Source organism: Aulonocara stuartgranti, assembly GCF_965226115.1.
Source record: "Aulonocara stuartgranti genome assembly, chromosome: 20".
Lineage (NCBI taxonomy): Eukaryota > Metazoa > Chordata > Actinopteri > Cichliformes > Cichlidae > Aulonocara > Aulonocara stuartgranti.
Window position 1 is genome coordinate 28,838,273 of NC_138956.1, and position 60,043 is coordinate 28,898,315.

General features: G+C 41.7%; 3 protein-coding genes and 2 long non-coding RNA genes across 7 annotated transcripts; 1 reads left to right on the top strand and 4 right to left on the bottom strand.

The window, feature by feature from the left end:
• Positions 1–16,525: 16,525 nt before the first annotated feature.
• Positions 16,526–19,539, bottom strand: nppa (natriuretic peptide A; the record flags this gene model as incomplete). The annotated part of the gene is given in 5 exon segments (XM_082520286.1): positions 16,526–16,555; positions 16,858–16,871; positions 16,874–16,903; positions 17,129–17,435; positions 19,429–19,539. Coding segments are annotated over 5 exon segments (492 nt in total).
• A 5,161-nt stretch (positions 19,540–24,700) lies between these two features.
• nppb (natriuretic peptide B) lies at positions 24,701–25,472 on the bottom strand (the record flags this gene model as incomplete). Its single annotated transcript, XM_082520287.1, has 3 exons — positions 24,701–24,717; positions 24,801–25,086; positions 25,458–25,472. The coding sequence occupies 3 exons, from the start codon at positions 25,470–25,472 to the stop codon at positions 24,701–24,703; spliced, it is 318 nt and encodes a 105-aa protein (XP_082376413.1).
• Positions 25,473–30,587: 5,115 nt separating this feature from the next.
• Positions 30,588–32,014, bottom strand: nppal (natriuretic peptide A-like). Of its 2 annotated transcripts, none has more exons than XM_082517520.1 (3): positions 31,783–32,014; positions 31,324–31,634; positions 30,588–30,897 (listed from the first exon to the last, which is right to left on the bottom strand). In XM_082517520.1, the coding sequence occupies exons 1-2, from the start codon at positions 31,864–31,866 to the stop codon at positions 31,326–31,328; spliced, it is 393 nt and encodes a 130-aa protein (XP_082373646.1). In that variant the 5' UTR covers positions 31,867–32,014; the 3' UTR covers positions 30,588–30,897; positions 31,324–31,325. The 2 variants fall into 2 exon arrangements, with proteins under 2 accessions (XP_082373646.1, XP_082373647.1); XM_082517521.1 differs by having other exon boundaries at positions 30,588–30,900.
• Positions 32,015–35,611: 3,597 nt separating this feature from the next.
• On the bottom strand, positions 35,612–36,216 carry LOC309696565. The gene is made up of 2 exons (XR_014273542.1): positions 36,015–36,216; positions 35,612–35,769 (listed from the first exon to the last, which is right to left on the bottom strand). It is a non-coding gene; the product is annotated as an uncharacterized lncRNA (long non-coding RNA).
• Positions 36,217–43,665: 7,449 nt separating this feature from the next.
• LOC309697411 lies at positions 43,666–53,087 on the top strand. Of its 2 annotated transcripts, none has more exons than XR_014273820.1 (4): positions 43,666–43,727; positions 49,099–49,239; positions 49,327–49,473; positions 49,935–53,087. It is a non-coding gene; the product is annotated as an uncharacterized lncRNA (long non-coding RNA). The 2 variants fall into 2 exon arrangements; XR_014273821.1 differs by lacking the exon at positions 43,666–43,727 and adding an exon at positions 43,863–45,045.
• Positions 53,088–60,043: the final 6,956 nt, after the last annotated feature.

Genomic DNA, 60,043 nt, shown 5'->3' on the forward strand with positions numbered 1-60,043 from the left:
GTAGTGAAACTTACTCCTGCATTGTTTTCCCTTTTCCTTTTTCTCTCCCAGTATGTCCAGTCTGGCTCCAATTCCAGAGTCAGCTTTTCTCACTAGTTTTTCAGTCTGCCTGCACCCATGTTTCTGTTGTTACTAACTTTTTTGGTGTGTTTTAGTGATTTAGTGCTTTTTGACTGGTGCTTTAGTTTATTGGCAACTCCTGGGTTTTGTTCTCTTTCTTTAAACAGTGGTTTCAACAGTGCTTTTGTTGGGCTGGAGACATTTTCCATGATGACTGTTGCCATAGAGGGATTTATATTTCCACTCCCAAGCCCTCACCATTGCAGCAGCACAGCCACCATGAAAACACCTCTTTATCTCAGCTGGAGTAGGATGGTGTCTTCCAGATTTGCTCTGTTTCAATGAGAAAAGTACCCAGAGCTCTTGAGCAAACTCTTCTCCACAGAGACGTATCCATCGCTAAAACTAAAGTTTGAGTAAAACTCAGAGCTGCCAGACTTGCTGCTGCTGTTGAAGTGCATGTTCTAGAATTTAGGTGAAAGAGCCAGCAAACTGAAATCTTGCATATTTGTATATTCTGGCACACACACACACAAACACATACACACAGACCTTTTCCCCTTTTGATCACGTGTGCAACACTGAAGCCAGCACAGAGAAAAAAGTGGACACAACGACGGGCTATGTGGTGGTTAACATCGTGAGGACACCATGTGTCTATTGAGCATAACAATAATTCTTTTCAGGTTCAGGTGAAATGATTCACTGGCGTATTACCAATTGATCTCCATGATCTTCATAATCTAACTGGACACAACAGTATGGTCGTCCTTTTGTTATAATCAGCAGTGACGTCTTCTCCATGCTGCCTGTCAGGTACATTTAGACAGCAGTAGTTAATGGATGAATCACAGCTATTATTTCCTGCAATCACCTCTCTCTCTCAATGATCTATTTTTATTTCACAGGAACTTAGAAGTGATATATGTAATTAGTTTCTGTTCATGAATCCATTTCATCAATCACATTATATCATTTCTAGTTTCTTTTTCATTTTGTGTCTTAGCTTTTCAGCTCCAACATTTTGTTGGTACATCTTTATCAACCACTTCTACTCCAAACTCTGTTTTACAAGGTGCATTGGGAAGATTGGGGAAGGAGATTTGACTAAGCGGTCCAGTGTTAGTTATACAAATTAAAGAATGGGCTGTTGTCAGTGCTTGTTGCGCTGGTGTGCAGCTGCCCTTCAAGCCAGTCCATAAGCCTGTATAATTATACTGACAAAAAAAAATTATATTGGCCCATCGACCCACTGGGCAAATACTCGGTATGCCAGATTACCAGTCCTGTGTAAGACTCAAGCAGTCAAGGTTATTATCATTAACGAAAACTAACGAAATAACGAAAACTAGAAGTGAAAAAATATTTTCGTTAACGGAAATAAAAATAAAAACAAAAAAAGGAAAACTAACTAAAACTGTAATGAGTGTTCACAAAACTAACTAAAATTAACTGAATTTATAGCAAAAATGTGTTTAGTTTTCATTGATTTGTGTGTGTCATACAATAGTCAAGGGTGAAAATGAAGTTTAGTTTACAGATTTTTTTCTTGCTGTCTAATTATGCCAGCAGGTGGCAAATATTTTAGTCGAGTCGTCTATGTTGCTGCTCCGTCCACGCGCAGAATCATGTCAGGAAAAGTCGGGAGAAAGCGCCAAAGTCCAATTTGGGATTACTTTGAATATGTCTGTGTTTTGGATAAAGCAAGTGTCTTGTAGTGGAAAGAGACAAATTATGAGGGACATTTCTAAAGGGGGAAAAAATCCCACAAACCTTAAAGTGCACTTGAAAAGCTCACACAAGAAGGTTACCTTGAGAAGGTAAGGGAGCACACTCAACCCTCATCCCCAGAAAACAGAAGCTAACCTCAGGCAAGGCAGCGTGATGCATCCCGAGACAACAGGACGGGGATATCTACATAACTGTGTGAGTCAATTGCCTTCAAAGTTTTTATTTATTTATTTATTTAAAGAACCCATAGGTGGGAATGTGAGTTGTCTGCCTCTGCGTGTTAGCCCTGCGACAGACAGGCGACCTGTGCAGGGTGCAGGGTATGGTAGCTGGAATAGCAACATACCCAAGGATAAGCAGAAGAGAATGACTGATATGATGAAACTGGGATTTTGTTAGACTTAATTATTGCAAACACAACTAAAACTATAACTGAAACTAATCAAAACTAAACTGAAACTAAGGATTTTCAAAAAATAAAAACTAAACTAGCAAACAATTGGTAAATACTAATTAAAACTGATATAAAATTGAAAATCTGAAGTCAAAACTAAATAAAAATAAAAACTAATGAAAATTGCAAAACTATTAAAACCCTGGAAGCAGTGAATAAGAATTTCAAGAAATAACCATTTTCTGTTGTTTAAATTGTAGAGGGTGACTTTGATGCCACACCTGAACAGAAAAATGCGAACAGTCAAGATCTCTGATGTTGTTCCTGGGATCTGCTGGAGCCACTCGCCTAACTTGGGAGTCATTGCACCTAGTGCTCTGATTACCACTGGGACCATGGCTACCTTCACCTTCCACATCATCTCCAATTCTTCTCTGAGCCCTCGGTACTTCTCCACTTTCTTGAGTTCTTTCTTCCTGATGTTGCTGTCATTGGGAACCGCTACATCTATCACTACAGCCATGTTCTTCTGCTTGTCCACCACTATGTCTGGTTGGTTAGTCACCAACATTTTGTCTGTCTGTATCTGGAAGTCCCACAGGATCTTAGCTCAGTCATTCTCCACCACCCTAGGGGGCATCTCCCATTTTGACCTTGGGACTTCCAGGACATACTCGGCACAGATGTTTCTGTATACCATCTTTCTTTCTTGGGTTTCTGCTGCCTGAGGTATTCACTGAGCACGCGGTCGGTTGGGGCCATCTTGCTGATGTATTCATGGATGTTCGCTGCCTCATCCTGGACTGTGGTACTGACGCTCTCCAGTTCTTCTATTTGGCGTACAGCCTCAGTGTCACGGTCTGGCTAGGGCAGACCGTATGTTGCAGGGAAGGACTCAAGCGCAGACCGAAATGAGGTATGGATAACAAAACAAGCCGTTTATTAAGGCAAGAAACGAGGGTACAAAATAATAGGGAATCGATGAAAACTAAACAATGACCTAAACTGGGTGAACTAAAACGAAACATACAAAACTCTAAACATAACGAACTGACAGGGATACCTGGAGCCGAGACATGGATGAGCAGTACAACAGACGAATACAACGGACCAGTACAACGGACGACCTGACAAAGAATGAATGAGAACACACAGACTAAATGGACACAGGAGGATAATGAGGGAAGTGGCAACACCTGGGGAAACAGCTGGCACACATGAACATAATGACGTCACAGTGGGAGAGTAAAACTGAACACGATGAACACAGAAACGCCAGACCTCTTCACAATAAAACAGGAAACAGTGAGATATAGACATGACAACCTGAACTTGACAACATAAGCCACAGACATGAAATACATGAAAAGCAGGGGAGACTTAACATGGTGGAAACACGAGGGGAAAATAACTAGAAACACCTAGGCATGAAAACGATGAACTTAGGAAACCTGAAGGCTACATAAACTAAACACAAAACGCTGGGTCAGCAGACCCAGGATCATGACAGAGCCCCCCCTTCAAGGGCGGATTCCAGACGCCCAAAACCCCAAAAACCAAGGCAACCCACCAAGGGCGGGCGGCGGGGGCCCAGGACGGGGGGCCAGAAACAAGGCCACAAAACAAAACGTCCAACAAGAGCACAGGAAACAGTTCGCAACTCCTCAGGGGCCGACCCGGAGGGTGACGGTCCAGAAGTCCATAGTTGACTCGAGCAGGGGGCCGGCCCGGCGGCAGACGGCACAGGAGAACACAGTCAAATAGTTCTGGGGACCGGCCGTGCGGGTGGCAACGGCGGCGACACAGGCGACGGCGATCCGGGGGCCGACCATGCGGAAGGCAGCGGCGGCGACGAAGGAGACCACGGAGCAGTTCAGGGGGCCGACCCCGACGGCGATGACATCCAGCTGGTGGCCCCGAAAATGGCCGGCGATATCGAGGTGCAGAACGAGGCTTGGGCGGCGGCACAACAGCCGCAGGACCAGGCGTAGCAGAAGCAGAGGCCGGACCAGGCGTAGCAGAAGCAGAGGCCGGACCAGACGAGGACGAAGACTCGGATGAAGCCGGACCAGGCGAGGACGAAGACTCGGATGAAGCCGGACCAGGCGAAGCACAGGCTGAAGCTGAACCAGGCGAAGCACAGGCTGAAGCTGGACCAGGCGAGGATGAAGACTCTGATGAAGCTGGACCAGGCGAGGAAGAAGACTCTGATGAAGCTGGACCAGGCGAGGAAGAAGACTCTGATGAAGCTTGACCAGGCGAAGCACAGGCTGAAGCTGGACCAGGCGAGGACGAAGACTCTGATGAAGCTGGACCAGGCGAGGAAGAAGACTCTGATGAAGCTGGACCAGACGAGGATGAAGACTCTGATGAAGCTGGACCAGACGAGGATGAAGACTCTGATGAAGCCGGACCAGGCGAAGCACAGGCTGAAGCTGGACCAGGCGAGGACGAGGCGGCCGCAGGTGGCGGCTGGACAGGCTCCTCGGGCCCTCCAGCTGACGCGGCGGGAGGCTGAATGGACCCCTCGGACCCTCCAGCGGAGACGGGAGGCTGAACGGACCCCTCGGACCCTCCAGCGGAGACGGGAGGCTGAACAGGCCCCTCGGACCCTCCAGCGGAGACAGGCGGCTGAACGGGCCCCTCGGACCCTCCAGCGGAGACAGGAGGCTGGTGTGGTTCTCCTGAACCCCCAGCTGACGTGGCATGAGGCTGGACGGGCTCCTCGGGCCCTCCAGCTGACGTGGCATGAGGCTGGACGGGCTCCTCGGGCCCTCCAGCTGTCGAGGCATGACCAGCAGGTGTAGAGACCACCGGCTGGACAGAAGGCTGAGCAGGTGATGGAGCAAATGACTGAGCTGCACAGTGGGTTAAGGGCTGGGCTAACGGAAGCACAGGAATGTAAGCTACGGACCGGGCTGCTAACAGAGCTAACGACTGAGCTAATGACTGAAAGGCATGCAGTAGCGATGGCGGTGTGGATTGCAGACCGAATTCTCCTGAGCCCTCAGTAGAGACAGGAACGGGTGCAGGAGCATGCCGGACACTAGCCACTCCCACCCGAGGAGTAGGTATGGGTGCGGAGACGGGCTGTATCCTGGCTGCCCTCACCATGGGGACCGGAACAGGTACCGGCAACGGCTGGGCAACTGCCCTTCCCACCCGAGGAGCAGTTACAGGTGCAGAAAGGGTCAGAGCCTCAGCCGGCCTGGAAACCAGAGCGGGAGCCAACCGGGCCTCAGTCTCCCCCACCCGAGGAACAGACACGGGTGCAGAGGTACGCTGGGCCCAAGTTGCCCCGGAAGGAGAAACACGAGCAGGAACGGGAGTAGGCTCAGAAAAAACAGTCGCAGAAACGGCAGGCTCAGGGTCAATATATACGGGGTCGACAAAAACGGATCTATCAAAAATGAACCCGCCGTCCACTTCATGCTTAGCAGTCTTAGCGTTTGCAGTCCTAGGTTTAACAGCTTTCAAAATCCGTGGGTTAGTGGTGGCAAAGCGGGTTGACTCGGGGATAACTGAAACGGACCTGACGGAACCTGAACAGACGGAAGCGGAACCGAGTGTGTTTGTCCTGGTAGCGTGATTAACAGTCTTTCCCTTAACCGTATGTGCAGGCTTAGGCGAGCGGGAATTGTCCTTCATCCCTCCCTGTGTAGAGGGAGTAAAACAAAATGGATCCTCCCAGTCCACATCGTCATCCATAAGGGAAATACCCCATGGATCGGAAGTGAGCCGATTGTTGTTAGCATCAGACGGGACGTGAGGGTAATAGTCATCGTTACTCACCACCGTGAGCTCGGCATTGTCCAGTTTATGGCGACGGGCGCGCCGCTTCCTTCGAGCGGAGGAAGCCGGTGGAGCGAGCGACAACACGGCGACAACGAGGCTGGAGCGCGAGCGCCTGTAGCCACGCGAAAAACTCCCACTTGAAGCGGACGAGGCTTGGAAACAGGCGGGGACTTACGGCAGCTCTTGGGACCTCCGAGAGCCAGCCGAGTCCCGTGGAAAATCCGCTCATAGTCGGGGGCGCGCCACGGCTTCCAGTGGAGCTCCTCCTCCAGCTGGGCAAAGGCTGCCTCCCGACGCTCGTAAAGCTCGCAGTCTGCTGAGTCCATAGTGGTCAGGTCGTACTGTCACGGTCTGGCTAGAGCAGACCGTATGTTGCAGGGAAGGACTCAAGCGCAGACCGAAATGAGGTATGGATAACAAAACAAGCCGTTTATTAAGGCAAGAAACGAGGGTACAAAATAATAGGGAATCGATGAAAACTAAACAATGACCTAAACTGGGTGAACTAAAACGAAACATACAAAACTCTAAACATAACGAACTGACAGGGATACCTGGAGCCGAGACATGGATGAGCAGTACAACAGACGAATACAACGGACCAGTACAACGGACGACCTGACAAAGAATGAATGAGAACACACAGACTAAATGGACACAGGAGGATAATGAGGGAAGTGGCAACACCTGGGGAAACAGCTGGCACACATGAACATAATGACGTCACAGTGGGAGAGTAAAACTGAACACGATGAACACAGAAACGCCAGACCTCTTCACAATAAAACAGGAAACAGTGAGATATAGACATGACAACCTGAACTTGACAACATAAGCCACAGACATAAAATACATGAAAAGCAGGGGAGACTTAACATGGTGGAAACACGAGGGGAAAATAACTAGAAACACCTAGGCATGAAAACAATGAACTTAGGAAACCTGAAGGCTACATAAACTAAACACAAAATGCTGGGTCAACAGACCCAGGATCATGACACTCAGGGTACTGGACTTGGGGTGAAACCCTCCATGCATGGTCAGGAGCTTCCTTGTCTTGGTGTCAGTGGCTTCTATCTCCTCCTTTGGCCCGCTTATTATCCCAGCAGGGTACCTGATCACGGACAGGGCGTACGTGTTGATAGCCCAGATCTTGTCCTTACCATTTAGCTGACTCCTCAGGACTTGCCTGACCCTCTGCAGGTACTTGGTGGTTGCAGGTTTTCTAGCGGCCTCTTCGTGGTTTCCATTTGCCTGTGGGATTCCCAGGTACTTGTAGCTGTCCTCTATGTCTGCAATGTTACCTTCTGGTAGTTCAATCCCCTAAATTCTGACTACCTTACCTCTCTTTGTTATCATCCAATTACACTTCTCCAGACCGAACATCATTCCGATATCATTACTTTAGACCCTGGTGGTGTGAATCAGTGAATCGATGCCTCGTTCACTCTTGGTACAGGAGGTGGCTGACAACTGCTCCATTCTGTAGTCGGTATCTGTAGCCAGTCTTGTCAATGATCTGACTGAGGGGGTTCAGGCCTGTACAGAACAGCAAGGTTTGAGCCCCGGTTCGGACAGTCTCAGTCGTTGTGTCCTTGGGCAAGACACTTTACCCATTGCCTACTGGTGGTGGTCAGAGGGCTCGTTGGCGCCAGTGTCCGGCAGCCTCGCCTCTGTCAGTGCGCCCCAGGGCAGCTGTAGCTGTGTGTGTGTGTGAACGGGTGAATGACTGAATGTAGTGTAAAGCGCTCTGGGGGCATTAGGGACTAAGTAAAGCACTATACAAATACAGTCCATTTATCATTTACCATTTATGGGCTTGAAGTTGACCTACGTTGTTGTCCACCACAATCCAATTGAGTTCCTGATGAAGGCTCTTAGTGTCCTGTTGATCCTGTATAGTTATAGGCATTCTAGGTTCCAGGTGTGGGGCATTGAGTCATAGGCCTTCTTGTATTCAATCCAGGCAGTGCACAGGTTGGTCAGTCTGGTCTTGTAGTCTCGGCTGACTGCTAGAGTCTGTTGCTGTCCAATTCTTCATACCGGAGACCCTTTCTTGTAGGTCTGCCACTGTGATAGTAACTGGACCCTGTTCAAGGAGGTTGCTGTGGTCTGCTCTTAGATCCACTAGCCACTGAGCATTGCTGTTATGTGTTGCTGTTATGTGTTGCTCTTTCAGTATTGCTTGGTCTTCAGCCTTGTTGGTGGGTGTTCTCATGTTGTTCTCCTGCCACTGAGAGTACATCTTGGCTGGTTCTGTGGAAATAGCTGGTTTATTGTCCTGCCTTCTATCTCTCTGGTGTATCTCTTGAAGCGGCTGGCCAAGGCTGTGAGTCTTTGCTTGGCAGTTTCCAAGGCCTCAGGTATGGACAGCTTGCTGTACTTCTTAGGCATCCTCTTCATTCCACCTTTCTGCAGCTCCAATAGTTGGCTCACTTTCCTCCGTGCTACCTTGATCTTGGCCTCTAGTCTCCTTCTCCATGGAGGGTACTGCTTCTTGTGTGAATGTGTGTGTGAATGGGTGGATGACTGGATATGTAAAGCGCTTTGGGGTCCTTAGGGACTAGTAAAGCGCTATATAAATACAGGCCATTTACCATTTACCATTTGTGGCTGTTCAACTTGTAGCTAAGCATTTCACTGATCACTGCTGCCATGGTGTAGATCAGCTGGTTAGTCTCTTTAATAGTGGTGGTAGGTATCGTCCATAGTGCTGCATTCACATCATCTAGTAGATCTTCTGAGGGTATTTCACGTAGTCTTGGTAACTGGCTATGGAGGATCCGGGTTTGAAGCTTCGCCATGATTCTATCTTTTAGGCCAGCTCCTCTCGCACTCAACTATCCTTATTCTATTGCACCTGCTGTTTAGTATCCAATGTGATGATATCTCCCCCCTGACCTGTCATCCTGGCTCCCCCTTGCCATAGCATTTGTGTTGTACCTCATCAATCTCTAGCCATGAGAGCAGTTCTTTCTTCTAAAAGTTGGAACACTGAGCTACTAGTTGTGTTGCTGTCAATCTGGTTGCTGGGCATCAAAGATTCCTTAGGTTCTTCATCCTATTCATGTAGCCCAGTTCTCATCATGGATCCTGGTTACTCAACACCTGGCGCAGGCTTTGTTAATCCATGCGACGTCAAGCCAGTATGGCTTCATTTAGCAGCTGGATAGTGTAGTGGTAAGACTACATGCCATTTTATAACAGGAGTTGTGGGTTAAACTCCCGACCAGGACATCTGTAAGAAATCAAGGTAAAATAAAAAGTAAAGAATGAAATCTGAACAGAAATAAACCCTCTGTCTATTATCAATGAATGAAGAATTAAAACCAATCATAAAACCTAATAATAAGCAAGAGTATAAAGTACTTAAAAAACCCTCATACCTTAGGTCCACAACCCCTGTCTCTATAAACCAGGTAATGTTCGGTTAAAACTATACTGGGAGAAACTAAAGCTGAGGCGCTGGGAAGACACGGGGGAACGCACACAACCTAGAGGGACGACGCAACACGGAACAAAGGGATACTCTGACATAAATACACAGAAGGAAATGAGGGAAGTGGGAACACACGGGGAACACAGCTGAGGACAATTACTCATGACCGAGCGGGGAGGACACGAAACTGAAAATAATGACACCAAGATGTGGACCTTAAACACAACACAGTACACAGAGAAGAGCACAGAGAGAGAGGCAGAGAACAAGGATGAATACACGAGGGGATGAGGAGAACACAGAACCCAAAGGACGGGAACACGGTACCAGAACAAACACCACAATAAAAGCATGAACACAGGGGGAATCCAAATACCAAACCAAACAATCCAATGAACATAAGGAACAAAATACAAAACCACAGGAAAACTAAGAACACTGGGTCAAAATGACCCAGGACCATGACAAAACATGTCATTGACAAGGGACAGTTCGATACTTGAATGAATGAATGCCTTTTTTTGTCACTTGCATTTGCCTGCATCAAAATTTCAGCCTTTCTGACTGTACATAAAATACACAAACATCATATTGGGGAGACAGGTCAGACAAGGTGGCATTTTAAAGAAACAATGAAATGTATAACACAAAAGGGCAGTCGAGGAGAAAAAAAGAAACTCTGCTCATACTGGTCCCCAATAGGGAATCAGTATGAGAACAGAAAACAAAAACTCCTCAGCACAAAAAAGCACATGTATCTTCACATTGTAACACCATGAAACACAAGACAAGCAACAGGGAAATATGCCAATGTGCACAGCAGCATCTGATACGCCGTAGTATTCTCCACATCCGAAGCTGATTCGCTGTCCACATCACCATTGGTAGCTGCACTGAGCCTGTTTTTCACTGCACACCTTCTCGAGGTGTTGAAGGCCTAATCCTAACCAAAATCATTTATTCAAAATCTGCACTTTGTTTTCACTGAGGCAACAGCAGAAAACAGATGAAAGATGTGGCAAAGGGAAGTCGAATACCAACAGCTGTCCATCCTCTCCTAATTACACCAAGCCAGAATTTACTCAGTGTTTGTGCTGCAAACCTCAGCCGCAGGATGGAATCAGATGTCATATCGATGAACTGGTGTTTTTCAGGAGAAGTAAAATCAGCAGGTGCAGCTGCATTAAATGGATCTGTCATTTAGTCATACTGAGCACCGTTGTTTCACCAAGAGCATTTCTGGAAAAATGCTCTTTGGAGAAGAGATGTGTCCCTTAAGACATGTGCCACCTCCCAACTCCTTGGTTTCAGCAAATTTACCCAGATGACATGACTGACAGGAAATTACATTTCCTTCATCAAGTTTTCTGCTGAGTGAATGCACAGATTTTTGTCTGCCAAGAGGTTTTCTCTGCTTCAAGGCTGAAGATTTAATTTCACTTTATAATATATTGCTGATATAAGCCAGCTTCATCACTTCATCACTAAATTTTCTTGCTTTTCTTTGCCATGGTCTGTGCAACATTTATGCAAACATGCACACACTCACACAAACTGTCACAGATGCAGGAGAAAGAGTACCCCGGATTCTCTTCTCTTTGCCAATTTCTGGCTTGGAGTAATAATCCGATGTCAACTGTCGCCACACATCTTCCTTAAATGCCACAGGTCTAAGAGGGAGGCTGATTAGAAGCAGCGGGCAGGGCGATCAAGTGCAGGTGAGTCCACAGCCGCGCGGAGGAGCCTCTGTCCGGGCCACACCCTCCCCGGAAGCGCGAGCTTCCGTAAACAAACGCCACGGTTGGGAGAGAGGAGAAACAGGAGAAAACCAAAATAACAAAACCCAGGTTGCCCGGGGAGGACCGTCCGACCGTGACAGTAACATTGTTTGTGTCCCATTTCAGATTATATTCTGTAATATAAGAAACAAGAAGCATAAAGAGCTCATGAGCTCATCTATTTGGGATGTACTTTTAACAGTGAAAATCCTCATGCAGTGACTCTTAGGTGACAAAGTAATTATAAGCAATGAATAGACATCCTTTATTGCTGTCTGCAGCCTAGTTGACCTGTAAGGCACTGTTACCTTTACGTTAGCAGATTTTCCCAAGCAGCCAGGAAAACAGGCTAGCTTAGTAATGGTGAGGAGAAGGCATAATCCTAAACAGAAGCCCATGATTCATGTTTCAAATAGCTTTTCCCTACTCTGGCTGTTGGTGATTCTGTTTGGAGAAATGTGACGTTGTGTAATGTTGATTCGGTGTGTGGCTTTGTCAAAATGAGGAAAACCTGGACTTGTTAGAAGATGTGGCATCCATCTCACTTTGGATGAAGTGGCTAACATTCCTCTCTCTTATAATTGCCTGTTAGCACTTAATAATTATTAGTATAGCAAGTAATAATTGATCAACATATTGATTTATTCTGCCTTACAGAAAGCTGGTTACAGCAGGATAACTATGTTAGTTCAAATGCAGCTCATCTACTAATCGGAAGGTTAGTGGTTCGATCCCTGGCTTCCCCAGTCTGAATGACAAATATCGTTTGGCAAGATACTAACCCCATGTTGCTCTCCGTGGATCCATCAGAATGTGGATGTTGGCTAGGAAGCACTGAAAAGCACAGAAAGAACTGTTTGTGTGAATGGGTGAATGTGGCACTTCGAGTGCTCTGGGAGAGCAGAAAAGTGCTAAAAAATAGAATCTGCCCATTTACCATCTAACTCTTTGCATTGTTCCCCTGAACTGAAAAACTGAAAAAACAGTTTTAGAGTTTTCATTTGATTTTTCAAACTTTTTATCCAGTTTAGTTCTCATTTCAGGTCAAATTATTATTAAAATAAAAAAACAAAACTAAAATCAGAAGTACTTGAATTCCTGGTATAACTGTGAAATGCATACCTTAAAGCAGATAACTCATAAACTGGAGAGGTAAGGGTGTCTCACACTATTCCTCTATCCTTGCCTCACTGGTACTGTACTCTTCAAGTTCCAGTCCTACCTTTCGATTTTGGCTATCCTCTGTAGCAGAAACGCTTATCCAAGTCTTTCTCACCATCTGGCTGGATTACGGCTGTTCAGGATTTCCAGCAAAGACCTGGACAGGCTCCAGTATGTCCAGAACTCAGCTGCTATGATTTTAACATGCACTTATCTCTGGAACATGTCACTTCAACCGACTCTCAGTTGACTCCCAGACTAGTCACACATTACTTACAAGATCCTTCTTCTCACTTACAAATCCCTTGATGCTCTGGGCCCTCAGTACCTGTCTGACACTGCTGCACCCATACACACAGTCTCAGATACTGCAGTACTCAGCCAGGGGTTTACTTTCTGTCCCTCACAACAACCTCCAAACCTTTGGGAACAGAGCCTTTAGTGTGGCAGCCCCCACCCTCTGGAACTCTCGCAACGCCCCATCACTGGACTCTTTTTAAAAATCTTCTCAAAACTCACCTCTAGCCACAAAGCTTTTAACCTCTAGCCTTTTTATTTATATACACTACCGGTCAAAAGTTTTAGAACACCCCAGATTTTCCAGTTATTTATTGCAATTTTTGAACAGTATTGTACTGCAGAAAGCAGTGTGATGGTACACAAATGGTGAAAAAAAGGTGATTAACAATGGAAGAGAGACAGACCATCATAACACGTATAAATGTCGGTCTGTCCTACAGAGAAACTGCAAAGAAAGTCAAGGTGTCAGTGAGTCCAGTTTCCTTCAGCATCCAAAGGCTCAGAAACAAACTGACAGGAAGAGGTCTGCAGACCCAAAGATACGACTCAATCAGAGGACAAGTTAACAGCTGTGTGATAGGCGGCTGACAGGACAACAGCTTCAAGCACAGCTTAATAGTGGTCGTAGTAAGAAAGTCTCAGTTTCAGCTGTGAAGAGAAGACTTTGAGCTGCAGGTTTGACAGGACGAGTTGCAGCAAGAATGCCAGACGTCAGAATAAGACAAAGAGGCTTGGCTGGGACATGAAATACCACCATTGGACTACTGAAGACTGGAAGAAGGTATTATGGACTGATGGATCAACATTTGAAATCTTGAGATCATCACACAGGATCTTTGCGGTGGAGTAGGTGAAGGATGGTTCCACAGTGTGTGGCATCGACTGTCAAACATGGAGGAGGAAGTGTGATGGTCTGGGGCTGTTTGCCGGTGACTTGTACAGAGTGAGAGGCACCCTGAACCAAAACCACAGCATTGTGCAGCACCATGCAGGACCCTCTGGTATGACCTTGGTTGGTCAGGGCTTCATCCTACAGCAACATAAAGACCCAAAACCTAAATCCAAGCTGTGCCAGAACTACCTCAGGAACAAAGAACAAGGTGGTGAGCTTGAAAACACGGAGTGTCCAGCACAGTCTCCAGACTTAAACCCCATCGAGCTGGTTTGGGATGAAGTGGACAGAAGAGTGAAAGCAAAGCAACCTACAAGGTCCACGTTTATGGGAACTTCTGCTACAGATATGGGAGAATATTTGATTTCTATTGTAGAAAGAAGCCACGACTGTCTTCAGCTGTTATATCTGCCAAAGGGGGCGACTTTGATGAGTCAACCCTTTTTTTAAGCTACTATACAAGACTAAGTTATTCACGATAATAATTTAAAGCATCTTCAGTACTTGTGTCTGTGAAGGTTCTCAGTCATCCAGGTCATTGTAGTCAAAGGAGCTTGCAAAGAAAAGCGTCTGGGCTTCTTTAAGTTGCTTGAAGACGTTTGACCTCTCATCCGAGAAGCTTCTTCAGTTCTAAGGTCAAATGGTGGGGAGTCCCAGATTTAAACCTAGTGGGAGTACTTCAGTACTTGTGATTAATGATTTGGCATGATATAAATAAAACTGGGGTGTTTTTTGTTTCATTTATTTTATTTACTTATCTTTTCTCCTTGTTACTATGTGGAGTGATATATTCTTACTGTAAATTTGTTGTTTGGTTTGAGTTAGGACAGGAAATAAGTGTTAATGTTAGTTTGTTCCTTGACTTTTGGTGCCCACTTGCGATATAAGTTGGATTGTAGATGGGGGGCAGGGTTTAATAAGAATATATTCTTCTGCCTGCTCCTTTTCACACGTGGTTGCAGTGCTTTACTGACAGAAAGTGTAGTTGGTTTGTTTGAAAGAACTAACTGTGGAAACTGTTGACCAAGTGTGAAATAAATAAATAAATGAAATGAAATAATGTTACATGCAGATGTTTCCAGATGGAAAATACCTACTGTTTGTCCTCATCTCAAACCCCATTCACTGTGAAACCATGCACAAGATTACCTCTATCATATATACTCTTTGAATCCTTTTTTGCTGATTCTGCTGCCTCTGCCTCTTGTTTATTTTACACGTTATGCCCATATTTTAACTACATTTTTGTCTGGCATCATCTGCCTGCTAGCCCTTAAATCTCTTATGTATAATTTCCAGCGTAAAGCAAACAGGGTTCTTTCCAGCACAGCTTGAGGATGGCCCCGGGTATACTTCCACTTTTGATGGTCAGCCTGTCTTTGCTTGGGATACCCCACAGGAGGAAAGAGCTAATTTCCTTGTGCTGCTTCTGTGGAAGCTCTGCTCCTGCGCTCATGTTGGGTTGATGCCAGGCAGATTCACCTGAGACTGGTTGAGGCTGGACTAGTCCATGCTGCCTTGTGTTTACCACCTGGGCTGCCATCTAAAAGGCGTGGAAAGCTAGGGCCCAACACAGCAGGAACCCTGATTTTGTGTGTAGCTTACGCCACCAAAAAAAACTTGTAATAAACAGCCACTCAGTTTGTAGTCTTATATTTTAAAGGACTTGTTCTATAATGAGAATCTGGATTTAATGTTAATCTTTTTGGCCTGGCAGCGTGATAATAAAATGTGGTATTTTTAAAAACTATATTCTAGAGTTCCAGTTCATTTGTGCTCCTCACATCTTTGCCAAAGGAAGTGGAACAGCTGTAAACTTTAAAAAAAGACATTTTTATGCCCGATGATCCGTTTGAGCTTTCACTGCTCTTTTAAGGTTCATAATGATTGAGAAAGGCAAGAAAGTGTTTATTAAAACAAACAGTTTCTTGCCATTCTCAATCAGGTCACTCCTTACAAAGTGGCCCTTGCTCTGTCAATTTCCACTCACCCTGGTTAATTAATAAGACTTGCAGCCTTCAATATTTCCATCGAAAAGCAGGATGACTGCAGAAGTCCCGAGGTTTGGTTGTCTACTGTGAACACTTCAAAGAGCTCATTCACTCTTACTCGCTCAATCCTCTTATGTCAGTAATCTTGCTATAAGAATAATTTCCGTTTATCATTGGATACTATCAACTGTATTGTTTCTCCTCCATCTCAGCACGCTCTGTTACTTTCTGATGATGATTGTAACACATTTATCAATCACTTAAATCACATAAATAATGTGATGTCCTCAAACTGCTTCCGTTCGGTGCCTTGAGTCATTTATTTGGCTTTGCTAAGGTAACTCCTCTACTAAAGAAACCTAACCTTGTTGACAGCTCTATTGGTAACTATCAGCCTATTTCACAATTAGCAAATTATCAGAAAAATTGTAAAAAGTTTGTTCGAATCTTAAGTATGTCATGGTGATGGAAGCCAACAGTAACACGGAACAACTATTTCCCTTTTTATTAAAAACCTCAGTGTGGACAACCACTGTCCTCCTGCAGTGTGTCATATATGCAGTACAATGTTTCACATACTTTACCACTTTGTTGTTGTGAGAGCCGTATTCTTTTATAGCAGCATCAGTCACTCCGCTCCTCAATGTGCACACTGCAATCTCAAATATTATTTAAATTCTACTTTTTATTCTGTCTATAAAATAGAGAGAATCCTTCATGTAAGTAAAAAATATGTTTATTTTTGTTAGACCCCCACATGCAGTTACAGTAGTTGTTTAACTCTTTTCCATTAAAGTGTTTATGTTGCTCATCTACAATGGACTTATCGAATTAATTACCTACTTGAAAAACAGCCAGTTTCTCATGTCTGACACAGAAACATGCAAAATAGATACACAAAGTTGAAATGCAACTAATACAAAACCATACTTTTCCAAACTCTATATTTCTCTGATATAATTTCAGTTCCAACAGCAGAATTCGTCATGCGCCCCGGGAAAAGGCTGGACTATCCTAGGAGGACAATGACACAAGCACAAAAAGAAGACAGTACTGTTATTTAACTGGTCATGTTGCAATCCTGGTACCATCATCATCCTTCAAATGCATTTATTTCCAACTTCTACTTAAACTTTAAGTATTTATATTTCATTTAAAAAATAAATAAAACTAAGTGTCAATCAACATAAATGTGTTCTGCAAATTATTACTTGGCGTACTTTATAGTATGAACAAAAGTGGACTGTCCAAAACATTTTTACAATGAATAGTGTGAAGAAGGTCAATGTTTAAGGCAAAGCTGAGATAGTTTGGACATGTGCAGAGGAAGTTGGTGTGATGGAGGCAGATGAAGGCTCAATGCTGTGCCAACCCCGAAAGGCAGCAGCCCGAAAGAATAACAAGTGAGAAAACACATCAACACAATTGTCACGTTGTCAAGTTAAGAACTTGTAGAATATGTGAATGCACATTTAGTCAAAATCCAACTGCATGCACATTTTTAAGGGTTGACATGTTCTAATGCTCTGTATTTATTTAACAAATTTAATTCAAATTTGTGTTTTGCTTCTCCGACTGCAGTCCTACCTCTTCCACTATTGCATCCCAAGCCACTGGCATTTCCTATTCGATCGATCCTGGCTCCAAAACAGCCAGAGGTGCGTTTCCTGGTGGCCATCAGCAGGTCCTGGAGGCGGCTCCTCTGATTCACAGTCTTGCCCTCAGTTAGTGGTTGGGCTTTTTCAGATATCAGAGGTTCTTGGTTCCCCTCTTGGTCCCATCCTTGGCTGGCCTGGCTGCTTTTGGGCTCTTGGTTCATGTCTTCATAATAAGCTTCCAAGTCTTCTTTCTGGACCACTTCATCCAATGTCTCCTCAAAGCGTTCCAGCAAAGACTGTTGTAGAAATCATAAAGCATCTAATAAATCAGGTGGGACGTGCAAGTGTGTGTGTGTGTGTGTGTGTGTGTGTGTGTGTGTGTGTGTGTGTGTGTGTGTGTGGATGGGTGGGTGGGTGGGTGGGTGTGGGTGTGTATACATAATGAGGGTGACAGGCTGCAACAACACCCCCCTGGGAGCCAGAGTCAGGTCCATTAGACCATGAGACCCAGGCTGTCCACGGACCCCCAAGAATAGTGAAGACCTGAGGCCACACATCTCGATGACAACCACGTGAAGGAAGAGGGAGGCTCCACATGGAGCCCCCACTGCCAAAGGACAAGGGCCCCAGAGAACCAATGGGTAACCAACCCCACAAGAGGCCGGCCATCCCAGCGTGAGCCAAAAGAAAGGTCCCAGGTGATGAGGATTGTTTGTCAACCCTTGTTTAAAGGACAATAGTGGACTTTTAGAATGAGATGAAGTTGCTGAACCCTGACCTCCAGCATCTCAAATCAGTTGGTTTAGCTATAAACTTGTGTGAGGAATTTATTGACAGTGGGGGTCTGTCTGTCAGAAAAGGAGGAATAAAAGCTGCCTCAGCTAGGTAAACAGGAAGCAACAGTTAACCCAGCTGACTCTCACACTGGATTATTACACCTCACAGAATCTCAGTTCCTATGTTATGTTTCTTCTGCTAATACTGATACTATAGTGTACACTGCAAGCTTTTAAATACAGACCTTATGGTGCAAGTGAGTGTTTGAGATATAAAGGATGAGTATGACTGTATGAAAAATAGAGTGCTTTTAAGATTGACAGTTGTGACATGAGCACCCGACAGCTGGTCAACAATGCTCACACTCAATGCCTCAGGTGCAGATCAAATTGAAAAACACACAGCAGTGACGAGTTGTGTGGGGCCACCAAGGTAGCCAGGAAAGACCCAGTTCATCAGCTGATCATCTAAATCCCCTACTACACCCTACCTGGGGTCCCAGGGTTGGGACTCACCATCTCCACCGCAAAGCGTGGACTAGAGTCAGCAGATGGGTCCCGAGTCTGAGAGCCCACCTGGAGTCACCCACTCAGCCAACAACAAACAAGAGGGACCCATCATTCACGATGTTTAAATTTTAAATATCACAGTTATCATCAGTGCACAGATATTGTGACGTTCACACTATGAACCAAAGGCTGCATACTTTCAAAACAATGGATGTTTTTATTGCCTAATTTAATAGGTATGCAAATATTAACAGCATATCAGGAATAAAGGTGAAGGTTTTGTTCATGTGTTGTCAGTGCTGTGTCAGAGTCAAAGCAAACTCATTAATAACTGTCTACTTCAGCCACAGCTAAACCACAGCTTGTTATTCTGGAAGCAGAGAGCTCTAATTTCTAGTTCACCTCAGCTAATTATAAGATGAAGGAAGAATGAAGATGAAGGTTTTGATGAAGTTAAAATTACAAGTGAAAATCAGGAGAACAAAGTAAAGCTGGTATATCTTTGAGATCAGATCAATGTGAGGTCACACTCTAATGATAACTACTTTTCGACATTGTGTTGCTTTGTTTGTAATCGCCTGATCTGTTGTTGTGTCTTCTTGGTGTCATCACAACAGTCAACATTTTATCTTGTTATGCCCTCTCAATACTCACAAATCCAAAGAAAAGCATGTCAACACGTGGTCTGATTTAAACTATATTTGAAAAAAACTCTTTACTTTGTCAAGTAAAACATAAATCAGTTATACTGGACTGGATGCATTTGTGCAATTATAAAATGCTTGTAGCATTCCTACAAGCATGGTATAATTGAAGACACTGATACCAGTGAAACTGCCTTTGAATGACTTTTAAATGTTGTAATAACAGGAAATATGTTATTCATGCAACTATTTTCTCATCTTTGACCCTCTCTCTGTTTGAATATCAAAGTACCTGACCCTTCACAGTGTAATGTTTTCACAAATGGTGTGTTGATTACAGGTGTGACATGGTTTCTTACCTTGAGCTGAGCCAGGTCATTAGCAGATGAGGGCCTCCCCAGTATGTGGCTGCTAACCAGTGTTTGCTGACACAGCAGGGCCAATACACCCCACAGAACCTCAGTTCTCATGTTATGTTTCTTCTGCTAATACTGATACTATAGCATGCACTGCAAGCTTTTATATACAGACTGGCTCACATACACAACCATCTACATACACTTACCATGCGCCAGACAGGCAGTGCCATCATTTTGTAGACGGCCCCAAGTGCATTCTGACACCTCTAAATGATAAGGCCGCTGGTCAGATGTCTCTTTAAGTGGCGCTTGGTGGTAAGTGACGTGTGTGTGTGTGTGTGTGTGTGTGTGTGTGTGTGTGTGTGTGTGTGTGTGTGTGTGTGTGTGTGTGTGTGTGTGCATGTGTCTATGTATACAGTATATGTGTCTGTGTATCATCATGCTTTCCAGTCAGCAGTGGCATGACCTAAGGAGCCATCTTGGATCTCTGAGCTGTGTATTGGGAAGAATGCAGTTTCACTATGCAAATACTTAACACTGTCTACACTCCTAAGAATGAAACGTACCATAGTAGGTTAAAACTGCTGCTCGTGGTTCCATGGTTTAGATTAGGACAGGAAGGAAACAATGTTATAGTCAAAGGAATATAAACAGTATCGTGAATATGATTTATTACCATAACTGAAGGCATTTCTTCCTGCCATGAGTTTGTAAGGTAGGAATAATACAGCCTATAATCTAAAATTATAGGCTGCATTATGAACAGGCATGAACAGGCGGTATTATAGAAAAGAAGAAGCATATACTGTGAGTATGTTTCAATAATAGGTGGCCTTTAATAGAAAGTAGACAAGAATTACATGGACTCAACTTTCAAGAAACAATCATAAATTTACATGTTTTATAACAAACAAGTAATTTTCACATATTTAAAGAAATATTTACAAAATAAATATTTGAGTTTTAATGTGTATTCGGTGAGTTTCAAAGTTAAGAGTTACACAAACACCATGTTCTCATTTTACTGTAACTCCACAGTATTAATCAGACAAATCAGAGCCTGAGGTCTTTATTGGTTTCTAGGGTCTTTGCAGTCGCACATTTTGGAAGTGCAGACTTTGATGCACTATGATAAGAGATTGCATTTCATGGGTGGAGCTTTGCCTTGTTCGCTCATTCAGAAGGCACATAAATGGCACATTTAATAAGGGATGTGCTTCACACAGACCCCTAATAATCCTGCAGATTTGAATTCTAAGGAGTCATTTTAAATTCCTATTTGGAGAAAATTAAAAAGCAATTTAAAAAAAATCACAAGGTCACTCAAAACTAAACAGAACTGAAATAAATAAATAATATTTAGAGAATCATTTGTTTCATTTTGCTGAGAAGACTAATACCATTGTCATGCTCAGACCTCATGTTTAAAACATACAAAAACTTTTTTTTAAATTTGCTTTTGTTTTTTCTTTACACTCTTGGCGTGGGACAATCCTCCACAGCTGACCAAGCTCCCAGAGGACTTTGTAGGACCTATGATGGCCAGCTAGAGCCGGAGAATTATAGGGAATGTAAAGTATTTGGGCAATAAAATATGAGATTTATGTGGCTTTGCAGCATTACAGATGTGCCACATATACTTGCACAGTGTGACCTTAGCTGCCTTCAGGCTTTGAGCAGACAAGGACATTAATCTGAGTGGTAAGAAGGAATATAAAGGGAGTGCACTGGGTGTGATTGAAAAGTAATGTGATCCTGGACATGCTGCTGCAGGAGGTGTCTCTGTGGCCTGATGGTTGAACTGCTAGCTGTTGGAATGCATTTAAATTACCCAGAATTCATCATTGTTGTTGCTGTTTGAATCCACTTCAGACCAATACAGTTTGGACTCCTTTCCATCATTTGAGGAACAGGCTAACCAAATGACTGTGGCTGTGGTGAATGGATGTGGATCCTGAGCACCCAGCTTTTGCGTGCTCTCTCATGAAAACAGAGCCAGGAGAGCCTGAAAGAGCGTAATGTCATGGCTTGATGCTTTGGCTTTATGAGAACTCCAAACAATGAAAATTAAAGCAGTGACTGCAGTCAGCAGTTCAAAGCTGGGCGACCTTCATTTGGTTCCAGTTGCAGCAGCTGTGCTTCAGATGGGACTGAACTGGGAGCACATCCAGTTCCTCTTCATTGGATGGGAATGGGGTGGCTGAGAACCAGTTGAAACTTTAAACAGTGATTGCTTTTAGCACTGAGTGAGTTATGGGCATATTCACAAGACAACTCAAAGTTATGGATTGTTATGGATAATTCAACCACAGGCTGCTGCTACTTCCTGCTTTCATCTTTCGATCTGTCCATTTGTCTGACGGTAGAATCCAAAGCACTTGCTCTTGTATTATTATACTGTGGTGGACCACTAGAGGGCTCCACTCACACCCAGTGTTGAGGAAGTGTGTGTTGCTGTGTTTGTGGCGCGATGTGTTCAGTTGATGTTGGAGAGGAATAAAGAAGGAGTGAGAATTAAGAGCTCTGTGTCGTCCATGCTTACCTCCACAATACAGTCTTTATCTTACAATTTAAAGTGCCCTGAGTCAACTGCTGTTAAGATTTGGTGCTATATAAAATTGAATTAAATTGAATTGAAATTGGAGGCTGAGGGAGCTTCTTCAGGGCCACACAGTGAGCTGCCTCAGAGAACCTGTACACAGTGGTTAATATAACTGTCTTTCCATCTGAGAGGAGAAAATCAGTGATAAAATCCAAAAAGATGTATGACAAGAACCTATTTGGAATTGTTAGTGGGTGAAGGAGACATGTGGGGGAGGCAGGAACGTATTCTTTAACACTAATGAAGGACACCAAAAATATTGTTTCAGGAAAGAAGTAGTTCTACTTACCCAAAGGTAGCAGGCAAACCTAGTGATGTGGTCCCAGTGGAAGCTGGGAAGGAATGCCATGGTGGTAATTTCAGTTCTTAAAAAAAAAGTTCCAAATACAACAAAAGTTGCCTCGAGATGCTGTAAGGTAAAAGTCTTCCATCACCGGTACAAGCGGTACATGGTGGACAAATTGAATCTTCTAAAAACAAGAACCATTGTGTAAGATTGGAGTTCAAACTTTTAGCAGTCTGCAGGTAGGAGAGAAATTGTAGTCTGTGGTCCAGCTGGACCTGAGGTGGGGCCAGGCTTCACCTGTCAACCTCGAACAGGATTTTGAAAAAAGTAGAGGAAAATCCCAATCTAAACACAAAGATGAAGACGCTAAAGAAGTCTCTTAGGACATCTTTTCTGAGGGTCTGAGACACCGTAGGGATTGGTTAACCCAAACAGCATACGAGGTGTTTGAAATGTCCCAGTGGAGTTTTAAAACAATTTTCCATTCATCTCCATCTTGGATTCTAACCAAATAATTAATTTTTTAAAACCCAGTTTAGTAAATAATGTTGCAAAGATCAGAAGACAGAGTTGATTAAAGGCTGTGGATACTTACTCTTGACAATGGTTTGGTTAAAGTTCTGTAATCTATAGATGGTATGAGTGTTTTATACCTTTTGTTGCACACTCTACTTCAAACATACAAACTACACTTAAAATAAAATATGACAAGAAAACTATTACATACTCTTACTATAACTAAAAAACACAACTTTTCCTCAGATCCCCAGACTCTTGAATGATGTACATGGTTCATGACAACCACTTCAATAAAACCTTAAATCTAAAATGATAAATCGATAAACCACCCCGCCATTTTCTTCTGCTTCTGTGAAGTTGGGCCGTAGGGGCAACAGTCTAAGCAGGGAAGCTGAGACCTCGCTGTCACCAACCAGCTCCTCCAGCTTATCCAGAGAAACATCAAGGCATTCCCAGGCCAGCCGAAAGATTTCTCCAGCATGTCTTGGAGAAATCTGGTGCCCACTCGTTACAATAGCAATGATTAGTCGTCTAGTCGTGCACGTGCCTAGTATATTTCTAGACGAAGAGATTTTTAAGATGGGTTGTCAGACCCAACCCATCAAAAAATATCCATAAAATTCAGATTTTTTTGGAACTGAGATGTTTATTAGCCCTTATAACAAAATCCACAAATCTTTTTTTTTCCTACATAATGTTGTGCATGATATATGTTTATTATATATTTATTATATATTTTTTGTATCGCATTTGATACATTGGATGTTTTGGCAACTTTTTGTTAACAACAATGTTAATTTTAGACAAAAAATGAGTTTTGTCCATAAGATTTTGAAATTATGGCAAGTATTGATCATGTTCATGAGATAGAGGTCTCAGAAACTCATATTAAATATGATACAAAGGACATTATAGGGTTAATACCCTGTTCGGTGCCTGTAACAAGAAATCACATGTGATTTTTCTTCCCCCTTTATTATCTCTAAAAGGGGAATTTATTTAACAAGCTGGGGACTTGTAAAGTGTGGTGGAGTCAGTGTGAATTGTTATACATCTAGTGGAAACAATCAATATATCAATCAGTCAAACAGCCATCTAAACCATGTGGCCATGAAAGGTGGTTTGAACACTCTAAAAAAGTCAGCAAATTCAAATTCACTCATGATGATGTAATTGTAGCTTTAATCAGTGGAGCTCCTCACTGATGATGGAGTGCTAAGCTGTACTGTAATTCACTGTACATCACTTCCTTGTTAGAAAGCGTTTAATCAACCTCGGAGACGCAATCAGGTGCCAAGCTAAGCATGTACACACTAAACTACTCAGCTGATCAGCAGTAACGCACTGGCAGTGAAATAAATGGGAATGGAAAATCATTATCACCAATAAACAGTTCAGCATATTAATCAATGTTGTTGAGTAATGATCTGTGTCAGATCATTACTCTTTTTTATGAAGACAGAAAAATAAATCTGTTATCAAATGAATTCTGTATATAAACGTCCTGCATAGAGCTCCCTGCTGCTGTCAGTTACTCAGAATGACAAGAGCTTCTTCATTAAGACAACACTGCATGTTTCAGTGTGTGTTTTTATATTTGACAGTTCAAAGGAAAAGTCTCCCGTACATTTGTGCCTTTTTGAAATATGTTGGCTGTGTCTCATGGTCAGTGATGAGGGCCAATGACGTGCAGTTGTAAACATTTATTAAAACATTCAACAGTACACAAGGAACAGTTTGGCTTTGATTATTTTAAATATTCTGCTGAGCAACAGTATTTAATAAATATTAGTAAATAAATAGCCTTTAAATAAAAGTATCTTTGGGTAGAGACGTTGCAGTTTTGGAATTTAGATGGTAAGACTTCATCTTTGCTTTGGATCTGCAAGGGAAGAGTAAGAGAGTAAGAGTTAAATCTGTGGTACATTACTCTAACCGTGTTGTAGTGTAGTTACTGTAACTTACTGTATCTTCCCACAGTGTTGCACCCCAGAGAGCTCATGGAGCCTATTCTGTCCATCCGTCGCCCAAAACAACCAGAGGATTTCCTAGATGAATCATTGCGGACACTCTTGAGGTTCTTGGCCGAAAGAAACTCCCGGATTTCAGCTTCATCTAGTCCGGTGTCTGGCTGATGTCTATCTCCTGCGTCCTCTCTGCTAAGGCTGTCTAGAAGATCTCTCTGTCCAGGGGCATTTTGGTCCACTGCTGTTTGGTCTGAAACAGACTCTTCCAGTCTGCTTAGGAGCACCTTTAAAGATCCACACAGATGAAAGTTGTACTGTGTCTTGAATAATAAACATGGCAATTTAACTATGGCATGAGGATAGACAGAGGCACTCAAATGTATTTGTCAACAGTTTATGTCTCAGTTTATTGAGATTATTAGAAGCAATGTTGGAGCACAGGTGACAGATAAAAATGATCAGACTTTATGCTTTTATCACATGAGAGATCAAGGCTAAATATTGGGAACAGCTATGGAAGGAAATGCAGGATGTTGTTCAACATTTTACGTGAATAAAATTGAGTTCCTTGTTCTGATTGCTGCTACAGATTGCCTGAAACTCCCAGAAAGACTCAACTTTTTCAAGAAAAACTTTAGTGACTTTAGAGACTTACCTTCAAGATGTCCATGTCAGTGTCAGTCAAGCCAGTGCTGATGGGATATGTACTAGTCAGCTGCAGCTTTAAAATGAGAAGGAGGCTACAGAGCGATATAGAAGACAGACGCATGTTGCTCTGTGGGTTGCTGCAGCTCGTGTTAGTAGTTGGATGAATGGATAAATTCTCTTTTTCTTCTTTGACTTGTAGGTGTTTGGATGCCGGAGCCAACAGCAGCACTCTCTTTTATACTTAAGGTTAACACACATAGGTATGCCAGGAATTGGACCGGCATGCCTGACACCTAATTCTGATAACACGAGCTGTCGGAAAATGCTCCTTTTAAAGCATTGTATGCTAGTATTCTTATGACATAGCCGCTTACATATGCTACTTTGCTTGAGAAACATTCTCCAGAGCCTCCCCACCTCACACGGGACACTGTTGTCACTGAGTTACAGGAAGTAGTAAACTAATGTGACAACATGATAGTGTTACTAAATGAAGACACAGATGTAATAGTTGTACGGTCACCTCGTAATAATTGCTCTGAGAAATCATCTTTTAGTGGAAGGAATAAAAATGGGGGGTCCACTCTGCTAATGGGCTGTTTACATTGCCTAATGTTCTTTTCTTGAAAGTGTATTTTAAAGTCTGTCACCTTTGGATGATTACAACATTTTTAATTGTCGGTCATCACTGACCTGCTGTGAGAAGCAAAGGAAAAACAAAACACTACACATATCACTCACAAGTCTTGTGATAACTTTAATCAAATATAGCAGTGAATTAAATGATTATGAATTTAGGTGAAGTACTGTCTCTAAAAGACGGATTCAGCTCTGCTTTCATACAGACAGATACAGGAAATCTTTTATATTTCATGCAGTTATAGTGACTGACAAGTAGTAACTGCTAAACTCACTGCTGGGATTTTGGTAGGTCTAAATAAATAAAATCGTTTTTATTATTGTAGCAGTCTCATTTGGACCACCAAGTCACAGAATCCTCAGTAATTGAATGAACACAAACACAAACAAAAAAAACAATAATTTAATGAACAACAACAACAACAAATTTCACTTTCTTGTAAGCAAATTAACTTCAGAATAAACTCCTCTAAAAAAATTAAAGGGTCATCACACTATCTGGGTTTGGGGCAAGGTGGAGCAGGAAAAGCACTGCTAGAGCCAGATCACCAGTAAGCTACTACTGCATTTTCAAACAAAACATTCGTGAACGGACCTAGAGAACACTACAACTAGCAGGTCTGCCACTGGTGCCCCAATTATCCTTGCAGATGAGAGCAGGTTCAGCCCTGAATCCAAATAAGAATGAGAATCCAGCTGTGGTGGGGTGGAGCAGCGGGTTTAGGGTGTGGAAGCAGGGGAGGCTGATCTTCACAACTGATGAGCATCATTTAATCATGCATTACCTATTCCAGTAGCTGCTGGGGCTGGAGAGGAGCATTTTCATCCAGACACAGGAGCTGGCGTGACAGAAACTGACAGCGAAGATAAAGGAAGAGCACTGCAAAGTTCAAGAGCACATCAATCAAATAAAAACTACCCAAGCATCCGGGTCGTGCCAGGAGTTTTTTCCACAGTGGTGCTGAGGAAAATTTCCTCCAGGCCCAGGAGCGCCCGTACAAAGGGAGCGGCTAGATTCTGGCAATTTTCACTGGGAGACAAAGTGCTTGTATTAGTCTCTCCTTGTAGCTTCTCTGGTGACCCTGTAGCTTCTCCAGACCCTTCTCCGGTGGCTGGAGGTGCCAAATTTCAGCTTTCTGGCCTCCCCCTATTGTGATAACCATCTCATACAGGCCCAAAGAGCAGATTTTGCTGTGTTGCAATAGCAGTTTTTGCAGATGTGTTCTCCCCCCTGCCCGGCTGTACAAATGCCATGGAGCAACATTTTGAAATGTGGCCTGATGTGACAGCACGTTCAGAGGTTACCTGAACGCCAGAGACAAACTGTGCAAAAGGAATTGTTTGAACTGCTCAAGCTGGGAATGATAGAAGAGTCAAACAGTGCATGGAAGAGTCGCACAGCCCCATAGTTCTTGTACTAAAGAAACATGGGTCCATATGGTTCTGTGTTGAAGTTGAATGAGGTTTGATGTTTGATCGACGAGCTCCTGGACCAGTTGGGCAGAGCTAGTTTTTTTTTTTACGATGCTAGACTTAACCAAGGGCAACTGGCAGATTCCCTTATCTGCAAAGAACATCCTTCACGAGCAGATAGAGAAAGTGGCTGAAATCCAGAAATCCCAGAGTGGCTGAACAAGGCACTAATTGTGGCAGTACAGAAACAAGCTTTCAGCACAAGATCTATAGAGAATGAAACGCCACAACAAAGTGGCCGGCATATTGTACAGCAGGGGTCCCCAATCCCAGTCCACGAGGGCCGGTGTCCTGCAGGTTTTAGATCTCGCCCTGGGTCAACACACCTGAATCACATGATTAGTTCATTACCAGGCCTCTGAAGAACTTCAAGACATGTTGAGAAGGTAATTTATCCATTTAAATCAGCTGTGATGGATCATGACACATCTAAAACCTGCAGGGACACCGGCCCTCGTGGTATGGGATTGGGGACCCCTGATCTACAGTAACATTGTAGCACTCCTACCCTTTTATTCAAAAGGCCCGCTTTCAGTAATGGTGACCACAAACACTTACCAACAATGCCATGGCCACGGTTAGAAAAACTGCTGAAACGGCCAGCAGTTTTTCTAACCGTAACAGTGGTCCCAGTGGTAATCGGAGTACTTGGTGCAGTGACTCCCAAGCTAGGCGAGTGGCTCCAGCAGATCCCAGGAACAACATCGGAGATCTCTGTCCAGAAGAGTGCAATCCTGGAAACAGCTAAGATGCTGTGCAGCACCCTAAAACTCCCAGGGCCCTGGTAGAGGACCTAAGCTTGAATGATGGACTTTAGACAATAATACAATAATATATGGTGATGGTGACGATTTAATGATTTTGTTTGCTTTCCACCAGGATGTCACCAACTTCTAATTTCTAACTTCTTAAGTTCTACATCTATCTGTGAGTCATTGTAGGTTTTCTTTTGTATCCATTTGATTAAATATTTTAGTTGACTGTGACATAATAATGCAAATTTGTACTGCTTCTAATCTATCGTGTCATTTATTATCTTGTAGTGTTGCTATGGCAATTTTGGGTTTCTTGTTTTTCCGATAGATTTTTGTTGCTCATGCATCGAGGAATTTAAACCAGTTGTCTGTGAGTGCTATTGGGGGCATTAAGAACAGATAATTATTGTGTGGACTTTAATTTTGACTGTTGCAAATCAGCCAGTTAATGACAACAGAAGGTTGATCCAGTGTTTGAGCAGATACTCACTCGTATTATTTGAGGTATTTGTGTCTAACTGATGAAAACAGTCATACAATTTAAAAAGGCCCCGACATAGTTTGGACTGGCTGTGCTGGTAAAATGTGTCTATATTGGAACAATAGTCATGAGGAATGGGTCAAAAAATTGAGAAGTAGTAACTAAAGGAAGCATCTAATACTCTACGAGTGTATACATGCCCACCTGACAAGCTTCACTACTAATTAGGTTTGTTTCACTAATAGATCCTGCCCTTGACTGTGGCAACAACTTGAAATGAGGTTCTAACGACAGTCAACAACACCTGTGTTAAGTAATAAGTAGGTAAAACATACTTTATTTCCTCTTCGGTAAGAAATACTTGACCACAAAGGAATACTTTTTGTCATAACTCATGGGTGTTTTATTTTATAATTGAAGATTTCAACACAATGTAAATGTAAACATTCAGTTGGTTTCATCACACAAATATCACAAAAATAATGTTTACTCAAGTGAGTGAAAATAAACTGCACATTTTTTATTGTTTATATTTGGTTGGAACCCTTTGAGTGGTCAATAAAAAACTATTCAGTTCCAACGTTTAGATGTTCGTTGACCGAGGGGCTGGTATTTAATCCCGACTGACTGACCCCACATATTTAGCCAGTCTTACTGTTTGTGTGCGTTGTACTTCTACCTACCAACCCGCAGGATTAGCCATCAGTTATGAAGCACTTCTTTTCTTCTTTTTGTAAGATATAGTTACTTGTTACTGTACAGCAGAATATTATATGATTCATATAAAATTATATAATGTATCAGACGAAACACAATGAAGTTTCATGCAGTGAAGCTATTAGACAATATCTAAAACAAGATAAATAAGGCTGATGTCAGGCTAATATATTTTACATTCTGCTTTCATCTGAACAGCACAGAAACAGTGCAGTGACAGAGCACATTTATCTGTGAAGTAGTCACTGACATAATAAAAAAAGTGTCTATTTTTGGGCACCAGTTTAGCTCAGTGACCATATGTAGCATGGCTGAGAGCAGGCGGCCGGGTTTGGACCTAGTCCTTTGCTGCATGTCTTCCATTCTCTCCTTCACTTTCCTGTCAGCCTTCACTGTTTCTGTCTAATAAAGCCAAAAAGTATATTTTAAAAAATACTTCATTTTTGTACTTTTGCTCATCATTTGAGAATTTTTATTGGTTTCTTTTTTGTTCTGAGACTGGTTGAGAAATTACAACAAAGTTGTAGAAATTTGGTGAAATTCAGTTTGATTCATTTTGTCATTTTTAACATTAATTGTTTGCTTGTTTTTTCATTTTGGTCTACTGGCATGTACAATCAAGAACATGTGGAACCAAATGTTTCATATGCCGTGTCTCTGAAAGCTGTGATTTATATCTTGTACCTCAAATACTCAAATATGAGAGCTTTGACTATGGACTGCTTGTGAAGCCTAACCCAGCAGCTTTTTATTTTCATCCACCCATCTCCTGCTAACCAGTTCAGGGTGGGATGGCTCCTAGCTCAGCTATCATGGGGTGAGAGTCAGAGTGCATTCACGGAAATTTTAAAAAATATATTCATTATATTTTAAGAAATATAGGCATTTAAAAAAAAAACGTCTATATTGCTCCTAATGGAAGCAATAAAATCAGCAGAAGTGATCTTGTTTCCTATCAGGTGATCACATGATCAAATGAAACAAACCAAACAAATCCTTCAGGTACCGGCTCCCCATATCACAGACACCTTTATTTCACGTGTATATATCTCATTAAAATATTTCCTGGGAAAGTCTGGAGCTGCTTTAAATTATGTCAGGAAAGAATTGAATGCAACACTCAGCAATTATGCAAAATAACTGTTTTACTGCAGTACATTCTATTACAAGGCAACTCTTATACAACAGCATAAAATAAATAATAAATACATTTATAATAATTTAACAGCTCACATTTGAAAAAGGAAAACACAGTTTTGAATATGAACCATGTACAGCAGAGTCTGAATCAACCGCCCTTTAAAGTGTCAGTCAAAACCTTGTGGTGTGAGGGGAGCTCGGCTCTTGGTTGCGTTTCACACTGATGCGCTGAAGGTCCCCGCCTGCTGACAGAACAACACGTTATTAGTCCCAGTGAAGAGCCACCCTCACCTGCTAGAACTGCCCAGCTGTTCTCACACAATGACATACGAAATCCGATCTGATTAATTATATGTATAATGATATTTATTAAAAATAAATAAACAAAATAGGATGTGACTTAAATCTTCCACATAGGGACCATAATACTGCTTCTACCATCGATTTATATTCATATTAACAAATCATATCAAGTTATACATGAACGCAAAATACCTCTGCATCAAGACAATATTTTAACTGCATGTATTCATAAAATGTAACATTTAGTGGCGCAAATTGTTTCTGTTACTCAGAATGAAAAGAAAGACATTGAAACTATGTTTGTCTTTTTTTCTGTCTTGCAACTATTCCAAATAGCGTTAAACGGAAAGTTTTCTGCTTCTTACCTTTAGCATCCCAGCCCACTGAAGGAACCGATCCTCTCTAATCGGACCCCGAAACAGCTCCTCATCCCACCCTTCTTATACCGGCTCCACGAGCGCTTGGAGGTCCTCACGAGATCTTTGAAGATGCGGGAAAGGAGGTTCTGTTTAGCCACCAGTGCGGAGTTACTGGGGTCAGAGGAGTCCCATGGCTGTTCCTCTGGCGCCCCGAACACCGACTTGCCCGTGTGCAGGTCTTTCCCCTCCACCTCAGTCTCGTCTGCGGGGAGTAACGGTGAGGCGTTGATCTCCTCTTCTAAAAGCTGCTTGAAACTCTGAGGAGAAATGAAATAAAGATGCTTTTAGAATAAAGTTGCCATTTCTGCACAGTGCTAAGAAACTAACCCGCAAAGATTCAGCAATAAATAACTCATCATTATAAAAGGAGACATTTACACCAGCTGAAAGCTCAGGTAAACTCACCTGAAGGTCAGAAACGGGTTTGGCTCCTACGAAATGAAGCAGTAACAGCAGAGACACGCCGCAAACAGAGACAGTCAAACTCATTTTCTTTTGTTTTTCTTGCTCTTTTCTGTGAGGACCAGCTGACGCACGCGCACTCAGTCCGTCTCTGCTCCACTGGCTGTCCAACGGTGGACAGGTGCAGCTTTTATACGCGACCTGATTCCGTCATCAGTGCTGGGGAAATTAACGAGGTGTGACTAATGTTCCCACACGTGGGAGTAGAGTCTAACCTGACTGCTGTAGGCGTTCAAACTCCTCTGAAGCTCTCTCTGCTGCTCAGTGTCAGAGCTTCATTTTAGAGTTGAATTACTCACGACATGGAACATCGCATCTGTTTGGCTTTCACTGCCATAACTTTGTGACAATACGCATCAACACACTTTGTTATAAATGTGTAATTACTCAAGAACAAATGAGAAAGGATTTTGGAAGTTGGCATTTGGATAGCTGACCCTTATAATCACTTCTTAACTTTATCAGCCCTGTAAGTACAGTACATGGTGAGTAGTTGGTTTGGAAATACCATATTAGTGACTCTTCAAGTAATTGAGCTCATTCATTTTTATTTCTGAGCCATAGTCGTAATTATATCGCGAGACCTGCCTGAATTCCAAACATAGAATTGGCACAAATATAGATGTTAGTATGTTTACAGCACAGGTACAAGTACTGGTTTATTATTTTAAATTTTCAACATAATAACTCAAAATGTCAGGTTTTGTTTGTTGGAGTTTTTTAGTACCAGACCAGTGCTAATCCCTCAGACCTGATTGTGGGTTATCAAGTCGAAATGTTGTGTTGAACATTTTGCATTTTTGAAGTGATGTAAATGACATTTAACTGTATTAGGTAATTAAGGTGGCGTATGAAAAATACTTGTATTAAAGCACTTTTAAATGCAAGATAAAAATGGAGTAACTGTTCCTCAACTCCAGATTAGAATAAAGTTTGGTTAAGGTTTGGCGAAGCCCAGTCAAACTAATGTGTTCTGAAGTGATGAGCCACATGTGCACATACCGCTGCCCCTAGCTCACCTCCCTGCAGACATGTACCAGGGGTAAATGATGAGCGATTAGCCCTGAACCCTATGAAGCTGAGCACACCGTGTGGAGGTGGATGGAGGCTAATTGACATTTCACCAGGTTCTCAGCTGGAGGGCTATCATATGAAATTGGCGCAGGCAGCAGTGAACAATTCACATGGTTTTTATGGAAGAAATCTGCACTTTTCTAATTTGTTACACAGAGAAAGATACTACATGTCTACATGTGCCAGATGTGATGCTGTCAGACAGAAGACAGGCATTTAGAGCCTTTGTTTCTCAGCATTTAAGAAACTAAACAAACATATTGTATGAACCACTGTGCTTTAATTTTGGGGCTTATATGCAATAGTTACATGATAAAAGATAAAATGCAATTTTTTAATGCTGTGCTGAGAAACTTTGTCCTGCCATTTTTAGTTCTTCCTTTAGTTGTTGATTATTGGAGGGTTTTTCTGCCTCTTGGCCCATTTTCAGCAGTGGAAGCTCAGTCAGGTTAATATCAGTCAAATGGCTAAGCTACTGTACAAAACTGACAATATGTTTTATGTCATTGTTCAACTCGTACAACTCTTCTTTCAGTGGACATTTTATTGCACTTGTACTTGTACAGACGTTAATGGAAGCAATGTTTTTTAGTGTTTTTCAGTGTTCACTATATGTATTCTAAGTTGACGGGCAGCTTCTACAATTAATTTTATTCTCATTTTCCTTTTCAGATTTTTTTAGTCTTACATGTATGGACAAGGTTCAAACTGGCTGCTGTTCCAATCATGTGTTTAAGCACTCGTAGACTGTATGACCCGCCCAGTAATGACGTGCTGTCACTGGGCACTGCCACTCAATGGGGTATGATTCATTACTACCAGATGCTTGATGAAGAAACATGATGAAACATGATGGTTAAATATCTTTTCTCGGTCTCTTAGCTCTTTGTGTTTCTTTATACACACACTAAAGCTAATAGAGTCATAAGAAAGAAAATTTGACCTTCATGTTGTGCATGATTAAATATCCAAGTTTGCAGCTTTATGGAGCAAAACTGAAACAACTGTCAACATCAGGTTAGGTACATGAACACACAACATTTTAGGATATTTTGGAGGTTGCTGGATAAATACTAATCAAAAATCACTGGGATTTCAGACAGACACCAAAAATAATAAAAAATTTTAAAAATAATAAAACAAAAAAAGCACTCGGTTGTAAGGTCAAAGCAAACAGGGCTAAGTAGTTCTTTCTTTCTTAAAAAGCAACAGTTACACATTTATGATTAATTATAAACACCTCTAACTTAGCATGATGTAAAGAGAACAGGTAGACGTGGTCTTTGACCAGTGAAAGACAGCAAGCAGGTCAACAAGCCTGTTGTTCACAAGGCCTCTACAGTATTTCACCCAGACTATGGACTCTTGTGGACAACAGGCATGCAACCAACTACCCCATGTTTAACTGATGTGTGCACATACCATAATAATATTAATGCACATGTCTCCTTCTAAAGATTACATTTTACATTTATATAGCACATATAGCATGGATGGATGTGAGCTATGAAACTGTAGGAAGGAACTGTTGAAACTAGGTTAAGGAATCCTTTGTGGGTTTAGTGAAAGAATTTAAATAAGAGGAGATCACTTGAAAGAACTGAACGCGATTTATTGAGATAAAGAAGTTGTATGACTCCAGTGACCCATCGTAGCAGATCAGAATCCCAATGGTGACCCCCACCCACATCTGCTGAGCTCAGCTGGAACCACAACGCAAGTGCCCTGATAAGGAAGGCCCAGCAGCAGCTGCACTTCCTCCATGACCTAAGGAAGAATAACCTGGACCAGGAGCTGCTGCTGGCCTTCGCCCGCTCCTCTGTGGAGAGCATGCTCTCCTGCTGCTGGTGTTTGGTACACAGGGGCCATTACTGAGAACAGGAAGGCTGTACCAAGGGTCATTAACACCGCCCAAAAAAATATTGGCTGCCCTCTGCCCCCCCATCTCACACACACACACACACACACACACACACACACACACACACACACACACACTCTACTCAGACTAAGTCCTTTGCACTACTTTCAAGCACTTTGCTGTCTGTCCTCTGATGTGTTTGTGCTGTCCTACTGCTTATATTTTACACCATGCAGGGTTGGTGTGGACCACCCACAGTTTCATTTTGCACAGTGGCTGGGACTATTCTATTCTATTCTATTCTATTCTATTCTATTCTATTCTATTCTATTCTCAGTGTCCAAAGCTGTATTGTGAGTAAGAAACGCAGCACCTGATACAGGATGTGACTGAAAGACAGTCAGTCATGGATGATCCTCTGAGCTTCCTGTCATCATTTAGCTTATTGCCAAAGCACTGCTGGAAACAACTCTCAGCTGTGTGCTTTAAGCAGCTCCTCAACCCCACATGAGCCTGCTTTCCCATTGAAACATGGCTGAATGAATGAAGTAATAAGTTGTTTCATTTTAGTTGTTTCATACATAGAAACATTGCAATGTGAAAGTGTTTTACAATGTTTGCTGAAAACAATATTTAAAATAAACTGGACTGAAAATCAGTAGCAACGGGTCCTACAAGGTGAGGAAGCCAAGTTGTCAAAATGTATGTACGAGGTCACAAAAGGGGTACAACAGTGAGCGTCTACAGCATTTGTTTTTTTTTTGTTTTTTTTGTTTTTTTTTTCTAAATGACATCAGAAACAGCAGTATGCGACATTACGTGATGGCAGAGCTTCAGTTCATCCTTTGTCATTTTTTTTTTTTTTTTAATAAATAGGACAGGGGGAATGAATGAGAGAAAGAGGGGGAGAGAAAGAAAGAAAACCAAAGGGGAGAAGAGACGGTGAGAAGGGGGGGGAAGAGAGAGAAAAAAAAAAAAAAGAACTCCTGGGTCACCTGTATGGAGAAAAAAAAAAAACAAAAAAAAAAAAACAAACAGAGGAGACAGCAAACAACAAAGAGCAACATAATAATAGAGAAAACAAAGCACCATCACAATAAACTAGCTAGCCATAGATATCAATATTTACTAAATAATAAACGATATTGTGCAGCACGCAAGATAGACAGCGCACAGTGTGCTTTGAGGTAGTAGCCAAGAAAGCTTTAGTCCGCGTCTGTGAATACCCATGTGTGCATACCTGTGTGGATCAGCATGCTTGCATTCCAAAGGTTTCTCCATGTAATGATCTGCTAGGGAGTGTGGGGGGGCCACAGCCCCGTCCTCCAGGGTGTGAAGCGGGTATGGAGGAGATCAAAACTCCAGACATCCAGAGGCCCCCAGAACACAAGAGACCATGGAAGACCAACAGAGGGGCAGCCGCGCCACTGTTCCAGTAAGAGCTGAGGAGAGTCCCAGAGTCTACAGCATTTGTAAAAAACAGTGGGGGCACTTTCATGGTGTGGGGCAGCATGAAAGCTATTTAAAGAAATGTTGGATAAAGATGTCAGACTGTGTTGAAGAATAAAGATGACTTTCAAGCTTGCTAGAACTGTACAATCTCCGCTTTTGACTTGTATAACTGCATTTCCACGTATGATTGCACATATTTCTATCAGTCATTGCATCTGCCTTCTATTTTCATAGCATAATATAAACCAAAGGAACTTTTTTGCAGTACTGTAACTAGATGTCAGTGTTACGTTTCTTCATGACTCATCTTTTTTAATTCACCATGTGTTTATACACTATTCAGCATTTAACCATTAATTATTATTAATCTCCCTCCCCTCACCCTCAGCTGGCTGCCCCTGAGCCTGATTCTGCTGGAAGTTTCTTCCTGTTAAGAAGGGAGTTTTTCCTTCCCACTGTTGCAAAGTGGTTTCCCATAGGGGGATTGTTTTCTCTGAATGACTGTAAAATGTCAAGCTTCTTGAATGAACTCTTGTTGTGATTCAGTGTATGCAGATAAAACCGAATTGAATTGAGCTGAATTAGTGTTGGAAGACCTCAATAGTGCCCAGTCCAAATCGAGGATACAGGTTTGGTTTAAGAAGTGGATTAATTAAGACACAATGCCTTTGTTTGTATTGCATTTGGAGATCATTATGCATGTGTGTGGATATTTTTTGCACTTACTAAATGTATTTATTTCTGTTCATCAAGAAATCCACAAAGTATACCAAGATATTAAAGAAACTGACTGCTGACAAACGTCTGTTTTTTTCTGTTTTCTTTTCTTATGACTGTGTAGTTTCTTTCTGACCTTCTTCCAGCCCACAGCTTAGACATTTCCACCTACTGCTAATCATTCACAACCATTCCAAAAATAGCCATCAAAATTCACTTCCATAAACAATAAGCCAGCTTCAGTTAACTCGTTAACTTGTTGGTAGACACTGAATGTTTCAAATATTACCAGCTTGTGTCTATTTTTGACTTGCAACCCCCCCACAGGGTAATTATGTTTCTGTAATAAAGCCATTTCTTAGTTGTGAGAAAAGCAGCAACATATGAAACTGAGTGTAGAAATAACAGGACTTTGGCTGTGTCGACTTTTATGCATCGTGCTTTCCTTTCTTCCTTTTTACATCATCACGGTCAATTTAATTCTATTCAAGTTTTATTTATGTATCACCGATTCAAAACAGCAGTTGTTTTATATTGCAACACAAAGACCCTAACAAGAATTCATTGTAAATTAATTGTGGTGCACTTTCTAAGAAGAGAGCGTGTGACCTTGATGGCTCAGAGAACTGCAACGTTAGATAAGACAATGCAGGATAATAGGGCATGATTCAAAGCTTATAACTCACATTAACGGCAGGTAGGTTTGCAATTTGTGTCTTTAGCGGGAACCAGAACAGTGATCATTCATTTCTCAAGCATATATGAAAACCAAGTGCCAGTGAAGCTCTAGCTCCTTTGCACTTTTACATAAAAAGAAACTAATTATTTAAAAACAAATCTATGTTTAAAATGAGAAAATGGCCAATAAAAGTATGAAAGAAACAGCTAGTACAACTTTAATTTGTCAGTTTTAGTTTAAGAGAAGAGGAAGTCAATGCCTGTTGTCTATCATGTTGCCAATAAGTGTCTAAGAACTTAACAATGAATGGATAAAAATATAAAAGCCCAAAATTCCTGTCATATCAGTGCACATGCGCCAACCAGCATGTGGCCTGTTACAGTTTCTCTGTCTTGGCCAGTGCAATCCTCTATGCTGTTGCATGCTGGAGGAGTAGATTGAGGGTTGCTGATGATAACAGACTCAATAAACTGATCCACAAGGCCAGTAATGTTGTGGGGATGGAGCTGGACTCTCTTAAGGTGGTGTCAGAGAGGCGGATGTTGTCCAAGATAAAGACAATGTTGGATAATACCTCCCACCCACTCCATGACATGCTGGTCAGTCACAGGAACACGTTCAGTAAAAGACTGAGATTACCAAAAAGCACCACTGAACAACACAGGAAACCATTCCTGCCTGTGGCCAGGTCCCTGTACAACTCCTCCATCTAACACACTGTAAACACTGCAATAGCTACACCCTTTCTGCACATGCTCTTCTTTCTTTCTTTCTTTCTTTCTTTCTTTCTTTCTTTCTTTCTTTCTTTCTTTCTTTCTTTCTTTCTTTCTTTCTTTCTTTCTTTTTCAGATATTAATCAGTAAGTGACTTATATGTATGTATATATATTGTGCTATTTCTAACTTCTTGAATTGTCTGTTTTTGTTACTGTTTGTACTGGAGCACTGTAACCAACATAATTTCCCCTAGGGATCAATAAAGTATTCTGATTCTGATATATGTATAAACTATATACAGTAGCTATGCTAACACATTTTTAATAACATCTGCATCCCCAATTCCCAAATTGTTGGGACAGTGTAAAATGTAAATAAAACAGAATGCAATGATTTGCACATATCACGAACCTGTATTTTATTCACTTTTATTCACATTGTCTAACACAGAAAACATACCAAATGTTTAAACTGAGACAATATAACTCTCATGAAAAACATTAGCTCATTTGAATGAGAGGGAACAAACTAGTGGAAAAGTAAGTAGTCCTAAAAAGAAACCACTACGGGAAAATTCATCCAGTTATTAGTTCAACTGGCAACAGATCTGTATTCAAGGCTGACTTCACTTCAGCATTGTTATAATACCACTAACAGCTGACTATGGAATATCAAGTAGTAGGAGAATTCATAATTGGATAAATTGAAGTAAATTGTTGCACGGCTACTTCATAAATTCTGTTTTCATGGATGCCTGGATGTTAAACTTAATTGTTACACCTGGTAGAGCAGCCACACTGATCGTTTTCTTAAAGATGAAAGTTTGTAGACAGTTTGTAACTCTCAGTGTTAGTTTGACTTTGGGACCTGAAGCAAAGTTTGGACCTGCTGAAAGTAACCCACTGTTTCACAAGTCTTTGTAAAAAATAATAATATAGTGTATGATGCAAAGAAGAAGAATGATCCAGACACACTGAATCAGAATCATAATATTTTATTAGTCCCTGAGGAAATTACGTAAAAGAGAAAACGTAAAGTAAGAGTAAAAGAGAAAGAAAAGTTAAAGTATGGAGAAAAAAGCAGGAGCAACTGATGGTTCATGCATGCGTACTATATATGTTGCTGTCTTCTTTGGGCCAAAGCTCATTTAAAATAGAAATAGGCAAAGAAGAAAAGAGTTGTGTGGTCAGACAATTCTAACATTTTTCTGGAAAACATGGATGCTGCATGCTCCAGACCACAGAAAAGAGGACCATCTTGTTATCAGTGCTCAGTTCAAAGGGTTGCATCTCTGATGGTTTGGGGGTGCATTGGGAATAAAATCAGAACAAAAAGAGTCTCTGAGCTCAAATAAAACAACAAATATAGTCCAGGGGCCTGGTCCATGGAGCTAAACAGAAGGCAGCGCAGATCAGGGAGTCAGCTTGAACACTGGCTTGATTCAGAGGCAGGGACTGCTGACAACATAGTTCACGGGGTCTGCCAGGAGGTCAATAGCTAAGATGGAGAAACTCTGGAGGCTCGCTGAGTGGGCATCAACAGAGATGGAGTAACTATGGAGGCCAGCGGCTGATGATGGTGAGGGAGACCCTCAAGTGGCTTCGATGGCAGCCTACAATGGCGATGGCCAAGGAGACGCACCTCTGGCTTGGGCTGGCTTAGCAGAGAACCCAACGAGCTTAACTTGGGACAGGGACTGTGGCTGTTCTTGCTTTAGATTCTCCAGGGGGGCAGAGCTAACTGGGGGCTGTAGCCCTGTCTCTGGGGATGTGTTGGCCAGACTTACAGTCACTGGGCATTTTAGCACAAGAATTTACCAAACAGTTCATTACAGAGGTTGGCTCACAGCTTGTGCCAAACATTCCATGTTGGGAAATGTTGGGAACAGGTTGTAAATGTCTCCTGTGAGTCTTTAGCATTAACTATGCCCTGGCAGTATTCCAGAAGCTGGGTAAACATTTCCTCTGAAGCCTCTGAAAATCAGAGTTTTGCACCTGATTCTTCACAGCCTCCTACCTGATGGGAGGGGACAGGTGTATCTCCTGGGTGAGGAGCGTCTTTAAAAATACAGGACGCTGCTGTATATGTAAGGTCATCAAGAGGCTGCTGCCAACATCCTTCATGCATCCTTCGTGCTGAAGATGATGGGAGAGGAGTAAATGTTGTGAATTTTGATGGAAGAAATTAGATTGAAGAAAGAAAGAGCAGGCATAAACTTTTCAGGTTTATGAAAAATGCAGGAACTACTGATGACATGGCATCGTCTGTGGAATGGTTTTTCCTGTGGGTATACTGGTGTGGATCCACAGTGACATCGATGTCCTTTATCAGGGCTATAACCAGCCGTTTGAAGCACTTCGTGACCATGAGGGTGGAGGCCACCATCTTTTAGTCATTCAGTCATTTTTGGGAATTCAATTAGAATAAATTTATTTCAGTTTCAAGTGTTACTTATATAGCACTAAATCACAATAACAGCTGCCTCGAGGAGCTGTATGTTGTATGGGCAAGACCCTATAATGATATAAATGAGGGTGATTATGGCAGGTATTGTTGCCTGTGAGAGAGAGGCGTCCGGGATTTCAGTCAGCACCTCCAACAGATTAAACAGCATAAATGAACAACATTTATGTTTCATTTAGTTGTTTAGACCCATGAAGAACAGTAACCCTCAGAGCAGCAGCAGCACAACAAAACCCAGTGGAGCTTTTACTGGAGCATTTCACAATAAACCTGCCTGTACTTCTTCTTTAACTACTATTAGATGTAAACAATCGTGAAAAACACCACTGTAAACTTGCAAGACAGTGCGGCCGGCTTTGACAGTCAAATATTCTCAGGACCTCGACACCGTGACTGTTTACCAAAACCAAGATTTGTACCAACTTTTGTTTATGTACACATCCTGGATATTTCCCTGCCAGATGGTCTCGATACACATGAAAGCGTGGCATGCCATCGATCTGGATGGTTGAATCTGCTGCTGTTTAGCAAGGTTCCCAAAAGTCAAAGTACAGCACAGTTCTTCAACTTCCTGAAAACCCCAAACCTTGTCCACCTTGTTGTCCAGTGAGTGGACCAGAAAAAGAGACAGGATCAGTCTGTTAGCTTTTGGAATGGCTATCAAGCCAACTTCCTGATCTCTCCATTGCATAAGCTTCCTATTGCCTCCTGGCTGCTGTACCAGGGTGTGCTCTAGGGATTTTATGGTTAAACTCCCTTATCTCAGTGAGGTCAATCTTTCTGTACATCATACCTTTGAAAACTAAGAATCCGCTGCAATGCTATGCACCATCATTGTATATGACACCCCAACTTCTCATGAATGATTATTGATTAATCTTCAAGTGAAAACATCTTGTTAAGTTTTGGTTAGATTTCAAGTTAAACTTCTCCTGACTTCTCTTGTGTTACCATAGTGATGTTTTAGCACATTACACATTTAGCTACAGTTTTCTGCATGAAGGGACTATTAAGTTACCCTGTTAATTAAACACATTATCTTAAACAGTTACCCAGTGCACTGAAGTATGGCATCAAGGGGCCTTTGCCAAATGATCATCAGTGACAAGTTTGGAGTGAGACTTGAACCATTTAGATTTGCAGTTGCAGGATACAGCACCAACAACGGTACAGCAACAGAGTGTTGCCACTCTCAGCAGGATTTGGTCGAGCTAATCTAAACTGTTTTACAATTTCTGTTTATGCATGAGCGATAAAAAACGTTTTTATTGTACAATAAATTAAAAAGACGAACTGACCTATTTTCAACACTGGTGAAAGTTTTTTCAATGGTCACAGTTTTTATAGATGCAAGGTAACTTTAACCTAATATTTTTGCTTTAAAATATCATTAGCTATTTCCTATAGTAAGCTAACGATTAATAAGACGATGTCAGAGGAATTGGTGCACAAATTATCATCACTCACAGATCAGTGCTGTCGCTCTCTATACACAGTTCGCACGATTGCAAAGTGAAAGCAAAAAACAAGCGCAAATTCAAACGCGACTTCAATATGTCACATATTGACAGTGGCTCACCGATGCCAATGACATAATTACCCAGCTACATTTCTGAAAGAATGCAAAAGCATTGACATATATTTTTCCTACAATAGCCCGACGGGCAGGGAAGAGATAGATTTTGGTAGCCCGACTGGAAAAATCGCTAGCTCCGGGACGTCGGGCTAGCGATATTGCGAGCCCTGTATCTGATTGAGGAGTCACTCATCTTTGGAAAAGAGAGTTTATTACAGAGAAATGGCTCTTTCCAAAATAAAAGCTATACTATCCGCTTCTTCTGGGCTATATTCTCAGCAGCATAAGGAGAATCATGTGCTAACAGCTGTCTAAATGACTCGGCTAAAGTTAGTAGCATGCTTGCTTTTTTTTGTCTGCTTCCACTTGTCTTTGCACTAGGATGATGTCGGCGTAAATGTGCAGTCATATTTGTTGTGTTCCCACTAGTGCTTTCAGGTTAATCTCGTTGAAATGACCTTAACGCCACAACACGGCAAATCTCCGTTAACGAGCTACCGCCGATCGCTCCGTGCATGGGGCTAGACGGCCAACACGTTAACGAGCTAACTGCGCTAGCACACTAGTTCACACCAATGTAATTGAGCATTGCATGGCACATCCAACATACTGTTTTACTTTAGTCCATGACTCGCTTACCTTCAGGGTCATACGTCACATGAAAACCAAAATAATTCCAAACGCCAGATCTGAATGAGGTTCAATTTGCCGGTTGCAAGGAGAGCTTAACTTCTGTCTCGCTAGCTTGCCCTGCGCTCTTCCTTCTGACTATGCTGTCTGTGTTGAGCGCTCAGTAGATCTGCGCTGGACAGTGCAGCCTAGGCGGAGTAGTCGAACACAGATTCACTGAGCGCTCAACACAGACAGCATCGTCAGAAGGAAAATTGATAAAATAAATTACAAATGTTGTATTGTTCGATACATATGCGTACCGAACCGAAAGCACTGTATCGAACGGTTCAATATCGATACGAATATTGTTGCACCCCTAATATATATATTAGGGGTGCAACGATATTCGTATCGATATTGAACCGTTCGGTTCGGTACGCATATGTATCGAACAATACAAAATTTGTAATTTATTTTATCAACTTTCCTTCTGACGATGCTGTCTGTGTTGAGCGCTCAGTGAATCTGCGTTCGACTACTCCGCCTAGGCTGCACTGTCGAGCGCAGATCCTCTGAGCGCTCAAAACAGACAGCATCGTCAGAAGGAAGAGCGCAGGGCAAGCTAGCGAAACGGAAGTTAAGCTCTCCTTGCAACATGGCAAATTGAACCTCCCCCACCCTCATTCAGATCTGGCGTTTGGAATTATTTTGGTTTTCATGTGACGTATGACCCTGAAGGTAAGCGAGTCATGGCCTAAAGTAAAACAGTATGTTGGATGTGCCACGCAATGCTCAATTACATGGGTGGGAACTAGAGATGGCACGATACCACTTTTTTATGTCCGATACCGATACCGATATCATAAATTTGGTTATCTGCCGATACCGATATGAATCCGATATAGTGTTTTTTAATCAACAAAACTGTTTTTTTAAATATCTTGCTGCATTTTGTATAAGTTCATACTCAAGTTTAAAACAACAACTACACTAAAGCTATTCTGTTATACCTGTATGCAAAAAAAAAAAAATTTCATAGTTCAGCAATACTGATCAATCTAATAAACTTAAACCTACACCATCCTCCCTATTCTGGTATTTTAAAGAGTACTTAGCATAAATATTAAGCAACCTAACTAATAGGGTTCCAACTCCCAGCAACAACAAAAATAAATAAATAAAAAATAGGGAACCACCCCTCACGCTCCACCTCATGATGCTTAATCGACGTAATCAACCTTAATTTGATTCAGTGTGAAAAAAAATGCACAGAAATCAATTATTTTTCAAGAAATATTAAATAGATTCAACATCTTTCTTCAACAAAATTGCAGACTGCACAGATGGTACCTTTCCAAAGGAAAAAGTACTATAGCTTACTAGGGTATATATATTAGACTTAATAGTCACTATATACTATATACAGTAATTGACTTCTATTCATTTTACATCAAATTAAAACTTTGGGTGTAAGATTCGGATAATTATTTATTAAAAGCTAGACATTTTAAATGAGAATAAGAAAGAAAAGTATGTCTTTGTGCCCCCTTTTCCCTGTTAATGCCCTATCGGCCCCCCTGGCTAAACTTTGCTAGATCCGCCCCTGCACAGTTACCAGCCGTCAGCTACGTAGAAAAAGATCCTCGAGTAGAAAGTAATATTAAATAAATTCTAACAACAGCTTATCAAGCTTAAACGTGCTGCTGTTGTTCAGCCACTGGTTTCCTCTTTCTGGTGCAAAGTGGGCCAAAAACAAACCAGAGAGACGGACTCACTCGCGACAGAAAAGCCGATCAGCTGATCGTTAAGCAGTTTCATGATTGAAGTAGCAGCAAGAAGAGGCAGTCGTTTGTTAAGCTTAACGCAGGAATGCTTTACATACATTCAGAGATGGACTTACACACTTGCTTTACTTCTCTCGGGGATAACTTTGTCGGAGATGACATGCCGGGTTGGTAGCGAAGCTCCAAATGGTATCCAGACCACCGACAGGTCCCGCATGCCACAGCCGCTCTATCACGTGATGCATACTGCTCCGACGTGCTAACGTTCTGAGGTGAGTTACAGCGTGTTGCAAGTTTTGTGAGGTGCTTTCGTGATATTTAATGGATCGGATTACATTTTTTATTTTTCTCCGATATCCGATCCAGTAATTTAGGTCAGTATCGGACCGATACCGATACGTAATATCGGATCGGTCCATCTCTAGTGGGAACTAGTGTGTTAGCACAGTTAGCTCGTTAACGTGTTGGCCGTCTAGCCCCACGCACAGGGCGATCAGGGGTAGCTCGTTAACGGAGATTTGCCGTGTTGTGGCGTTAAGGTCATTTCAACGAGATTAATGCTCACAGCACTAGTGGGAACACAACGAATATGACTGCACATTTACGCCGACATCATCCTAGTGCAAAGACAAGTGGAAGCAGACAAAAACAACAAGCATGCTACTAACTTTACCCGAGTCATTTAGACAGCCGTTAGCACATGATTCTCCTTATGGGGACCTGATATGTTTAATATGCTGCTGAGAATATAGCCCAGAAGAAGCGTATAGTATAGCTTTTATTTTGGAAAGAGCCATTTCTCTGTAGTAAACTCTCTTTTCCAAAGATGAGTGATTCCTCAATCAGATACAGGGCTCGTAATATCTCTAGCCCGACGTCTTGGGGCTAGCGATTTTTCCAGTCGGGCTACCAAAATCTATCTCTGCCCTGCCCGTCGGGCTATTGTAGGAAGGAAAAATATATGTCAATGCTTTTGCATTCTTTCGGAAATGTAGCTGGGTAATTATGTCATTGGCATCGGTGAGCCACTGTCAATATGTGACATATTGAAATCGCGTTTGAATTTGCGCTTGTTTTTTTGCTTTCACTTTGCAATCGCGTGAACTATGTATAGAGAGTGACAGCACTGATCTGTGAGTGACGATAATTTGTACACCAATTCCTCTGACATCGTCTTATTAATCGTTAGCTTACAACGCAAACATGACAAGTGAAATCTCCCGCAGCTTAAACATGTGAGAGGTTGATCGCGCAGAGAATCGCTGAGCTTATGTGAGTGCGTGTGTAAAAGCAGCAGGATATATATTTTAGTTCTGCTGAGCCAAATAAGACAGGTCAGGGTGAAGAAGTGACAGCCAAAGAAAAGCTTACCACAAAACGGAGAAGTTATGACAAATCAGACTATAAGGCAAAAAGAAAGTGCAGCTTTATGGTTTCATGGACAAAATAATTTCTGTGGCTGCGATATGATGAGCTAAACAACCAGGGCTGCACATAAGTGGTCCGCAGGTGCGCATTCGCTGTCAAAATAAAAAACACGCACAAGGGTTAGGGTTAAATTTAAAAACTGTACTTTTGAGTTAAATATATATATTTATAATTTTAATAAATGACAAATTAAAAATGCATGAACATTTTTTTTGTATCGAAAAAATATCGAACCGTGACACCAAAGTATCGAACCGAACCGTGAATTTTGTGTATCGTTGCACCCCTAATATATATATATATGCACACACACACACCTATCAGGAGGTAATTTAAATAAATTTGATTACAATTGACCTGTACCCTTCTATATTACGAAGCAAGTCAGTCAGCTCTGAGCTGATGTGTTGAAAGCAGGACAGATGGCCGCACTGTGGACTTGTTCTTACTTTATATGGTCAAAAACCTTTATTCTTGGTCTATAAGCCACATTTTCCCATTCAGACACTCTTATAATACAAGCACTTTCTAACCATCAAACTCACACTGATGGATGATTTGGTATCTTGCCCAAGGACATTTCAACATGCAGATTGGAACAGCTGGGGATTGAACCACCAACCTTCCAAGCTGCTCTACCTCCTGAGAAACAGCTGCCCCTAATTGTGATGGCAGGCAACAATATCAGAGCATTCTCAGAGCTGCAGGTCTCGGGGGTTGTTCCTGGTGTGCAATCGATGCCACGTTAGCATCAATCCTAAACAAAGGAACAACCCACCTACTATGAACCATGTTTTCTTTTTCAAGATGCGCATATAAGTTAAGCATGACAATAAAAGAAAGAACATGCAAAATCTAAATGCATGTGGAGGCCATGTGTCCTCAGTTAGTGAGCTGTGATACCTGGCTCACTGTGGCTATTCATGGATTCATTTATGAGTCAATATCGGATGACAAAATGACAGCTCAAATATTTCAACTTGATCAAATATACATCATCTTTATGCCCCTCTTCTCTGAGGGACTCAGATGCTGCAGTCTTTGCAGTATGTGTAAGAAAGCCTCCTGCTGACTTCCTGGTAGCTCCATACACGTGCACTTTGTTAGTCTGCTTTAAAAAACCTAAAAACTAACTGTAATTCATTGTCAGTAGGCACACCTTTCTGAAATTATAGCAAATTCTGTTCTAACCTTCAGTGAACAATCCTTGTATATTTCTGTCCTAAACTGATCCCAGATGCACATGACACCTCATACCTTCCCCTTCCCTCTGGCTCTGGAAAGACTAGCATACACATGTTGTAAATGTGACCTCTCTAGTGCAACCTTTGAACAGATAAGGCTATTTTCACACAACAGGAGTGGGAATGCATATATTTAGCATTAGTTCATGTTATTTTTAACACAAATGGCCTAAATACAGCAAGGAAGTACTTTTTGTCACTACCGGTCTTTCTTACTGTTCACATAAAAAATCAGGTGTTACATGCAGTTTAAATATTTCCCTAACAGTCTGATTTAACTACACCAGGCCTTTATATAGATTGGTGTTGTAGATTTACTTTATTGAGTTATTAAAATGCTTCACTGTAGCAGCTGCTGGAAACTTTATCGTGGCCTCTAATTAACTCTGGATTTCTATCAGTTAACAGATTTCATTATTATTGTTATCTTTTTTCTTTTCACCTGTAGAGAGATAGAACTTTGTTATAAGCTATATTTAAATTAAATCTTTTATAAAGATTATTAGCATACCATTTGAGCTTATTATTAAGTAATCGATAGACCCGTTGAACCTTTTGAATTTTCAAAGCACGATGTTTCAGATTGAAGGAAGCATCATAATAATAATATTAATAAAAGAGATTTGAAATCCAGAAATAATCCAATCGTAAAGCAGGATGGGTATAGCTGACATGCTGAACAAAGGAGATGGATTCTGAGTTGAGACTTGAACTTTGTAAAATCATCAAACTGATGAAGGTGTCGCCATGATGTTTGGTTTGAAGCTAGGAGCACTCAGGATGATGCTGAGCATAAAGCATGTCAAGAGGTGTAAGGCTGAAGGTGGTCTGACTGATAGGGAGGTGCCAAATCATTAAGGACTTTGAAAGTAAGAAGCAGAATCTTTTATTGAGAAATCTGAGGAATTGGGAGCCAGTGAAGCTGGATGGGAATAGTGTAATATGGTCAGTAGTGTTCCATTTAGACAGAGAGAATGACATTACAGTAATCCAAGTGAGAGGTGACCAGAGCAGGAAAAGGGCAAAGTCTATAAATGTTACGAAGGTGGAAGTAGCAAAGACTGGTTTTATACCAGTAGCATTGGAGGAGAAACCAAATCAGAAGCTGGCTCAGTCAGCTCGCTCTGGAAATAGCCAAAGAACAAGACAATTTGCATTTGAGTGTCTTACTACACGTACAGTGGAAATACATTCATATGTGGAAAATATAAAAAGATGAAAGAAAACAAAAGTGTGTTTTATAAAGCCCCATATAACAGTGGTACACAGAGCTCCTTCTTTCCATTTAGTGTTTCCTCAAGGCAACAAAACACACTCAGAGTCTGTTACATTTGCATGTAAGACACAGATTTGACAAAAATGAGAAAAAGAGCTTTTTACAATGTCATTAAAGCTCTAACCCCCCCCCCCCCCCCCCCTCACACTACACACACACACACACACACACACACACACACCCTACTGCTGACCTCCTATTGCGTGCTGACAGATATTGATGGCATTACCTCCGGCTTCCAGGACTCCAACAGTTCCTAATGGACTGGTTACAACATACAAAGAAAAGAAGACAACACAACAATCTGGTCACACTCACTAACTCTCATGGTCCTCCATTGCTTTCTCTGGTGTGCTGTTTTTCACCTACTCCGCCAGGGCGGCATCGGGGCCCCAGTTTCCTACTGATCCCCACACCCACGCACTGTTCACCTGCTGCTCATCACTGCTGAATGATCCAGACAATAGTCAAGACCTCAGTGGATCGTGGCTCCTCACTGGATCGTTGTACTTACCTTTGTAAGTGTAGCCCCGGCTGTCTCTAGCGTACCTCCTTGTGTTTCCTGGTTCTTCTCCCCCAAAGGCTGCCTCTGTCTCCATGTACAGATGTTCCTGGACCTTTGCCTGTTTCCCTTAGACCCAACCTGGATGAGTGCAAGTGTGTTTCTTGTCACGGGCTGTAGGAAGAGGAGCGTGTATCCCCTGCCCCGGACCCTCCCTTGGAATCCCTGGAACCGTCACCGCTGTATAAATGTATGTAACTCTCCTTGTTTCAATCATAAACATGCGCCATTAAGTCTAATATTCAGATTTACAGTATGTCTGTGAGTGCATACATGTAACACACAGACTCGTTGATGCTGATACAGTTGATGCTGTATCAAAATTATCAGACAATTGTGTGACGAGCTCCAGTGACACAGCCCCTGATGACAGGATTGTGTATGTAGTATTTCATTTACTCCAGTGCAAACAGGACTGTTCTGCTCGACTTGTGTGGCGCCTCCATCATTCCTCGAGCTGTGTGATTATTTTTACATTGTCTCTGTTTCAGCCACTCCCACTTCCTACTTTGACACTGCCCGCATGTAACTAACCCAGATAGCATTACCTCAGGCAGACACTGTTTACATGATGTTTTCATCACAAAGTTTTAACAAATAAAATATCACATTACTAGAAATTAAAATCAAGTATGCTTGTGTCTCTTTTAGAGTTCAGGTTTAGAGACGCAGACGTAAAACGCAGGACTGTACAGCATTCAGGAAAGTGCACACGATATTAAAGTTTGTAAAAATGATTTATTATCATGATTTCATAGTAACGTTCACACTGTTGTTTTGTTTTTTCTCTTTCCCAGATCTTTATGAAGCTTCTGCATTTGCCCAAACTTTACCGCTTTGTGAAGTTTGGTGAAACTGGGCGTGTTATTGTGTAATGAGTAATAGATGCCCTTGGCTCTCCTGGCAGAAAAATAAATAGGTGCACTTAAAGTCATTTGGGAAATGATTAGTGATATTCCATGAAACAGTGTGCATTGTGTAACATTGTGACTGTTCATCAGGAATCTCACCTTGCTCTGGGTCATATTCCCATACAGGCACGTAGAGATTTTCAAGACCTTCTCTTGCTACCATTCTGAGATCTAGAGCACTGGAGCAGATTCCAGTAATGTTTACAATGCAATCATTTAGCATATTCACACATATTTAAAAACATAAAAGTCCACACGGGACTCAGAATTTAGATTTGAATAATATGTAGACTATAGAATATAATAGAATATAATAATAATGAGTACATTTCAGAGCTGGTACTTTTTCACTCTCTGTTTCTTCAGTACTTCAACATTTACTGGAGATTTTTTAAACACGGGTATCTGTACTTCTACTTAAGTAAAGAAAGCGTGTACTTTTGCCACCTCTGATAAGAAGTATGTGAGGTTGGTGGCAGACATGTATGAGAACTGTGAGCCACTGGTGAGGTGTGTGCGTAACTGGACTTAACAAACAGAGACTTGAAGCTGACTGCAAATTTCAGTGCAGTTCAGTTCTTTTTTATTTCAAACATATACATTCACCAACGTTTCATAAAATCATTCCATACAGTTGTTTGAAAAGGAGTAGGCAGAAGTAAATTTGAAAGTGTTTTGATAAAACATCAGCTGATATTAATAACTATTGTTTAATAAATGTTGTATGTGTGGTAAAGCTGCTGTTTTAAGCCACAGTGAACAAAGCTTGACATGATGACTGCGTGATGGCGTGGTTAATTCCAGTGCGCGAGCACGGGTCACCCATCACTCTGGACATTCCAGACTGTGGGTTCTTAGGGACTAACTGTCATCACACTCAACAAAGTTCGTTTCGCAGTCTTGGATGAACACGCCACTGCTAGTGTGTGCATGCTACTTTAGTAACTAATGTGCATCTGAAAGGCACAGTTGTATTTATAACAGGTAAACACAACCTGAAATGACACATTTAAACTCTGAACTACATGTTACATAAATATGAATATAATACAAGCAGGCTAAATGGCTGCTGCCTCTGTTCTTGAAGAAATGAAATGATTGACCTGCTCTTTGAAAGCCTTTGTGAGACGTATTAGTGGTCAAATTATGCAAGTTTCAGCTACTGTGATATTTCAGAAAGTGATGCTTCTCTTTTGACATCATTAAAAAGCTTATATAAGCAAGGCAGGAAAAACCAACCGACTGACACAGAGCAACTGAAAGAAGCAGCAAACGAGTCAGACAGAGAGCGTGTTCGCTCTAATCACTGCAGTGTTGCAGTCATCACGCTGTCCCCCCTTGTGGCAGTTTTATTATCAGAGCTGGAATGCAGCACAAGAGTCATTTCCCCTAACGATCTCAGCCACCTTCCACACCTCAGGACAAGTGAGTGTGGCTGACATGAGTGTGGAAGAGGGGAGGGCAGCAGAGGAGGATAATACGTATACGAAAAGGACGAAAGATGGAAAAAAAATAGTCATGTATGAAAGTGAGCCAACAAAGACACCTGTTAGAACGGCAGCATTAATGAGATGAGAGTGAATGATGTAAACACAGAAGTGTTTATCTGATATACTGTAACACTGTCAACAACTAGTATTGTAAGTAAAGTTATCATAACTGGTGCTGTATGTCCAGATGCAGTTCACAGCTCACTGAGTACAGAGAGAGAAGCCATGTTTAACTCTGGAAAGATTAGATTGATAAAAATAAGAAAAACATGCAGCTGAGCAAACAGAAAGAGAAAAAAATACATGGATCTGAAGGTAGAAACAAAGACGGGGGAGACTTCCTGCCTGACCGCAATAAGTAGAATAGATAAATAAAAGTTGTTGCCTTGGTAATGGGTTTAGGTTTTTGTTGTTATACTCTATCTATATTTCTGTGTCTGAAGTTTTTCTTTCAGCCTTTAGAGCTGCTTTATCTGTGGCATAGACTCCACACTGGCTTTTGGATGTGATGACCTCATTGTGGTGTTCAAGAAACCAATATGAGACTAGTTTGGTGTCAGGATCGGGGCAGACTGGATGTTTTTCCCTCTTCTTTCATCACCAGGTGGATTGATGGGCAGGGTTTGCCTCCCAGCTCTCCACGGCTCCTGCCAAGTCATCCTCACAAGTCTCCTACAGGAAATTCTTCCCCGGTTCTCAGAAGTCCGTAAGAGTCACTAGCTGCCGTAACCTTAGCCAACTCTTCCTGTCCACACTAATCCTGCCTCTCCTCTGCAGACGCTCCCTGACTGCCAGTGCTACGTGTAGTGTCAGCTGTGATTCTCCCTCCTTGTTTTGCCTTATTTATGTTGTCAAAAGCAAAGCTCGTAATTGTGCTACGCACCGTCTCAGGCTGCTAGAAATTCTTCAGCCATGACACATGGTCTGTGATTCACCCTGAGAGGACAGCAGCACGAGTTATTGTTTCTGCACCATGATACTAAACAGTTTCATCTGCTCTAAGCTGCCTAGTTATTTCACACAACATTTAATAAACACTAAAATTAATCAGAATATGTTTTTCAGCATATTTTCCAATATAAAATAACCTGATAACATCAGCAACACTTAATGTAGAAACCCAGGGTCTAACATGAATTAGGACATTAAAATAATCTTTGAATGTAACAATTATTAAATGTCACTCATGGAGAAGTTCTTATGAATCAAGTCATTACATGGTGAAAGCCTGTCAGATTTAGTGATTTATTTGGTTAAGATGCTCTTTTAGTCCACTTTCCGTATCTATGTAAAACAGAATAATCTGTTAAAGCAAACATGATGCATAGCACCAGATTTCTTCTTCTACAAGAGCTTACAGCCACATCATCACCATTAGCAGTCTGGCTACATTTTTCATGCAGTACGAGGATTTTTCTAGTCTTATTTTAATAATCCATCATAATAATCTGTATTTCTCCTATTAAAAAGTCTGTTACATAAGCCATCCTTTGATTACCCTGCTGGTTACGGGTGACGCTTTTTAATGGCTGGAGGTAAATGACAGGATTGTATTCAATCAGCTCAGGTCAGATGGAAAGAGCCTCTCATAAATACCATCACCTCTCATCATCATGTTCAAGTGTGAAGGGTCTGTTAGAGTATAAAGTGTCACATCGTCATTATAGCATCGAAGAGACTGACATATTATGTTTTTATTATTTGCTAGTGATTTTATTTGAAATCTCCATGATGAAAAAAGTTTTACCAGGTAAAAACCTCAGAATTGGACTCAGAGGTTAGCCATCAGCCTCGGCTGATCTAGGATGACAGTGTTACAAACAACAAACCATAATGACACATACATGTTACACCACAATAGCAACATAAATGCCTTTTTAAACTGTATCTGTTTGGGAAATGACGTTTGGCTAACTGCTAACTATCCACAGTTATGGTTTGTAGCAGTGCAATACTGACAACTGCCACTGGATTACTTTAGTGCTGAAGCATCATAACGAGAAACAGGATAGGATGTGTGCATCGTTATGGTATAACACAGAGGTGTGGACTCGAGTCACATGACTTGGACTCGAGTCAGACTCGAGTCATTAATTTTATGACTTTAGACTTGACTTGAAAAAATGTTCTAAGACTTGTGACTTGACTTGGACTTTTACACCAATGACTTGGGACTTGAATTGGACTTGAACCGGTTTACTTGAAAAGACTTGATATTTTACCCCAAATATAAAATTTAACACGCATATTATATGGAGATTGAAAATGTGACGTCATTCACGGGTAGAACCGCAAAGGATTCTGGGAACTCGTGGCAAGCGGTACTAGCGCACGCAGGCTTTCAATTAAAATCAGTCACACAGCGATAAAAAGAAACACAAAAATGTCAAGAAGCTGTTGTATTATTAACTGCAATAGCCGGTCGCATGACAGCCACGGAAAGCCGACGGGTAAAGAGATCGGTTGTTATCGGATTACGTCGTGGAAGAGAAATTGTTCGAGCCATGTTTCCGAAGTAACAAAGACGCGACTGGATTGCAGCCATTCAAAGATCAAATATAACGTCCTAGAACACTCCAGCTCACAGGTTAGTCTGCTCCAAGCATTTACACAAAGGTCAGTCTGCTGTTGTAGTTAATGCGTCATTTTTCTTAACATAATTGGTGATATAGGTTACAAGCAAGTCTGGCGCTGAACAGAAATTGTCGCGCTATGCTCCTTTATTTATTGTGCATAAATAGTAAATTGTCCTGACACAATATTGCGTTTCGCTTCTGTTATTATGGTACACTGACAAAAACATATACTTTTATTCACAGGATAAAACAGGTTTTTTGTATCACTAATTGTCCAGTACGATTACAGCATACAATATTATTGTCACTGCTACATTTCTGTGATGCTACCAGAAATTATTTCCACTACTAATTAATTACCGTTGAGCTCAAAGGTTATATTAATAAACGGTTAACGAATGTGTATTTATGAAGACGATTTGTGAGACTGGTAAACTTATGATACGTACGATGGTCTTTCGTTCTACACGGTGCATTTCAAGGTCCTGTACCCATCCGTCAGTAAACTGTACCTGGGCTTGTTGCAGTGACCGGAAGTTACTAAACTTCATGAGTGTATGCACTCACTCCAAGAACCGTATAATTATAAATATGCATATAAATATGCTACGATGAGATAGCTGACTTCATCCAACTAGCAAATGTTTTCCAGGCTACGTTGGTGATACAGTTTTTTTTTATTGTGTATGATATTTTTGTCATGCGATTTTAAAGCTGGTCCTACAACCGCATCCAAGAATAACATGCAGCTTATCTCAGAACTGTCGGTGAAAATTATTCTTGGAGCTAAGTTTAATTGAGCTGCATTTTAAAGAGGTGCAATTTCACAATTTGTGTATATTTTCTAAGTTCACTATTTTGTATGTGTTGAGAAAAACACAGATTTTAAAATTACATGGTCTAATATTTACATTTAGCATAACTGCAACATTATTTTTTCGTTTGTTTTTTTTAAAGACTCGAAAGGACTTGAAATTCAAAGTTTCAGACTTGTGACTTGACTCGGACTTTTACACCAGTGACTTGAGACTCGACTCTGACTTGCCTGACATTACTTGAGACTTGACTTGAGACTTGAGGATAAAGACTTGAGACTTACTTGAGACTTGCAAAACAATGACTTGGTCCCACCTCTGGTATAACATTATAACTTGTGGCGCTGTCACTTGGTGTTCGCTCGCTCTGTGGTAGAGTATCACTTCCTGTTCCTGCTCAAACACAGTGGTGTTTCTGAGTAGCTTATTTGCTTAGCGATTTAATTAACAACTTTTAAATACATTCTTCTTTCATAGTATAATCTTCACGTGCTTCCTCCGAAGCACACTTTCTGTGTACTCACTACCTAATTTATAGCCAAAGTATTCACTCACTGTCTCTGTACTGTCTCGCTAGCCTAGCTTAGCTCGTAGCCGACTCATTAGCACCATGGCTACTTCACCTGTCCCTCCTGCACTTTCTTGCTCATTGTGTCAGATGTTTAGTTACTCCTCGGCCTCCTTTAGTAGTAATGATATCTGTAACAAATGTAGCATATTTGCAGCGCTGGAGGCCAGGATTACTGAATTGGAGACTCGGCTTCGCACCCTTCATTCACCCGCAGCTAGCCAGGCCCCTGTAGCTGGTGCAGCCGAAAATAGCGTAGGCCCCGCTAGCTGTTCCCCGGCAGGTCCCAAGCAGCTGGGGAATCAGGGCGGCTGGGTCACGGTGAGGAGGAAGCATAGTCCTAAACAGAAGCCCCAGGTACACCACCAACCCGTTCATGTGTCTAACCGTTTTTCCCCACTCGGCGACACACCCGCCGGGGGTCAAACTCTGGTAATTGGCGATTCTGTTCTCAGACATGTGAAGCTAGAGACACCGGCAACCATAGTCAATTGTCTTCCAGGGGCCAGAGCAGGCGACATTGAAGGAAATTTAAAACTGCTGGCTAAGGGTAAACGTAAATTCAGTAAAATCATAATTCACGTCGGCAGTAATGACACCCGGTTACGCCAATCGGAGGTCACTAAAATCAATATTGAATCGGTGTGCAACTTTGCCAAAACAATGTCGGACTCTGTAGTTTTCTCTGGTCCCCTCCCCAATCAGACCAGGAGTGACATGTTTAGCCGCATGTTCTCCTTAAATTGCTGGCTGTCTGAGTGGTGTCCCAGAAACGATGTGGGCTTAATAGATAATTGGCAAACCTTCTGGAGGAAACCTGGTCTTGTTAGGAGAGACGGCATCCATCCCACTTTGGATGGAGCAGCTCTCATTTCTAGAAATATGGACAAATTTATTAAACCCCCCAAAATATGACTATCCAGAGTTGGGACCAGGAAGCAGAGTTGCAGTCTTACACGCTTCTCTGCAGCTTCTCTCCTCCTGCTACCCCCCCAAAAACCCATCTCCATAGAGACTGTGTCAGCTTCCAAAAAGACAAAAAACAAACTAAAAACCAGCAACAAACAACTTAAACATAAACAATCACAAAGAAAGAACAATACAGTATCCACATCTGAACCAAAGAGTAAAACAGTGAAATGTGGATTATTAAATATTAGGTCTCTCTCCTCCAAGTCTCTGTTAGTACATGACTTAATAATTGATCAACAAATTGATTTACTCTGCCTTACAGAAACCTGGTTGCAGCAGGATGATTATGTTAGTTTAAATGAGTCAACACCCCCGAGCCATTCTAACTACCAGAAATCTCGAAGCACAGGCCGAGGGGGCGGTGTGGCAGCAATTTTTCACACCAGCCTATTAATTAATGAAAGACCAAGACAGACTTTTAATTCATTTGAAAGCCTGATGCTTAACATTGTCCACCCCAGCTGTGAAACTCAGAAACCAGTCTTACTTGTTATCATCTATCGTCCACCTGGGCCTTACACAGAGTTTCTGTCTGATTTCTCAGACTTTATATCTAATTTAGTTCTGAGCTCAGATAAAATAATTATTGTGGGTGATTTTAACATCCATGTAGATGCTAAAAATGACAGCCTCAACATGGCATTTAATCTGTTATTAGACTCAATTGGTTTCTCTCAAAATGTAAAAGAACCCACCCACCACTTTAATCACACTCTAGATCTTGTTTTAACATATGGCATCGAACCTGAACATTTAACAGTGTTTCCTGAAAACCCTCTCCTGTCTGATCATTTCCTGATAACATTTACTTTTACAATAATTGATTACACAGCGGTGAAGAGTAGACTTTATCAAAGTAGATGTCTTTCTGAAAGCACTGTAACTAAGTTTAAGAATATAATCCACCCACTGTTATCATCTCCAATGCCCTGTACCAACACAGAGCAAAGCAGCTATCTGAACGCTACCCCAACAGAGGTCGATTATCTTGTTAATAATTTCACCTCCTCACTACGTACGACTCTGGATACTGTAGCTCCTGTGAAAACTAAGGCCTCAAATCAGAAGTACCTGACTCCGTGGTATAATTCTGAAACACGTACCCTAAAGCAGATGACTCGTAATCTGGAGAGGAAATGGCGTGTCACAAATCTAGAGGATCATCATTTAGCCTGGAGAAATAGTTTGCTGCTTTATAAGAAAGCCCTCCGCAAAGCCAGAACATCTTACTATTCATCACTGATTGAAGAAAATAAGAACAACCCTAGGTTTCTCTTCAGCACTGTAGCCAGGCTGACAAAAAGTCAGAGCTCTTTTGAGCCAACCATCCCTTTAACGTTAACTAGTAATGACTTCATGAACTTCTTCACAAATAACATTTTTATCATTAGAGAAAAAATTACCAATAATCATCCCACAGATGTAATATTATCTACAGCTACTCTTAGTACCATTGATATTAAGTTAGACTCTTTTTCTCCAATTGATCTTTCTGAGTTAACTTCAATAATTACTTCCTCCAAACCATCAACGTGTCTTTTAGACCCCATTCCTACAAAACTGCTCAAAGAAGTCCTGCCATTAATTAATTCTTCGATCTTAAATATGATCAACCTATCTCTAATAATCGGCTATGTACCACAGGCCTTCAAGCTGGCTGTAGTTAAACCTTTACTCAAAAAGCCATCTCTAGACCCAGCAGTCTTAGCTAATTATAGGCCAATCTCCAACCTTCCTTTCATATCAAAAATCCTTGAAAGAGTAGTTGTCAAACAGCTAACAGATCATCTGCAGAGGAATGGTTTATTTGAAGAGTTTCAGTCAGGTTTCAGAGCTCAGCACAGCACAGAAACAGCTTTAGTGAAGGTTACAAATGATCTTCTTATGGCCTCTGACAGTGGACTCATCTCTGTGCTTGTCCTGCTAGACCTCAGTGCAGCGTTCGATACTGTTGATCATAATATCCTATTAGAGCGATTAGAACATGCTGTAGGTATTACAAGTACTGCGCTGCAGTGGTTTGTATCATATCTATCTAATAGACTCCAATTCGTGCATGTAAATGGAGAGTCCTCTTCACACACTGAGGTTAATTATGGAGTTCCACAGGGTTCAGTGCTAGGACCAATTCTGTTTACATTATACATGCTTCCCTTAGGCAGTATCATTAGAAGACATAGCATACATTTTCACTGCTATGCAGATGACACCCAGCTCTATCTGTCCATGAAGCCAGATAACACACACCAATTAGTTAAACTGCAGGAATGTCTTAAAGACATAAAGACCTGGATGGCTGCTAACTTTCTGCTTCTTAATTCAGATAAAACTGAGGTTATTGTACTCGGCCCTGAAAATCTTAGAAATATGGTATCTAATCAGATTCTTACTCTGGATGGCATTACCTTGGCCTCCAGTAACGCGGTGAGGAACCTTGGAGTCATTTTTGACCAGGACATGTCCTTCAACGCACATATTAAACAAATATGTAAGACTGCTTTCTTCCATTTGCGCAACATCTCTAAAATTAGAAATATCCTGTCTCAGAGTGACGCTGAAAAACTAGTTCATGCATTTATTACTTCCAGGCTGGACTACTGTAATTCATTATTATCAGGATGTCCAAAAAACTCACTGAAAAGCCTTCAGCTAATCCAAAATGCTGCAGCAAGAGTCCTGACAGGGACTAGAAAGAGAGAGCATATTTCTCCTGTTTTGGCTTCCCTTCATTGGCTTCCTGTTAAATCCAGAATTGAATTCAAAATCCTGCTCCTCACATACAAGGTCTTAAATAATCAGGCCCCATCTTATCTTAATGACCTTGTAGTACCATATCACCCTATTAGAGCGCTCCGCTCTCGCTCTGCAGGCCTACTTGTTGTTCCTAGAGTATTTAAAAGTAGAATGGGAGGGAGAGCCTTCAGTTTTCAGGCCCCTCTTCTGTGGAACCAGCTTCCAGTTTGGATTCGGGAGACAGACACTATCTCTACTTTTAAGATTAGGCTTAAAACTTTCCTTTTTTCTAAAGCATATAGTTAGGGCTGGACCAGGTGACCCTGAATCCTCCCTTTGTTATGCTGCAATAGATGTAGGCTGCCGGGGGATTCCCATGATGCATTGAGTTTTTCCTTTCCAGTCACCTTTCTCACTCACTATGTATTAACAGACCTCTCTGCATTGAATCATATCTGTTATTAACCTCTGTCTCTCTTCCACAGCATGTCTTTATCCTGTCTTCCTTCTCTCACCCCAACCGGTCGCAGCAGATGGCCGCCCCTCCCTGAGCCTGGTTCTGCCGGAGGTTTCTTCCTGTTAAAAGGGAGTTTTTCCTTCCCACTGTCGCCAAAGTGCTTGCTCATAGGGGGTCATATGATTGTTGGGTTTTTCTCTGTATCTATGAAGCGCCTTGAGGCGACTTTTGTTGTGAT

Excerpts from the sequence above, each read along its gene's own strand:
- nppal (XM_082517520.1), bottom strand. The coding sequence starts at position 31,866 with ATGAGTTTGACTGTCTCTGTTTGCGGCGTGTCTCTGCTGTTACTGCTT. Across the intron at positions 31,635-31,782 it reads AACCCGTTTCTGACCTTCAG|AGTTTCAAGCAGCTTTTAGA; the intron begins GTGAGTTTACCT and ends ATTTCTCCTCAG.